Raw genomic sequence first — 72,089 nt, 5'->3', positions numbered from 1 at the left:
AAAATATTCCGAAAAAATTGAATGATAGTCCATTTTTAACAAAACTCTAATAATGATCATTATGCATTGCCGAATGTACATTATGTACACATACGTAAAATTGGGAATTTTGGTGGAATATTTAGCCTGTAGAAATGCTCAAACTTGGATTTTTGCTTATTTAAACGTTATACTCGGTAATGTTGAGTTTACTGGACAAATTCCGCAAGCAAACAACGAGTTGTAGTCTAATTGACCCACGGAAGCACTGAATTGGGATTCAATTAATACGCTGGCTGATGTACTTGCGTCCCATCTGGTTACTCGCGTCGGCAGATAACCTCCGTCTATTTACCCATTTAGTTCCGCTCGGGGAGCGCTCTCGCATTTCCCATGTACCGAATGGGGCGATAAAATTCGGATAGACGGATCGAATGTCCGACGGGTGCGGATCTAGGTTTCTCAGCGCCTATCTCCCAATCCCTCGCCCTTATTACGAAATAATTTCGAATGGCGAGTATTAGGTTGGTTGTGATCGTCAGCTCCGAGAATAGCAATGCCCTTTAAGCGCCCTCTAGTTGCCTATTCTGATGGCGGGCCGAAGGATTATAAAACTAGCCGGAATGCAGTGAGCTCGTCTGCTCGTCTTCAGTGCGCTTCTTGGCTTACTCTGTCTGGTATTTTTGCCGTGCATCATCCTCGGAATCGGCTGTTTTCCTCCGAGGCAAAATATCTATTCCGTCTATGACGTTAATAATGGAATGTGGCAGCCTCCTATCCCCCTCAATTTCATATTGGTGTGCGTGTGGAATTAGTGAAATTGCTCGCCAGTATTGCTAAATTTTTGGTTCAACTCTGATTCATTTATTTTATTATTTGTTTCTGATTTCCTTTCGTAAGTACGATGAAATGTTTATTCGCTGTCTATAATTGTCAATCGAATATAAGTTTAGATCATAAAATCCCCCTTTCTCCCTTAATTGGTTGTTATAATGTATAGAAGCTCAATTACATCTAATGTTTTTCATCACTTCAGACAATCCATCTAACGAATGTATTGGTTTCTTATGCCAAAGATGGGTGGAATATTTCTAGTGGCATTCTGATTCCCTCAATGAGGACGAGCCTCTTTATGATTTGCTTCAGGATTAATTTCGAGGAATTCTAAATTATCAATCAATTAAAAGTTTAGCAATCTGGCAATTTTCTAAAGATTTTTTCAATACATTTTGCATTTTATTCAGGTGAAATGAGCCTCATTGGGATAATTAATATATTGGCTAATCATAAAATCTTATGATTATCATTAAATTTCAAGCTTGACGATGAATTACTTCATGCACGAAATCATATTCCCTATCTCTATCCATTTGTTTGCTTCAGAAAACATATAATCAATATCGGGAATAATTTCGATTATTCAGATATTTTTATGCCTCTCATCTGAAATTTAAAGTTGTGAAAGACCTGCAACTTTAAAATTATTCGTTAAACATTCCCTATGCCCTATTCCGGAATCGATAGTTGTATGAATTGGGGTAGGATTACCAACCTTAGAACCATTATGCTTTGTGCCTGTGTTATCCTGTAGTTGGGCCTCCAATGAAAAGTCGACAAAATACTTTTAGTATACTTAGCCAACCACTCAATCTAATCCCACTCAAAAACGAATTGAAAAATAAGTTCACCCCCTCGAAAAGTTTGAAGGAAGGGCAAGTTGGTTTCTCAAGGTTGTCATAATTCAAGACACAAATGGTGGCATCTATTTCGAGGAAATATTTTTGCTTCTATGAGAGTGGGTTGCAGGTGATTTTAGTGTAGATGCTAATTATTGTAGAGACAGAAGTATTTACGGGAGTATATTTTATGATTATGTCATTTTTTATAGCTTTCCGCACTTCCTAGAGTGGTGACTCTTCCGCATGGGTGAACTGCTCGTGGGTAACAATGGATTGATTGTGATCGAAGTTAGCATTGGGAAGGAGTTTTTGACGCACGTAGGGATCACTTGATATTTCACGAAACTTATTTGCTTGACTCCGTCAACTCTGGAGGCTCATGAAAATGGTCAAAAGACGGCTTGTCAAAGCAAAGATCTGAAAGTCTTTTCGTTTTCAAAATTGGTCTCAGTGGACGATGGAAACTGGTAATGAAGTTATTTGCTTAAATATTTTACTTTTTTCAATTATATTGGTCATTCATCTCATCAGCGAGAATGGTATGGCATGGTTGTTTTGTAATATTTTTAGGGATGTGCGAGTACTCAAAAATCCGAGTCAAGTCGACTTGTTGTAGTACTTAGTCCTCGACTCGAATATTTCGAGTAGCATTGCAAATTTCCACTCGAGTCGAGTAGTTTTGGTTAGAGAGCTGTCGAGTTCAGTAGGTCCAGCAATCTGCCAACAGGAAGCGCTATCATGCAACTCGAAATATATATCGTTTTTAAAGTCGATGAGTCATTCTTATGCCTTGGCCTGGGAGTTTCTGTTTGCTGCATACGCTATGGTAGCCATTGTGAGCGCCGAGTACCTTTTCGTCACCCGCAGCGGCCAATCGTCTTCCGACCTTCCGTATTGGAGGGGATCGCTCATATTTTCTTATGCGATACTTTCGCTCACGACCGAACTTTCTTCACTCAAACGTCGAGGGAACATACTTAAATAAATTGTTATGATACCCGTAAGAATGGAAAATATGTAACTTTAAGGTTTTAGCGGACAATGCCGGTTTTTCCCGGTGTTTGACGTCACAAGTGGTGCTTTCTTTGAGATTTTACCATTATATCGTACGTTCGATGTTAATTTTCGTTTATTCCGTTGCGTTTAATTTCTTTCTTGACCTTAAAAATAAGAGTTGTTAAGGCTGATCAAACGATATGAGACATGTTGTTTTTGCTTTACGAAGCTAAAGCTAAGTTCCATAGTTTGTTCACTTCTTCCACGTAAATCCCAAATTAAGGTTCAAGATCCATAAAAATCGTTGTTATATAGTATTTAATAAGTATTACCAAGGTTCCCGAATCTTGAAATTTTGTCGAGAAAGCCACGCAAGTGTGTAGCGGACGGCAATTTTCTGCAGGTAGTATTACTGCTACGTGGAGACGTCAAAACCTTCTGCCTGAACATGTAGAATAATCCACGATAAAAACAATAATGGTAATTTCCACACTATTTAATTTAAAACTCAACGACCGACCATGGTTTCAACACTTTGTATCATTTTCAAGGTGAAAATGAAAATGACAGAGTGTTGAAATCATGGTCTGTTGTCGAGTGTTAAATTAAATAGTGTGGAAATTACCATTTGTGTTTTTATCATGGATATAGCAAAATTCCACAAAATCAAGTCTGAAACGATTTTATATGTGGAATAATTGTTTTTTGCATAAGAATTTGAATGGATCAAGTATTACATGATTTATTTACGTAGTATGTAATTTTTATTGTACCTGTGGAAATACCTTCATTCAGGGCTCTTCCAAGCAGTATGGATAAATATATTACTTTAATTATCTAAATAGTACTAGAGGTAAATTCATTCAATTGTCCTTATGGAACTGTTTAGGACACATTTTTGTTCAATTATCTCCTAGTTCTGAAACAATTACCATCAAATTTCTTCAGTTTTATTTCCTTTCAGAATAACAGGTTCCTACAACAGAGAAGCCGAAGGAAATGATGAAAATAAATTAAGATAGACGGGAATATATCATGGAATTTCAGATTGGTATTCCAGCATCGTAACCACTGGACCCCAGTAGCAAGTACTTGTTCATCGTTTTGAAAGGACTTCATTTAACTGTAAATGTTTTGTGTTGTAAATGTTTTGTGTTGTAAATGTTTAAGTGAGTTGCTTTAAACTATTAGATACGTAATCGAGATTTATATTAATTGATTGAGCTCAGTTTTAACAATAAACGATTACATTCTCCGCGTAGAGTATCTCTTGCGGGCTAATACGAATGTTGATATGTACCCTAGCGACTGGAGCGCCGCTATTTATTGCGACTGGTGGGATTCAATGGAACCGAGGGAATGGAGAATCCTGTGTAGAGTAATTATGCTGTGGTTGCCAAACCACGGTAATTACCTGAAAATGGCGCTAGGATTCGAGATTCCAGACAATTTAGACGCCAACTATCGGTCGAGGAAACTAAGGAAACTTCCTTAGGAAAACACTTTTGGGTGGAAAAGGCATTTTTGGGTATTTTCTGATTTCACTTGTTATTTTGTTGGTATTAAGGTATCATGGCGTCAATAATATAGTTGATATTTTTATGTGTGATGCCTTTTAGTTGTCATTCATTGCTATAATTCGTCATTAATTACTGCGATAATGGTGTGTATGTCGAAGGCGTTTAAGGTAACCAACGTATTGCACTTTTTCTTTTCTTTCCTGCCAAGAATATTGTTTTTTTATGGGAGTTACGCATTAAAGATAATTAGGAACCCTTTGAGTGACCGCCATGAGCTAGTAGCTGATATTTCAGCTCTAGTTCATTACTTCCTGAATCTTTATTTCTAATTGTCATTACTTATAGGTCTCGAAATATCTCCTCCGAGCCAAGAGTACTCTTTCTTGAAATTTCCTACTTCATTTATCAAATTGGCTCGACGATTCATCCTATTGAACCAATGTTATCATTATAATGCTATGCTCGATGTATCGGCCATATTGTCAAATTACGTCAGCGCTGTCAGCGCCGCCATCGGCGATTTGAGTCTTGAAGCTTTGACAAACATAAACTATAAAAATCTGTAAAAAGGATAAAACCGATAAAACCAAAATTCAGGATAAGATGGATTTTCGAAGCTACCTCTTGAGTGATCCGAAGGGCGTTGGTGATCCAGCGAAGGGTAGGTGGACGAAATAGTGTTTAAAAAGGTAGGAAGTTTGTAAAATCTGGGAGAGAGAAAGATTGAATTTAGGGTGGTGTAATCGGTGGTTATTACAAAGGGCACGGGTGGGAACGTGGAGTGAAAAGATTGAGAGTATTTCTTGGGATCGGTACTGGTCATTTAAAGCATTGTAAATGAAAGTATGTTCATGAATATTGCGACGACTGTGGCCAATGGTAGGGCAGACACTATTTCAGAGCGAGAACAATTATGGAGGTGAGGAACGCAGTGTCGGACAACTGAGATGAAGATATTAACAGGGTGTTCAAGAATTTTCAGGCTGGAGGCACAGTCAGTGGAGCAGTATTCGAGGAATGGGAGAAAGGCCCAGTGAATATAACTCTCATGGCAATAGGATCAGTAACAGTAGTGATTCTATAAAAAAACTCCCACGACTAACATGGCATTTGATTTTATTGAGGTGCGGAACAAAAGTGAGTTTGGGGTCGAAAGTAACACACACGGCGGAATCTATCGGAACAATTTCTATAAAAATAGTGTATTGATTAAGAGTGACGGCGCGTTTTAAGGAATACGGTGAGTATTTTGTATGCTTTTTACCACCGTGCATGATGGGAAAACATTTCTTTTATTGCACATGCGAAAAGTTTTTGCTTTGAATCGCGAAGTCGCGAACCTACCTCTTTGAGCTTCCGCGAGGGTTGTATACCTTGGATGCTAAGGTGCACGGGGGGGGGTGGGGGCTGGGAAGAGCAACATTATTCGATGCGGCCCAACTGGCACCCGCCCTTGGCCTCTCATTCCACTCCGTCTCGCCCCCTTGAACCCATCCTTTTCCGACCCCCCCAACCCCACCACCACCCCCGAAAATTCCTCGCCGCGCACTGTAAAATTGGCGATGGTAGACTTTTCTACCCCCTCCACCCCTAGTGGAGTCCCCTTCACCCGCCACCACATCTTCCCGCCCACATCCCCACACACAACTCCCTCGTGAGCTCACAATCCACCTTAGCGCTCAGGTGGCATACAAACAAGCTCATTTTCCGGCCAGTCCCCACGATCTCAACCGCTGCTCAGAAAGGTGAAAAACTTGGGGTGTGGCGGATGGGGTTTAGCGGGGAAGGGGAGGGGATATAGGGGGGGACTAATAGGGGCAGGGGCAAGATGGGCCAAGAATGGGCAAATGAGCGATCAATTCCGAATTTAAGTTTTTTGGCCCTTTTCGGCGGAGGATGTGCCCGGGGAGGGAAGGGCCGGTGACCGGGGAGAGAATTATATGGTGGGCGATGGATTTGAGGAGGGCGTCGCTTCGTGACTGAGTCACGGGCGGCCGTGCGTTGGAAATGAAACCTCTCCCCCGCAGGGACCCTTTCTCCCCCCAGGATTTTAACCCAATTGGCGGGGCTGTGCGGGTGGCGTTGCGGCTACGGCTCATCCACTCATTGGCCTACCTCCTTACGTACCTCTTCTATTTCCAGCATGTTTCATGGGCTCGGCCGAAATTCGTGAAGGTTGACTGTAGGACACGAGCTATTTGGCGTGTTTCATCTCATTGAATTAGTCAGTGAGTCAGGCTCTTATGTACTGTAACATCACGTCTAATCACGTCTGAAATCTCTTCGACGGGTGATTTCTCCCCTCGCATCACTGACCTGATTTCCTTTGGTATTGGAATAATGACTGTCTCCCTTACTTTAAAGTTCTCGGTATTGCTACTTATTCCTAACTGCTGTACTAGCCGTACTTCTCGGGACTATTGCATTGAGAAGCGTCATATTTAGGCGAAAATGGTATGTAGCAAAGCCAAAAATGGATTCAGAACCATAATACTTGGCCGCGAGTATTTGAGAAATTCATTGTATATTTTCTGTTTTGTTGTAATGCTTTAAACATTTGAATTTGTGTTTCCTCGTGTTTCCTCGTCGCTGGGGAGTTCCTTATCACTCGTGAATTAATTAAGATCATGAGAAAGTAGTTTAAGGCAATAATGAATTTGTGAAGATACTGTTATTCGAAAATATATTCTTCCTGGCTATGATATATTCATTACACTTTCCATTTCAAGTTTTTAGCATTTAACGCTAAGGAAGTATGCATCATATCCAACTCAAGTTTTTAAAGAATGCTTCCTATAGATGGGGAATTTGATGCTTGAATCATTTCCATTTCATACGGTTATATAAGCCCAAGAGTATGGTGATGCAGGAGCATTCCAGTTTCACACCTACGTACGCATTTAGAAAAATTATTCTTCGCTCTACATATATGAATGTTTGATCATTTCCTTTCGAATGGAAAGGATTCGCAAGCATCATGCACTATTAGAACTTTGAAAGTGCGATGTATTTGATAATTCCATGTAGCCTTGGGAGGCAGAGAAGATTTGGAAAAAAGCAATACTAGTAATACCCTTACCAAAATCTCAATGCTCGTGTCAATTGTTGAGTCCAGTGAAGTGCACTTAGGTTAGTTGGGACATACAGGGACCGGTACACATTGTCTAAAATAACCACCTGAGCATCTGTCCCACTCTTTCAAGGCATTATGTATGTGAAAATTACGACCAAGCTTTACAGCTAGCTCTTCCAAATTGTCTTTCAACACCTGTCACCATATTCAAACTCTTTTTCGATTCATTGGGCATTATCATTAATTTAGTGCTCCTCCATTATTCACGTTGATAAAGAAATGAACCATGCGTACTAGATGATTTTCAGTGGCTAGCCATACTCATTTTGCTTTCTCGAATGGTCTGTCAGAGTAAAAGGTGCGGCTTTGTGCTCTAGAGCATTCGTTGAACTTATGATCATGATTTAAGCTACGGAAAGAGTAACGATAGAAAGGGAAATGGCGCTCAGCGGTGAAGGAAACTGTACCGAATCAGTTTGAAGTACTTGAAAAAATGTAAACCTTTCATTGAGAATTTTGCATGAAGCGTAAAAACTAGCTGTCCGATTTAACCCGAGAAAAGTCAGGGTAATCCTTCCAACGGGGTCTGTGCTTGGAGATTTGAGCCAAATTAGCAACGACCCTTGGTATCAAGTGGCCCAAACAATTGTATCCTTCTGTATTTGATGAAACTAAGTACCTTAATAATAATAATAATAATAATAATAAAAATAATAATAATAACATTTTGAGGTAATTAAGACTCACAAACATGCATGGTTACCTGTGATAAGCGTTAAACTCCCGTTCTGAAAATGAGGTATAGTATTTTCATCTTTTTTGGTGATAAAATGGACTTTCACTCACTCACTAATTCAAACCGAATGTTGGTTTGGTTAGGCGGGAGTAGAGCTCGCCCTGGACAGGGCCAAAGGCGTGCGAACTTCACGCTGTCAGGTTTGGGGACCAATTCCTATCCCTGGGCCTCCTTCCACTTGAGAATTTTTGATGTGGGGTGTGTCCGATGGCTTCACCTGGGATTTGAACCTTGGACCCCTCGATTAGTAGTCGAGTACTCCACCCACGCCATCCATAAAAAGAACGGCCTAGGAAAAATGGAAAGTTAATAGTCCGCGAAGAGTGAAGTGTTATGAATGGAGTTGCTTCACTCCTAGGATCCTCATCGCTGAGTGTTGATGGGGTGTACATCATGGTGGAAGTATCATAGCGTGGGATTTGGGCTGAAGATACTTCGCCGGGGTATTTGACGGGAGTTCACTAAGTGAGGCCGCACTCCGTCTCCATTACGGGGCGCTTCTCCGGCATCTGGCGACGCGCGCGAAGAATATGATCGAATTATTCATGGCGGAGGAATTGCACCACCAGTCCTCGGGGTTGTATCATTGATCAACAATGGGAGCCTCTCCCCCGCGCTTCCCCTCTTCAATTTAACCCCTTAACCGAGGAGGTGGGCCCATGAAATAGAAATAAGGTGACGCGTTTCAGATGCAAATGTTGATTCATGAGAAGGGGTGGCGGGAGAGGAGGGAGGGGGGGGGGGGGCAAAGTCAAGGCCGATTGAAGTTTGTGGAGAAAATTCGGGGATGATCATAAATAAAGATGGGGTGGGTGTGTTGGGGCGTGGAGGAGGCGAGGCGGGAAGGGCGTGGCGTGGCGTGGCGCGGGGATTACTGGCCATGTCGCTGCGTCCTGCGGTGACCCGAAGGCGTGGTTCGCTGAACTAGCCAAAGTTATTCTTTCCGAGTTATCTTGTTTTCGCGGCGCTAGGAGCTGGGGGCGGGTGAGGAGACGGGGGTGGTGCGTCCCCCCGCTGGGGGAGGGGTTTGCGGGGGCGGAGGTCCGGGGGCCCTCGTGGAGAGGATGCAAAATTTTCTGCCCCGTTTCCCGCATGCCGGCGGAGGAACGGAATCGAAGGTACTCAATTAAAACTTCGATTACCGCTCCCACGAGTTTGATGAATGCCTTTTCCTGCTCGAAGGGCGGAGTTATGGGGCGAGGCGGGGGGGAAGGGAAGCTAGCCCACAGCCCAAAGGAAAGGGTAATAGGGTACAAAAAGGATTCAGAAGTTTGGGAATGTGAAAAAAATCCCGACTCAGCCCTCGGTTCAATTGAGCAAAAGCGCCGTGTGTGAGGCGATGCAGGCTGATGGCCAGGTTGTGATTGAACTCCCGCCGTAAAATAAACGAGTAAATTATTCTTAATATACTGATCGGATTCCAATCAGTGGGAGATTATCATTTAATGTGATACTTTTTGCTGCGAAGATAGGTAATGTACCTTCATCGCGACGGTTATAACGTGGGAATTAGAAGGAAGTGCTTATGGCGTCGTCGTACATAACAATTAAGGATAATTAAAAATTCTCTGGTGTGAGTGGGTCTTTTTTACGGGCTTTCCCCAAGAACAATCTCTGGCGAGCTCCCTATATCTTTACGACTGATAAGTTTGTAGATAGTGCGTGCAAACTGTAACTTGGTGTTTATTGTTCGCCGGCCTCGGTGGCGGCGGGGTAACGTCCTCGCCTACCAAACAAGAGGTCGCGGGTTCGAGTCCCGACTGGGTTTCCGGGTTCAGGGCATGGTTGTTCGTGTACGTTTACTTGTTACATTTGTTGAATACCCTGGTATAAAATGGCCAATAAGAGCTGAATCCGGTGGTTTGAGGATAGAATAAAAATATATTAAAAATAAAATTCTAGTGTATTCTGAAATTTTTGTCGAATAGTACTTAAGTGAAATATCGATAAAGTATGAGTTTGATTTCAAGAATATTATTGATGATATTAATAATAATGGAAATTTACATTGTACAACTTTAATAATAGGGGTTAAGGATTTGGTGTGTTAATTAATAATTCAGTTGGCTGTGTTAACTATATTCTTATCCTGGTATACTTAATGTTCTTACGTATGTATGACGTTATGTTCTTAATTTTGATAACGTAATTTGGTTGTGAATCTCAGGAAGGATTTTGAAGCATCTGATACAAAATATAAACCATTTTGTTTGCCAAGTCATCAAAATCGATATGAATTGGCTCATAAGTTTCTCTAGTAAATTATTATTAGAATTGAATTTAGTTTGAATTTCTTGCATAGAAATTTGACTCTGCATAAACGAAAATCATATTCCAATGAATGACGATGGATTTCACCCCTGGCCAAGCCATAAGCGTGTCCTTCCTCACATTCAGGTTGGGGGTATTTCTTTTCCCTGGGGTATTGAGGATTCCTGTAAAACAAGCTTGATTGTAAGTGAATCTTAATTAGGTACATATGATACCAATATTGAGCTGAATTGAAAAAAAGCGTAGCTAGCCACTGCCAAGTAATCGATGGAATCATTTTTGTTTTTCTGTTTTTATGGTTTGTCGTATTTATAATTTTTTTGCAAATGCCCCGCAACCATTTCATAAAGATTCACTGTCCTAAACGTACCCGTTGAGAGCAGTGAATCCCAAATAAGTTATAATGAAAAGCAATTTTGTTCTTCTCCTGTATATCTGTTTAATTTTTATTAATGGTCATTGGCATGATTGGGCATGGAACGCTTAGGTTAACTTTTTTAAGCTTCGGTAGGATCGTAGCCAGATATTTATTTCGGGCGGGTTTCGGGGAATCGGACGTAAGTTCGTAGTTGAAATGCCAAAAGTGAGCAAATTGCAGTGCATTTTGTGGGGAGATATATGCGAAACTGTAGAAGTATGAATTACTAAACAAAGTGTTTAACTGTTTGTACAAATAAAGGTCGTAGTCGTCGGAGTGATCACATTAATTATATTTATCGTAAAATCAACTCCGTCCGACACCAACTTATGATGAACTCAAAATTTCTCTCTCAACACACGAGGAAAATGCTCTTTTCATAGTCGATCTTCCCCATTATTGGTTACTATTTTCCAGTTTATAACGGCTTAAATGAAGAAGATAACACCACTCTACTCCGTGCTCTATATCATGCATTAGGTTTTTTCCTAAACTTCGAAAAGATGTCAACATGACCAACTGCTGTACTGAATTTGGCTCGATTTAAAGGCCGAATGAAATAGTTCCTGGTCATCGCTCAACGAAGTTCCCAAATTCTTTCTTGGTCACTGCGTGTCATCTCTGGAACACCCTGCACAAAAACATAAAAGAACTGTTCTTCTGTTGCTAGTTTTAATATGAAATATTATAATATTTTACTTTATGACCACAAAATGTTGTTATTATTTTGCATATTGTAGTAACTGCTTGTAGTAGTTAGGTTGTCATATTTTATGATAGTATTTTAGTGAAGTTCTTCAATTTAACTTAAAAATAAGAATGCAGGTTAATTTTGTTAAGGGATTTCCAAAATACTTTACACTCATCCCATTCGTTCCAAATTGTAAATTTTTCTATTAATATTGCGCAAAAAATGTATATATGTATATTTTTTTAAGGGGTATATCCTCAAAATAATTAATAAAATCATTCATTAATTAACGGAAGTTGTGTTTACTGGATCGCAAACAGTATTTTGGGAGAAACCTAAAACATTTGAGGATTATAAACTCGTATAGCAAGCCCTCACAAGCTACGAGATTTGGATAGACTTCTTTAATTTCCTTGATTTAGCATTCATGATATACCATTGAGTAAATTGTACAATCAAAATTATGGAATTATGGTGTGATATAAACACTGAAATTCCTCCAAATGATTTTTAATTTCATCGAGTCATGTTGAACCGCAATTATTATTTCCTAAATTAGGCAAACATTTTATATTGGGGGATGAAACTTATCTTTATCGTGGAAATCCTCAAAGTTAATAGCAAAAAAATGTAAAAGCATTCCAGGATTTTTTAATAGCTAGTGGCGTGAGTTAAGTATATTTGCGAGGAGTAATGGCTTTGAAACATTCCCTAACGATTTTAAATTAAATTTATTTGGTTTTTGACGGTCGGTCGAAGCCTTCATATCATTTTGGAACCTAATAGTGGATGATAGGACTACGCCAGAGCCGCAAGACCTCGGCATAAAGCTTAATGGATTTAGCGTGTTTTTTTCGCTCGTAATCAAACCTGCGTGGAAATTTTAGGACTTCCTGATTTTTTGATCAAGTATACTGTCAGTTGTAAAATAACCTTCGCCCTGTTTTTTCTAGGTCAAACCGAAAATATCATAAAGTCAAGGAGTATATTCAAATATAATGTTGGTATTTATAGAGATACTGTATGTGGCTTAATACTCTACCTTTAAGCTCCGAACGTGCGACGTTTACGAGTGCCTCCTGATCTTGAGAACCGCTTGAACTTTTATGCGTGTTTGGGCCATTATTCTCAGTTTATAGGAATGCCATAATTCGTAAAACGAGTGCCAAAATCGTTCTTATTTTTTTTGCTTTTATGCATGAGAAGTCAGGAAGCTGTGAGGGATGTAGTCCACAATGAAAACGGTTGATAACTTATTTTACGTGTATATTATTGCTTCTTTATGATTATTAGTGTTATGGTGTCCCACGAGGATTTTGCTAACTTGTAATTTTTGATTTTGAGTTCACTTTACTTTTGCGGATCAATGTGAAGTGATACTTTAGGGTTGTAGTCTTACCTTCAATGCTTATTGCCTTGTCTGTAAGGAAGGATATTTGATTTTTGGAACACTTATTGATCCTCTTTGTCGAGTCCAGCATCGTATCGACTGCTCAAGTGTTGAATTCTATGATTAGTGTAGGCCATAAGGAGTACTAATTGATTTTGCGACACCTGATTAATTTTGCACATCATGGTTGGGCTCTATACATCCTATTACTAATAAATAACTTTTGGTGACAAATATCACTCGTCTATAATCTTGCTGGTTGGGATTAAACCTGTTGTCCGTGTTTTAGTCTGTAGTTTCATTCCGCTACACTCTTCTCGTTAGCGTTTTTGAGACAACGCCGCCTTGTTTTTGTTTTCTAATGAGTTTTTGCCTCATGAGGGAGAGGACGGGATCTTGAAATTTGTCCATATCAATTATGCCGGTCACCGAGCCATTTATTAAGATTTTTAAGCATAATTTCACACTAAATGCATTTTTTGACATTAAAATGCTTGTTTCGGGAGTTAAGTTTCTCATTGAAGTCCTAGCTGTTGTTCGAATACGTATTTATAGTTTGTATTAATTCATCCACTCACGCCTTTCTTCCGGTATACATTATTCCTTTCTTTATATGTAGGTTTTGTGCTCACATTTCTCCACCAATTACATTTTCTCAAATGTTTTAATTGCTTGTTTTCATTTTTAAATTTTTTTATGTGATTGCATTGAGGAGTTTCTTATGAAAGAGATATTGATAGCCTAAATCTAAGCTAAGGTAATGGTGTAGCTAAGAAATGGGAAGCGTATATGGTTACGCTATACAACAGCTATATTGACGATGTCGATGTCTTTATGGAGGAAACAATGAGACCATGGTGGACTCGGGAGGGTATTGTTAACGGGAAGGAGAATTGTGGTGAGGCGATAGTCCTTTCCGAAAAGAAAATCCCCAGGAGTAGATGAACTTCCGGCAGAGCTGATCAAGGCAGCTGGCAGGATCAACTTTATGAGCTCGTTTGCAAGGTTTACGACTGTGGAACATCAACTCCAGACTGCATGGAGAACCGTTATCGTTGGAACTCCTATAAAATTATCAGCAAAAGAAGTCAACACGACCAAACCACCGGATTTATTTTTCGTGCGTTAAAAAAATCTCCTCAATTCGGTTCCAGAGCTCTGGTGGAAAAACGGGGGCAGTGCTCACGGAAGGTGGGTTGGGATTTTGAAGGAAATGAAATGAGAGAAGTAACACTCACCTGAAGAATTTGAGCGGAGTTCCGGTTGTTTTGATGACTGGTGGCTTACCCCGTGGGACCGGGTTCTAATCCGTGCGGTAGCGGAGTGTTTTCAGAGATTGCCAGATCCCATTGAAATGAGCAGAGGGCACTTTTAAGATTTCTGTCCATCGGATGGGTCTTCAGGATGCATCCCAATGGTGTATTTCGGTAACAGCAGGTTTAGGAATACGCCGGGTTTTTCTCCAAAGCCACAAATGACTAAAGATGTGGGTCACCTCCTCCAAATGTATGCCCACAAATTGGGGTTGATAGGAGATACAGAGAGGTCGTAGGAACTAAGGTTGATTGGCGGTGGAATTTCTACTTCTGAGGATGGATCATGAATGTTAAGAGAGTAGATCATTATTAACCTAATAAGTGGAAAAATAAGGAAAAATTTTACGGAGGAGGTTTGAAATCAGGCATCTTGTACGGCGGGCTTTATTTTGTTACCTCATCCTTTTCCTCGCATACGTTAAGGACTTCTTAGGTGGATAAAGAGTACAGGCTAACGTGCATGAAGAGCAGGTGTCTGGATGAAAATTATCTGTATCTACATATTACTTCGCAAGCCGCCTCGATAGGCGTGCTGTGGGAGGTGTCTGGAAATTGTAAGAGGAAACAAAAAAATATGCGTGTTATGAGAGATTTAGCTACCTTAGATTGATCGGGCATTTAGTTGAGTCCTTTATTGTTCGGGGGTAAACGAATTGCTATGCTTATTCGTTACACAAAGCATCTCACTTATTTTATCGTTTATGTTGGGTATGGAAATAAGTATAATGCTGTTATAACATGATTTTCTCCAAGTTGCTGTCAAAGATAACTGCTCTTAATTGCTCCTGCAATCCAAGCCTAGCACGTGACCTCAAAATCTCTAGCGGCTCTCAACCTGATTCGCGTAAAAACTGTTTAACGCTCTATGTTCGAACGTAGCAGTTTTTGACGAATCGCGCCGTTTTACTTGGTATGTCACATAGTTCACGGATTTAATATTTCTGAATCCGATAAGCTTGCCGCCTATTCGGGGTGCAGCTTGACGACTGTGTCATCGGTGAGTGCTATATTTTCATTGCTCCGTGTCATTTGTAAATATTTCGCATAGCCCCTCTCTACTCATCATCATTGAGTAAAGTTGCCACGCACCAGTTATTTCCTAAGTGGTTAAAATACTAATCACATGTTCTTCCACCCTTCCTTAATGTGACGCCGTTATGAAATTTTGGCTATCAGTCAAGACACGAGGAAAATTCCAGTCACAAACGCATCCGAGTGGAGGGTAACTTACTCCAGCCCTTTAATATTTCACTCAATGTTCCATCTACGCCTCCGGCCTCCCATTTTTCAACATTCTCCCTGCGGTTACGACCTCATTCTCACTTATCTCTACTTCACCATAGACATTCGCGCGTCGTAATTCCCGAGGTTCAGCTTTATCGTTTTTACCGTTATTTGTGCGAGACTTCACATTATGCCCTGTAGTGGTCTTTGGCATTTCATCTATCTTACGTGACACAACCAGTTTTTTCCTTTATTGCTTGCATTAACTTGCCTTAGCTTTATGTCATTGTTTGAAGCCATTTTCGGAATTTAAAAAAATTTCGTATGTCTTCATAAACACTTGACATTTCTTCGTCTCATGCGTAATCACATTCCCTTGCCGCGGTGCACAATAATGTTGTCGTGTGTGTTTATTTCTTGCACCTCCCTGTTTTTCCCGTTCATCTCGCAACGCATCTCATTTTTTATCTGCGGTTTCCGAGCTAGAAATTTGATCCGAAAATAAAAGTTCGGTGGAAGAATGGTCCGGGCGTAATTTTTTAGGTGTGCGGCGTGCATCGATGTCGACTCTGAGGGCATCTATGGTGCGTAGTGGTCGCTAAAAGTTATAAATTTGGATTGAAAAATGGAGAATTTCAAAACTTAGATATAATACCATTCATACATTTTAGCACTGGGAGATTCGAGACGTTATTTTCAACAGTTAATTCAACAGAATCGACAGTTAATAGACTTATTTTCTGTGCTGGCGACGCTCGCCTGTACACTGTATACATTCGTATATTTTAATCCTCATTTTTCCTTTCAAAATTTCAAACGTGATGCTTGCTATCCCTTTTCCCATTTTGCATAGTAGATAGTATTTTTTCGAGCCAAAGCCCGCGAACCCATTTCAATCTTTTCTTTGGAAAACGTTTCATTTTTTCCTCTTTTCAAAAAAGTTTTCTTTGTAAAGAGTTTTTCTTAAAATTACCCAGTTTCACAGTGGATGGCACAAAATATTGGTTTTTCTTGCTTGCATCACATCTCCTAGCCTTGAATCCCTAAGCTATTAGGGAATCATCAATGGACTCCTGGAAAATTGATAAAAAGATGACGTACCGTGTTTTTTTGTATTTTTTTGCGTGATTATTTATGAAAATTTTGGAAGTGAACTTATCTAGAAACTTTTGGAGGATACCGACAAGAAATTTTTATCGACACTTTTGTAAAACTATTCATTAGAGTTCAAATGTTTAGCACCGAGCATCAATAAAAAAATTAGATGAATTAATCATAGAAAACCTTTCACTATGGTAATTAATAGTAGCGGGCGTAACTTGGTGGAAATCCATAATCGGAGGAATAGAAGGATCAATAACTTTGCTATTTCCACATGGTAATTTATTGAGACCGACCACGGTTTCCTTACAGAGTAACATTATCAAGGTCTTGATCAAGGTCACCTTGATAATGTTACTCTTTAACGAAACCATGGTCGGTCTCAATAAATTACCATGTTGAAATAGAAAAGTTGTTGATTCTTCTATTCCTGCTTTCACTATGGTTCATGCACCGTTTCAGAAATGGGGTTTTTCGAATGAAAATTACTTGCCTGAAATAATTTTTAACCATTCAATTCGACTCTTAATTCCTAGACATTCTTTTTCTTATCTTTCAAATACATTTCTTATGTGGTCATTAAAATATAACAGTAACCTATGATTTTCCGTCTTGTTGAGTACCGATAAAATTTTCGCACTCGATTATTTACTGACCCCCGTCTTCATTACGAACAGTCGTCTTGGTGAGAAATTTTAGTATTCTAAGAGTGTAAGTAATTAATTTTTTCTTTGGTTTTAACCAATTTATGAATTTATATATTAGTTTTGTTGCTCACTATTACGTATCCTTCATTACTGGTTGAACTTCATCATAAAATCCTGCATCTACTGCAAAAAATATTATTTAATTTTGCTTTTGCTTTGTCTTCATCATATGTTACTTCTACTATCACAAATCTTGTTTTTTTAGCGCCTAGTTAAAAAATTATTCTACTTTTCTACTGTATTAGTATCACATGGAAACAGGGTCATGTATGGAAGGATATATTTTTTGGTTATAATTTTGAAGTCTCCTGCTAAAGGTTCTTCAGAGGTTGAGAGCCTACTTCCTAAATTTCGCTGAAGACATTTCGGGTTCTTCATTCCGAATTCTGTTGGCAGTGGAGATTTTTCAAAGGAGGGCTCGTAGCGTTCTTGAATGCTGTGCGGAGATTGCTTTACGCCCAGTATCCCGTCGAATTGAACAGTAAATCGTGAACCCATGATGCCTTTCGTCAGAACGCTGACACCTATTTTCTTTCCGTTGTCCTCCTATCATAGAAAACGTCTACCTTCCGAGCTTCCCATCTACTTCGTAAGTTTTTGATCTCGTTTTAATCCCGAAATGGTTTAATTATTAGATGGTGAAATAATGATGCTTTATTGAACCACCCATTTTCATTATAATCTTTTACTCTAACCTCCATTTCATTTCTTCTCAAAAATGACCAAATAGAGTGCACTATTTTTGCATTAACCTTACTAAATAGAACTCAGAGAAAAAATTAATTCTTCGGCCTATCAGTCCTCTTTTATATACAATATAAACTCATGGGGAACATCATCTTGGAACAGCACTATATTTCCTGGCGTGACGGACGCTATAAAGAAAGAGTGATATTTTGCCAAACGCAGAGGTATTCATTGATTCATGAGTATTGATATAGGTTCATTTTTCTCCAAAAAATGAAGGAATTCAGCAAACTCGAGGTTGAACTCGGGTGGTAAAATTTTTCTCGTCGTGCTGAAGCGGTTTTTAGTTTTCTATTCTAGGAGAACGGCTGGTTTCCGAACAATTCTCGCCCATTTAGCTGCTTTGATGGGTAGTGTGTAGTTGTGTATGTAATCCCAATAGGGAAAAAGTTTTAGTGACGGCTATGTTGGTCGCTGTCCTAAATAAGGTACCGTAAGATGGGGTTATTTTGGCCGACTCCACTACTTGTACGTTCGAAAAATATGTTTAAATCGTTAAATTTGAATCTATGCGATGTTAAATATTTTCAATATCATATTTTGGGGTTATGACTGTGCTTTGCATGAATTTCAAATGCAGCAATAATACAAAAAATCTCCTTGTGATTGTTTTTTTAAGCGATGCCCCAACCTAGGGTTACTTTCTCTCACGCATGGTATTTTATGATTTTGATTTTTTTGCTGATGGGTTACCCCAAGAAGGAAGTCTATCCATCTTCATCACATTTATCTTCCATACTTTTGACATACTCTGGAATCTAAAAAATTGTAGCACTCTCTTATTGGTTCTGCCACCTAATAGTATCAGTATTCAATATGACAATATCTTGACTGAAAAACTGTTTGAAATTATTGAATCTCTTTTTAGTATGTGGGCCACAGTCATACAGATGGGCCAAAGTAACCCCAGCTTAAGGGATTTTTAGCCTCAAACTGTAGCCGTACTTTCATTTGAGCCAATGCTAAGAAAATATAAATTATTTAAAATTTTCCTTAGACTATCTGGACAATAGAGGTTAAATTTTCTTGAGCCTTTTTTTATGAGCCATAATAGCATCGAATTTGCAAAGTTGATACGTTTCAGTATAGTCCAGGAAATGAAGCATTTTGTCTTGCATTTTTTTCAAACTGAATGGATTTTCTTGAAATTTTCACAATAAGTAGGGAATATACCAAGAATCAAAATCTATATCATGCCGACGGGCGCTTTTACCCTGGGGGTGGTTTCCACCCCATCTCGGGGGTGGAAAATTTGAATTATATTTCGACCACAGGAATAGATAGAAAAATAAATTCTAAGAATAAAATGTTTCTTCCATTTTTTGCGTCAAATTAATATTTTTCGAGTTATTTACGATTGAATGTAACAGATTTTTGACGAAAAAATCAACGATTTTAGTCGGTTATAGGCAAATAACTTGAAAAGTGTTAATTTTAAAAGGAAATTGTCAGTTACAAAATGGTAGCTTGTAAAAAAATAGATAAAAACCTTATTTTATATTTCCTTTATGACAAATTCGGACCGAGCTACAACTTGTTGATGGTTGTCTTTTGTTTGTCATACGCTAAATTTGTAAGATTCAATACCAAAAAGCGGGAAAAATGTATTTTTCGAGGAAAACTTATGCAATATGTTTAAAAGTATTAAAAAAAAACTTTCTTAAAATGAGAAAATAAAATTATCATAAAATTTGAGCGAGTTATGGTTAAAAATGAGATCAGTCCCTACTTCTTTCTACGAAAAAATCAGTGAAAACAACTCCTTATTACCACACTAGTCAAAATTGATCAATGCCCTTCAGAATTTCTCTTTATTTAAGTATTGTTAGTTGATCCTAGAAGTTTTTTTAAATTTACAATTCTAAATTTTGAAAAAATTTGAGGTAAAAATGAAATGCCATTTTCTACAATTTCGTTAAAAATGCTGTTTTTTTCAAAATAACTCCTAAAAACTGGAGATATGAAAAAATGCAAGGGTAATAAATTGTAGCTTCTTTATTTTCAAATATATTGGTGTGTTTAAATTTTCTCTACAATATATATTTGGCAAGATATTGATGATTAAAACCTCTATTTACAAGGGAGCTCCACCTTATTTAAACCCTTAAAAAATCCTTTTATTGAACTGTGGAATACTGTCCTCAGTATTATTGTTTTGAATAAATATAATTTTAATTTATTTAGCCGTCAAATTTCACTGTGTATTTGTGATGCGTTACCTTCAGTTTGCCTTTGAGCGTAGTCTTCAAGCATTGGTTTCAAAGATCTTCATTCTCTCACAATTGAAATTATGAGGTAGTGATCCGTTTCTTCCCCAGTGAGCATCAGTAGATTCATAGCTAAGTATTTAGCATTCGTCATAAAAATCCCATGTTGCTTCAGGAGTCAAGATTCTTCCCTCCGCATGGGTTCTGTGATTCCGGAGCTAAGAGGATCGTCACAAAGAGGATTTCACTCGCTGGAGTAGATCCGCTTGAATGTAATTCCTATCACGATGCCCTTTTACAAAAAAATAACGATTGGCAATAATTTTATCACGGAATAAATCTGCTTCGCGTTGGCAGGTGATGAAAATATAAGCATTCAAACGGCTGCCTTAGCTGTGGTGTCACTATCCGCCTGACAGCGGAAACGATATTTTTCGTAAGCTGTTGACGCCTCGGTGTGTGACTAAACCTGCTTCAAAACGCCCTTGTGCTGAGAGAGTTATTTGCGCTTTCAAATCGATATACCCTTGAGCTCTGTTTTTCTGCATAATACTGATGTTGGAGGTTAGAGCAAAAATAATTGGGAATGTAATGCACGGGTACAGCAAAAGTATTTTTGACAGATCACAATATTTTAATTATCTTCAAGTAGCTTTAGTACTTTCAACGGGTTGAAGCTTAGTTCACTGCAGCCTAACTTGAATTTACTAGACATTGCCATGGAAAAAAATAAAAATACCGTCTGCTGATTCATAACATCTTGAATTTAAAACTCGACTTAGGATAGTCATTAGTTGAAAAAAAAATCAAATATATCTTGGCCTAAGGTACCAGTGGTAAGGTAGATAGATTTGTCTATTGGGAAGCATGATAACTAACGTAGGTTCTTTATAATCTATTCATAATTGATGCGTGGCAGTTGCTTGGGTTGAAAACATATGCATTTAATTATTCTGGCTCATAAAATCTGAAGTTACGCAAAATCAAGTTGTCGTGAGCGGGGGTTAAGGCTTCCTTAGAGTTTTTTTTTACTTTACTCGGTTACCTTAATTTGTTGACTTTATTCGCTCAATCGTCCTATTACTGTAGTCTTCTTTTAAGGGCCAAAATAATAATTATGTACGTTTTGGACGTAAAAACGTTCTAACTTTCTCTATGGGTCCCAGCTATTGATCAACATCCGAAAAGAAAATGATGGTACTTTCATGGTAGTATTTACTCTGCTTGAATGTAACATCCATACTCATTACTTTAGGATGAATATTTGCAGCTCCTCATGCATTTGAGGCTTAAGAAGGCAAGGATACTAGTCATTTTATTGTAAACAGAATGATGTATCACATAAACTGACAAAAGAAATATACAAAAACTTGGTGGGTAAGAGATACGAGTGAGTCTCTGTTCTGTGCTAAAATCGAGTGGAAAATTACATGCGCTTCTAAATGCCTAGTTGATCTCTTTTGTTTTTCACCAAATATCTCTACTTAACTCTGTTTTGAAAAAAAATAACTTGTAGTCCTTGGCCTCTATCCCCTCATTTAATTAGAGTTAGCTTCTTAAGCTGGTCATATGAAATGGTGAATCGTGGAAGACCACCTATTGACTAGTTACTTTTTACCGTGAGTCTTAATTTCGCGTGATAATAGTGGATTTTTTTCCCCGAGCAGTGCACTTCTGTCGCACTCTCCTCCGCCGATTCATGAGTCAAAATAGTGTTCATAGGGGGCGCCCTGCCATTTCCCTGCATCGGGGCTGCCGTCGAGCACAAGGGCTAGCCCGGTCGGATGCGCTAATCCACATGTCGTCATGGTCATGGCAATGGGAGAGCATGTAAGTAGTTTCCATAGAGGACAACGTTTTAAATCATTTCGTATACGGGTAGAGGCTAGGGTGCTTTTTGTGTCGGAGGGGATTTGTGCGCCGCCCCGCGGCGGGCTCTGGAAACTCGCGCCACGGCAGTTGTGGTCCCTGCTCGTGCTGAATCTGCGCTGCAAATCCGTCGGGATTCACTGCATCGGCGGCTGGAAAAGTTAATGCAGCCGAGCTTACCAACGGTTAGGGATTACGAATGAATTTAAAAATGGAAAGGATCGGTTAACATGGTAGCGTGAGCACTTGGCTCCGGATTAATCCCCGTACATCACCCACCGTCTATTGTATGGAAACTAAGTTTGAGGCTATTTATCATCAGGATGGGAACGGAAGTTATTTTTTCTGCCTTACTTTTACCGGGATCATATAGGAGTGCTGTGCCTTTGACTTATGGGTGTCAGAGGATATTATTGAGAACATTATTTACTCATTCGCGGGTTGGAACATACGAAACGATTTGGTAGTTGAAGTTCTCTCATTGAACTATGAGGACTGTATGAAGGCAATGTTTTAAGTGCTTAAGGCCGTATTTTAATGAAATATGGTTATTATTTGCTAGGACGTCATTGTTGCAATGTTCACCCCTCGCTTCATGTAGTTTGTAAAAGCTTTAAATTTTTGTTGAGATTGTCTTGCATAATTCAGCGTGTTAACATATACTTCATCATTTATTTTAGCCTATATTTTGAACTTTTCAAATTTTATAAAATATCCGGGTAAGCTGTTATGTACCGTAATATTAATTATAAGTTCTAACTAAGGTTAATTAATTTAAAATTTTATAACTCAGTGTCTTCTCAGTGTATGGTATCAGGGTATTGATATTTTTCATAGACATGTGTTGAATCATATCCTAGTGATTATAGTGGTATGTGGTTAAAAAATAAAATAGAACCTATGCCTTTAATATTCTAGGTTTCTTCAGTAAAAAAGTGATCCGTGTTTTTTTGTAAACATTTCCTTTACCCCGCTCTTTCTTGGTACACATGGCAGCACTTAAAACTCATTCCTCTTGCACGGTATTTACCTGTAAATCAGAGGATAATGTTTATGATAGATGGATTATGGCATCGTTGGACAGCCATATCATAGGAATAATTGGTAGTGAAGAGGAGTAGAGGTATGATCCTCGGAATCCAAGTACTTTGCCGAGCTAAATTTTCGCGTAAATCGCTAAAAAATCAATATTGAGCGGAGCATGTGTAGTAGCATCACCGGGAGCAAACCCTTACTAATGGCTCTTGAGATCAGCTTGAATGACATTCCGATCTCCCAATTTTCATATAATCCTGCGCAATTAAGTCTCAGGAAATGAATTTAAAATTATTTGATTTTTTTTAGGGAAACAGAAAATTCATGAAAGGATCATGCTTGAATTAATTCTGGCATGGCGGCATTCGAGAAATTTCGAATAAAATTTCGAGAAATCAAGAGGTAGCGAAAAGCTAATGCGTGTGCTCCGTTATCCTATTATACTTGTTCGAATGCGCATTTGATATCCAAAATTCTGTCAAAATGGTGAGATTCATATGTTGATGGTTGTATAGCTGAGTTGATTTTGGTATAAATGTGGATGGTTGCTCTACCTCATTTGTACGGCATTTTTTTTTATTTTTTTTATTTATGCGTTGAATATATTTACTTATAATAATAGTTTATTAATAACAATATATACATATTCCATCATGTCTTTTAACATATAACAATCTAGGCCCCGCTAAGTCTCAATGACTTGTCAGCGGGTTCCAATACATCACAAAAATATATGACAGCATTTGTATAATACAGATACATTTTCCCAACTAATGCAAGCATACATACACATGCGAACTAGCCTTCAATTGATATTCATATACATTAGTATACCAGTATCTAATACATTTATATAAATTTTTTTTATTTATATATTGCTTTCAAGGATAATAACATACATTAGAAAAACGGTCACTCGATTTCATTTACCTTCTTTTTCATTTTCCAACAACCAATTAACAGATATTTCAACAACATATTAACAATAATTTTTAACCATTGATCATCAAACATACACTTATTCCTTATTACATACATAAAATACACACATGACTTTTTTTTCAATTGTATACCTATGTAAGCATACTGGTACATATATTCAATTATGATATGTAATTTAGAACTTTTTTAAACATTTAATGCAATACATCACATAAATATTTTACCTATCGTTCTTCCAACAACCATTTTTTTATTTTTGTCTTGACTTCATGTCTAGTAGTTAATGTAGTTAAACTGTTTGGTATTTTGTTGAATTCTTTTGGTACAATCACTTGAAACGTATTATTACCATAACCTGTATATTTCAAAGGAACACAAAATTTTCTTATTGAACGCAATTTTTCACTATTTTGAAAGGAACGCATTTTTTTATATTTATTACAGAAATAATTGTCCTGTATAATTATATATCTATATAATTTTTCTAACCTTAAAATGCCTAAATATTTATAAACATGTTCAGTATTTGTATATGATTTGTCTATTCTATCATATAAAACTTTCATGAATTTATTTTGTTTCTTGATTAGCAGTTTATGGTACATACTATTTACATTTCCCCATATAGTGAGCCCGTATCTCATTAAGTTCTCAACTAATCCATAATATATTAATTTCAGAGCAGAAAATGGAACTATATCCTTAATGTAATACATTTGATATAATATTCTTCTTAATCTTGTATTTAATGCAATGACATGTGTCTTAAATTTAAAAGCATCATCAATTATTATACCTAAATATTTATATTTTGTTACTTGTTCTAGATATGGGCATTTACAAATTTTTTGTACCTACCTGTAAACAGTCATTTGAGTGTTTACAAATTTTTAATGTTTTTTTCTGTGAAGTTTTTGTCACAACATGCATGACTTTTGATTTTTTTTCATTTACAATTAACTTGTTATCATGGGACCAGCATAAAAAATGCTCAAAATCTTTTTTTAAATTCAACTCTGCATCTTTAAAATTAGTATGAGTTGATATTAATAAGGCATCATCGGCATACAGTAGTAAAGTACAGTGTTTAATAATTTTAAATATATCATTAATATAAATTAAAAATAATAATGGTCCCAGAATAGATCCTTGAGGTACACCTGTAACTGTTTGAGCAGGTTCACTTATATAGTCATGTCCTATTTTTATCCTTATTCTCCTATCCTTTAGGTAACTAACAAACCATTCCAACGTTGTACCTCTTATACCTAAAGTATTCAGTTTATGCAAGAGTATATCATGATCTACTGTATCGAACGCTTTTTAAAAATCAATAAATAATAAAATTACACTCATCCTCTTTTCTATTGAATTTCTAACAGTTTCTGAAAGTTTCTCCAGTGCATGTTTGGCACCTTTTGATTCTTGGAATCCAAATTGTTGCTTAGCAATTATCTCATTTTTTCCCATAAATTTAAGCAAACAGTTAGCAATATGTCTTTCAATGACTTTGTGCATAGAGGGCAATATGGATATAGGTCTATAGTTGTTTGGATCACTATGTAAACCATCTTTATAAATTGGACATACTATAGCAGTTTTCATGTTTTCAGGTATTTTGCCTTTCTATAAAGACAAATTAATAAATTTTGCCATGATATCATGCAGTATTTCATAATTTTTTACATCAGTGATTCTGATACCGTCTATTCCTGGGCATTTGTTTTTTATAGTAGTTAGTAATTGTCTCACATCATTTGCAGTTATCTCTGGAACATAAATACTATTTTGCATAACACTACCAGCAGTACATAGAATTTTTTGGGTGCAATTTACTTTGAGTTTTTCAATTTCTTCGGTAAACTGTTTTAGAAATATTTTTCCTAGATCAACATCAGACTTTCCTTTGAAACCCTTCAAATTTCTGTCAGCACGTACAACACTTTTCCTGCCAGTGATTTCGTTTAACATGGTCCATATTTTTCTTGGATTATTTCCTATAACTGACACCCCTTTCATATAAAAATCCCTCTTTTGATTTCTTATTGCTGCTACTACCTTATTTCGCTGACTCTGGTATTGACGTCTATGTTCGGGATTAGATGGATCTTTGGACAGTTTTCTAAACAAGGCATCCCTAAGTTTTATTTTATCTGATAATTCCTCGGTCATCCATTCCTTTTTCTTATTTGTTGGCCTCATAACATATTTAATGACAGTTGATTTATCATAAATATTCTGCATTTTCAAACACAGAGCATCATATAATTTATCAGGGTCATTACAATCCATTAAATTACACCAATTAGTATTTTTCATAAGAGAGTTCATTTTACTTTTACAAATATATCTAATGCTACCATTATTTCCATCTCTGTTTCTTGACAAATTATGATATGACTGTGAGAAACCAGCAGCAGTAACATAATGATCAGATATTTTTGTTTTTAATATTAAACCATCCGTCTGGAACAATTTCCCTTTGTAATTTATGTGGTCAATGCATGTCCTAGATATTCTATTGTTAGATACTTCTTCTCGAGTATAGTCAGTAATGATATTCACAAAACCGTTAGCAGAAAGAAGATCTTTATATCTAATTGTATTTATATTACTGCTATCCTTCATATCAATATTCATGTCTCCAAGTATTAAACATTCTCCCATACAATAGTCATCTATGAGTTTATTTAATTCACTAATAAAGTCAGTGACTTTGTAATGAGGTGGTCGATACACACAGAGAATAGTCATCTCTACATCACCTAAGGTAATGGTACCTAATATTGATTCAAAGTATTTAGTGGAGGGAGTATTTTGCTCCTCAAAATGAATAGAGTTGTTTACATACATTACAATTCCTCCTCCTTTTCTTCCCTTCCTTAGTTTAGAGTACATTTTGTAATTGTCTATACTATATAACAATAACTCAGACTCATTAAGGTTGACTTCAGTAAACACTAATATATCAAATGTTAATTTTTGTGCCAATCTTTGTAAAATAATGCTAACTTCATCCCAGTTTTTTTTCATTGATATAATGTTTAGATGAAAAACACTGAGATAGTCATGTCCTATTTTTATCCTTCATTCATTTTACTGTAGCTGTACAAGATTATTCAAGATACTGATTAATATAATTTTCCTGTGAATCGGTTTCCTTCTTCTTTCCCTCTTCCTCAAAAGTTGCCCTCAGATGTAGTTGTAGTATTTTACGGTACTAATTGAACCATGTGACCTCTACAATCCTGCTTTCACATCACGTGTAACTATGTCATAGGTATCAGTGGTCATTGCAGTTGTAAGGCACTACAGTTTTTAGCCAGATTTTTACCCGATATCTTAAAATGACCGTTCTTGTCCTTGGAACTTATACTGAGCGTTGGCGATATGGAAATATGGCTATATTATACGTTATTTCTTTGACAGTAATCAATTCTACAGCAAACAGCAAATGGCATTTTAAATATTTGCCTCGTAATTTGACAGTATTTTAGGTACTTAAATCTCATGGCGTTTCTATGAAAAATAATTCAAAGCGTAACAAATATTTGAGGCATGCAAACACTATTGATGATCCACAAACTTTTTCATTCATTACTCAGCATGAGTGAGACTTCGACCACAAACATTGAGCAAAGTTTTGAGAAAATTGAGTATTTGAGCAAACATTGTGTTGAAATGAGGTGGATATGATCTGTAGCCGAATAGAGTACCCCATTTTCCTCGAAGAACTATTTGCGTGTGCGCAGAAATAATGGTGATCATTCTAGCATTTCAAATTGAAGTTTATTGATTACCCATGTGGTATATCGTTCTACTCACAAATCCTAAAGTTAAAGTGGATACCTAATTACCGCAGCCTCAGACCCGAACGGGCTAGCTTTAAAGATTCATGAGTGGGATGGAGTAATATTTCTCCAGTAATCATATAATATTGACCGCTAGGAAACCGTTATAACGTTATGTTATGGAAATTCACTCCAGTTTTTGAGTTAGCAAGATAATGAATGAAGCACTCTAGGTGACGCCTTTATTTAAAGCCGGTGTCCCACGGTCAAATTTCCATTATATTTTTGCATGAAAATGTTTGGTACAAAAATTTTTATGCAAAAATTTGTATGCAGCGGGATGGGGGTCTCCTACGATGTATCTCGTTTAGACCAAAAGATGGAAAACAAACGAAAGATGATATTTATGTAAACGAATGTGGAAGCTTGTGAAGTGTAGGATTCTGTCTTTTATAACAGTCAAAATAGTGTGAACAGGCTTCTTGAACATTAAAGAGGCAAAAAAAGAAAACGGAGGGAGTGTTGGACCTGGCCCTATGAAAACGTTGAAATAGGCGTGCTAAAATTTTGGAGAAGTTGCTGGTTGCCAATTTTCCCGTAAAATATCGACATTAATTGACGATGATTGAAGATATTTTCACGTCCCTTATCAGCAAGGTTGAGGGCAGAATAAAACGCCAGGATACAAACGTGAGGCAGTTTATTCCCGCAAGGAAAATGTTATTAATAATTGATGGACATTGTAGTTGAGATGATGCGATGAATAGTGCTGAAAATGTGAATTGAAATCACATATTTTCTCTCCTAATCAAGCAGTTGCTGAAATAAAGTCCTTATCCTATGATCTAATAATCGAAACGGGCAGGTGTAGAGTCTCACAGGTAGTCATTTCTCTCGCTGCTTGTTCGCCCGAAATCGTATGCCGTTCACAAAGCTAATCTGTAGAATTCGGCCTCGATACCTTAAGTAAATCTTTTATTCTTTCCAAAACGCCCCTCCTTGTATTGCGATTCTAACAGATCGCTTCCTTCTTATTAAACATGAACTCATTATTGCAGATTTCCTAGTTGAGAGTTTCCATCGCCTCTTGAGGGATATACTGTTACGTGAGTTTACTTCGTGGTATGGTGACATGATGGATTCAAAACTAAACCTTTTTTGTATTCCATACAGTATTTATGAAAACACTCGACCGGTGTCGATATTTTAAGGTCATTATAAAGTGGTGAACGATAATGAAATTGACCTGAAAAGGTCGAAACTGATTGGGTTTTTAATGCATACAATGTGGGACACAACAAAGTTTATTTATGTACCCATAATGTATATATTTAGTAATTTCAATGCTCATGCAGACGATAACCCATACGTTTAACCCATGTGTCAGCGATTGACGATGCTTTTTTGTCAATGGCCCTGTGATTTCTTGGTTTTATCCAATTGGATGAACATTTAGAACCGGTCCTATCCATTTGGACCAAACGATAGGACCAAAAGCTAGTAGGATGAAATTTCGGCCGTGGGAGACGGCTCGCGTCAGTTTGTATCAAAATTTGATGCCAATATTTTGATGCAAATTTGACCGTGGGGAACCGGCTTTACAAAGGATCATATGCTGGGAGATTGAAGAGGAGAACTTTGTTAAAGTTTCTCAAGCTGTTTTACCAGTGATCAAAATATGTTTTTGCTGTGTACGTAAAATAATATGCCGTGTTACATAGAATGTTTATATTTACTCGTTAAAATTATGACGTCTTAAATCTTGATACATTTTTATTTTAACCAAACGTTTTGGTAGCTCTGAGAACCCGGAAATGCATTCATTGTGCATGGACCGCCAGGATTGATAGGAAACCCATATGGAAATTCTTCATCTTGATTTGATTTTCTCATTACCTGAGCCGCGATACACTGAAGCCATTGTGGAAGAACTTTGATACAGTATTACTTGAGGAAAAATTGTTCACCCTAGCTGGCTTTTGCTTGGAATATGACATTTGTGGAAATGTTTCATGTTTAATATTTTTTAGAATTCTTCCTCAAAAATATGCTTATAGTGTAGGCTAGTGTCCCCGATTTCCAGGGTCACATCCATTTATAGTGACATGGCACACCTTAAATGGATTAATTTTCAGTTTCAGTTGGTATTTAACCAGTCTAGCTGAAATTAATTTTTCTTGTAATTATTTATCAACTTTTATTCCTTAGTGATGGTGTCAGATTACGAAATTCAGATATCCTTACGGAGGGAGTCCCACCTTCGTATTTTGATCTACGAAAATTTTGAGGCTAAGTGTGACCATTGATTCAATTGAAGAGAGGAAGCTCCAACGTGGAAAGCTGTCGTAACGGGAATCTTGCGCTTAGTCAAAAGTTAGTGAGAGGCTGTTAGATATAACGTGTGCCGGTGATGATTAGCCTTCTGCTGCTGGGCCCTCACCTGTTCGGAGGGAAAACAGAAAATCTTCCGTGGATACAGTGCACGATATTGTGGGTATTAGGGGTTTCTTAGTTTGCCTTTTAATTCATTCGATACATAGAGTGAGTAGGGAACAGGTAGCATGAAAACGTGTCAGTCCATTGTTTATTCACGTAGGAATCGCTCAGCATAACTCAAAGGCAACGTGATTGGTAAATTTTATTCGAAGACGCTAATCCTCTGGTCCATTTGCCGATGGTGAAAATACTCCCCTCTGGGTATGGAAGGTGCGAAACCAAATATTCCAGCCTAATTGCAATCGCGTTACATCAACATCTACGGTACCGTGAAAGCTACCACCAGGGTGTGTGGCACGGGGTGATTCTACAGCAGGCATGCAGCACTCATCCTAACTTTAGTCAGAAACGCGCTTGCTTGCTCGGCACAGCTGAAGCACACAGGAGAACGACACGTGGTCAGACAAGAATCTCGGAGAGTGTTAAGGACACAAGCATGCTACCATAAAATTAAAACTATTAGTTAGTAATATAAAACGGAAATTTACCGTAGTGATTTATGCATGAGTAATAGCATGCCATATAATGCGTTGTTGGCATGATAAGTTGCAAAATTTCTCATAGTATTGCCTCTCAAATCTCAATGTATAGAATGAATCTATTTATGAAGATTTATGTTTCTATCGGTGCTTCATAACAATGCAAATCCGTTGGATGTTGCCTCAAGTAGTCAGTTACTATCTAGGACGTTATTGTTGCTCATCTGTCCTAGGTGTATTTTAGAATGGTTTGCAAGCATTTCATTGCATAGAAATGAAATCGCATATTTCATTAAAACCATTACTAAAATCTAAAACGGTTAAAATTTTGGTGGTTAGTTAGAATTAAATTAACCCTAAGGAACGAATCGTGGTATTTTTTGATCCTCTGAATTTGATATGAATAAATGCCTGCTTTATGGAATATCATCACTTTGTAAGTAAGGTTGAATGGGCAGCGGGCGCTCAGTTTTAAATGATTTCAACGTGAGCAGCGTGGAACCATTTCAGATAGAATCACCTTCGATAAAGTTTTATTTAAACTCACCTGGATCTCAGTTTCCGAAAAAGATTATTACAAAACCAATTTATTATTTTTGATTGTATGAGCCCCGAATGAATGATGAAAATAATAGTTTCGAGTCGAGTCAATTAAAGGCTGATTCAATGTCTCTACGCTTGCAACGCGATTAACTTCTGATTAAATATCTTCGCTTTTAGAGCAATCTCATTGCTCTCTGTTAGATTGAATTAAGGTGCTTTTTGATCAGTTTAACTGTGAGATTAACTTGAGATGGGAAATTATATAATCACTCCACACTGTACCACGCGTACAATATTTTTATTTTTGTAGTTTCTTCATTCTATATGTTTAGTTCAATTAAAATAATTGAGTAAGCAATTGCCAGCCTCAATAAGTCAAAATTCTTGCCGCTTTAAATATGGGAGGAAAAACTGGTTCATTAAAAAGCAATATTAAAGTCTCAGAAGTTTCGAAGGTTGTAAAAGTATTAATACCTCGTGTATCGATCGTCGACTTACGCTATATTTTATTCCTCTGAAAGTTTTTGTTTCATAGGGGTTTCGAGGCATTGCTTACGGTAGAGTTGAAATTAAATTTACAAGTGTAGATTTACACATTTGTCAATTCTCCGGTCTGCATGTATGTATATGCTCGTGCAAGTAGAAAGCATAATGATTCATATAATTATACTGTCAAATTCAATGCCAGGAAAATCTGAGTTTCATGGCTCACCAAGCTGGAAATAATCTCTTGTGCTTTTGGGCCATTGAGCATTGATGAAACCTGATTTGATTGATCCTTGCCTAATTTGATAATTATGGAGACAGTTTGAAAATGAAATTCGTTGTAAATGGTGTTTTATTAATTATCAAGCATACGGTAACGCTCTTGTGATGATTTTTTTGCAAAAATGTCAAATTTATTCCATGCGCGTTATGCGTATGAGGATCGATCGCTTGTTATTCTTAAGAATTTATTTTTAGACCCTTCACAAAATACCTTAAGGCAGTCATATATTAAATCAGTGAAATGATGATACTGCCTTAGTTGCGGACTTGTATTTTTCCTCACTGGAAGTTAGCTTAATGCAATAGCTACCATCATATATTGCTTCCTTGTCCCTTGTGTAATTGTATTGGATTTGAATACGCATTATTGATAAAATGCGAATTTTAAGGGTTCTAAGCATATAAATTTCTGTGCTCAATGTTCCGCGGGTGTCCTGCACGTATTAAATGAGTGCGCGTTAAACATGGGAATTTAAAGCGTATTGAAACAATATACCTAAGTAATAAGTAATGGATGTTAATCAGAAAAATATGGAAGATAAAATAATTGACGATGTATTTCGTATGCCGCATCTTTTTATAAAATTTTATTTTGACAAAATCTTAGGTGCATTTTATTAATTGCTGCCGGAAAATACTTAACTAATTTCTTAAGCTTTTATTTGAGATGAGAATCATTAGTAGAAGAGATGTTTTCGTTTGCAGGCTTGTATCACTGTAAATAAGAGTGTTTTTCTTTCTATTTTTTATGGAAGTTAAGGTATGTTTCTGCTGGTTCATGATCAATAAATGGAAAACAACCCGAGCGAAAATAGGCATTGGATTGTCAATTATTACTGTTGTTCAAATCAATGCCTAGCTGTTGGAACTTCCCGTGACTCACCTTCATTTAATTGGTCAGGCTATGGAAAAGCTTTTTGTACTCGGCAGAAATTCGTAGAAGTAGTATGAGGCTGCCGCGACTGCAATTAATGCTGGTTTTGGCTCATCATAGACCAGCATGAAGGCAAAGAAGGCGCCATTGCAAAACAAAAACCAATATGTAGCATTTACTGCATTATCTGAATTAATATGCGGATTAGTTCACGGAATAAATTCTTAACGTCCTTTAAAGAAGCCGAGATTCATTGCATCATAGGGTTCCTCTCTAATTGGATATTAACCTGAGAACTCACTCTTGCATTTCGTGGGATACGAGCTCAAGCCCCCTTCGCCGGTCCAAATCCTTCCAACTGGCTCCTCCTCAGTCGCGGCATTTTCCTCTGTACTTCTCACATAGTCTCCCTGGAAATAGATGATTTCCTTGTGGCATAGCATTCACAGTTTGCCGAGAGAATTTCTGGGTATTTGGAACTATCTCAGAAATCCAAACCTGAAAGGACGCTCTCATAGCTTAATTGGTTGAAACACTCGATGAGATATCTAGAGAACTTAGAGCTCATTAGTTTTTATTTGTTTTAAGATGTTTTTGGTGTCTAGTACTTGAAATAGAACATATTTAAATAGAGACCAGAAATACATTGTATGCGTGCTAGTAGTCGAGGATCTACGGGTTTTTGGTGCATAATAATTTTTGCTCATTCTAGTTGAAACTATGGAGACTTGTTGAAAAATATCCGTATTCTTCTTTTTATCAGTAAATCTTGTGAAAAGCTTCGAGAAATAATTTACTTAGCATTATTCCCTTTCATTTCCCTTATTTTAAATATTATTCCTTCATCCCTTAACCTCTTTCTTATCCGTCATATCCCTAGCATAGTCATAGTTTCTGATGGACCCTTCTTCGTGACGCTGGAGTTTAAAAATTTAAGCTCAAATTGCTGACCTTTGACATTAAATCATTTAAGTGCTTAACTAGGCTAAATAATCAAGGGTAGTACCATTTAGTTGTAGGGATTTTTGAATGAAACAAAAAAAATGCACGTAATGCTCAAGACTTCATGGTTAAACGTGTAATTTATCACGGTGCAGTCAACCAGCGTTAATTTTGCGAGAATTTTAAATGCGTAGGGTCGTGAAGCGAGCCAACATTTTACCAGGTTGTTTCGGTTATCGCCGTCGCCCTCTCGCTCCGCGCCAATCCCATTTAATCAAACGCCCGCCCGGGATTGTTTCGTCTCATCAGCCTCCAGCTCCCCTTCCACACGCCCGCCTCCACCTCCAACCCCCCTGCCGCCCCCTCCCCGTGATGCTGTCCCACCAGGAGAGCCGTACGCGGGGACCGCTTGCCCTCTTCCAATTCTTTCTCCAGAAAGCGACTCTGGAGACAGCGGAAGAGAAACCTTTCTCGCAGAAAAAAACTAAGGGTAATACCGTTTCTGGGCGCCGACGATTAACCCAAAGTGAAATGTATTGTCTCTGTAACTGGTCCTTTCATTACTCATAAATTAGCTTTAACTACGACTGAAAAGGATGCCTCATCTAATGCTACTGCAGAGTAATTCACTCCTCATTTCCTCTAAACTGTTACATGTCTGTATTTATGGGACTTCGGTATTTTTCTCACAGTGCATTCACCTCCACCGTCAAGTAATTCAGGGTATAAATGGTGTTTCTCCTAAATTTCCGTAGTATTTTGACTGATTGATTTTGACTGATCTCGAACTTAGGGTTTCAAAAGTGCTCGAAAATGGTAATAAGGTTGATAAGAGAAATTGTAGGAAAATAGGTTTTGATTTCGCAGAAATTAATACTTTTCATATAGAAATAATAACAACAGTAAACCTTTCATAGAATTTGGAAATCCTAGTCCTCTGACTTGAGTGCCGACAGTAAAGTTATCTTAGGAAAAAATACAATAAACGTTGGTACATGGCTGGTTAACATCAAACTCTGCCTTTGAAAGTAACAAATCAACCCATTTTACGATGAATCTGTATTTTTCTTGCCCGATTTTAAGAGGACCCATGTATTTGAAGCCGCTGCTCTTACAATACGTAGTTATGAAAAGTAACGCCTGAAACCATCAAGTTCACAATTTATTCTTAAGTTTGTTCATAACTTTTGGTTATTTCGTGTTGCGCGAAGAAATTAACCTTTTTACTTAATTAACCTTGTACTTTTATAAATGATTTCTACTTCAAATATCATATACTCTGAGGAGTTACAAAGAATATAATATGAATGCCCTAAAGGAGGGTTAGCTAGTAATATCACTTGGTTTTTCGGGAAGCTACCTCTTCAGAACTGAGATTAAAAATGGAGGAACGTTTGCATGAGTTAGAAATGTTTTTTTTTTTCAATCAATTAGCCGTAAAAATGTTCTTCCCATGCACAATATTTTTTAATTTTCGATTGTAAAGTTTATTTCTTTATATATTGTTGTCATCTGTATGTATCGTACTCCAGATGGGGATATTAACCTTAATGTAGATAATTTAATGATCCTGCTTGATTAAGTGCTGAAAACGATAGGGAATCTTTGATTTTATGAGGTGAAGTTTACACTGAGTTCTCAAACAAAGAATGTTATTAAGTAAGAAAAGTTATTAATCTAATGAACTGTTTCAACTTATTTCACTACACCACGTCTCCAATTAGGATATCAAAATACAATGAATGTGTTTTGGATCGCGATCCTCTCTCTTCACCTTAGCGCCAACAGGAACTATACCTACGCCTAGCTTTGAGGACACATTCTCCCTAATTAATATTTCTGGAGGAAGAATTTCCACCAAAAAACGCGTCCATGACGCCGAAAGACAGTCACCTTGCCGTTCATTTTCCTCTTGAATGAAATATAGGATATAAATGAAAGTGTACGACGACAGAAAAAGAAAGAAGAAGGAATGAAAGAAATTAAACTATAAATGCTCGAGACTTATTAAAAGGTTATTACAGTTAATTCCCGAGACGGAATAATGGAAAAGACTGCAAGCAAAGTTCGAATACGTGAGAGGCTGAGCTGTGAGAAAAGAAAATTCAGTTACGTTACAGTAAAGAGTTACATAAAATATACAGTTTTGGAGGTATCACAGAAATACGAGACAATTAGCGAAATATCTATTAAAGAGGGATGATTGTCAGGCAAGAAGCCAACAGGCGTCAGGGATTACTATAAGGCACAACGCAGCCTATATTCGGCATATGAGTTACACGTAAACAGTTCACTCCATCACCATCGCGCTGCTTACATTTTTCGCCGGTAGTTGGCGTCTTCCGGGCTGGAATCGCGAATAATTTCCTTACTCGTTATGCTAGATATGCTAGCGCTGAACATAGTCACTTTTCTGAATCAAGATTTCGGAGCGAATATTGATGACTGTCATTTATTATGGTGCCGCGTGATAACCACATGGCTCGCCAGGTTTTCTGATATCTTGTGATATATTTTTTCGGACTCGTAATGACTACAGAAACTATACTTTTGAAGAAGCGACCAACTAAGACTGATGCATACTAGCTAGCCCTCGAAGTACACTGTGAGCCCGTTCACAGTTTTAAAAAAATCGATTTTTATAGAGTTAAAAACAAAGAGACCCATATTTTCCCGTTTTCAATCCGTTGCCCTCTTCTCGAGATATTTGTGGCAAAAAATCGACGGCATAACACTTACGCAGATATCTTGATGACGTTACGCACGTCTGCCAAGCGGGTCACAGCTTCTTAGAAATTCTTAAGCTCCTCGCTTCGGACTTGTGTGATCCGTTGTCGTTTGCACTCTTTGAGCGATTATCCCTCAATAAGCGGTCCTCCCAAAACGAGTCATAGAACATCAATGAAAATGTCACCATGTCCGGAGAAGTGGGCGGCAACTTAAGCGTTTTCGTTTACTTAACGAAAAATGATGGAATGAGAATGATTTCATGGTGGTATTTAGAAGATGCGACCGACAGCTGAGTCAATTTCCGCCATGAGGGAAGGGTGAGGGGAGGAAGGGTGAATGAATGAATATTTATCGTGCTCTAGGTAAAACCTGTGAGAGCAAAAGAATAGAAAGTACATATAACGTTCCGCTTCAATAAAATAGCATTTCCACAAAAATATAACAACAGCGATACAAAGAGTAAGTGTTCAGCTTTGAGAATTATTGCAAGGCAGAGGAGTTGTATATGTTTACACAAAAACAGTGAAATTTAATTATCGAAAAACATAAAAATGTAGGTTTTAACACAGATTGTAATTAACACTCACATTTATACATACATAAAAAAATCAGGATGTTAAACTAACCTAAGCCCTGGGCGGTGATTCTCGTTCTCCTTTCGCCCGGGTCTTCGCTTCGCCACGGCAACTGGAAGCGAAGCGAAAAGTTTTTTCCGCGATTATTCTCGTTCTTTTCGCCCCGCCTATCGCTTCAGTTCGGGTAACTTCGTTCTCTTGGCGAAACATTGTGACGTAGGCAATGACGAATAAGTCAATGAACACGAGATAATTTCAGCGATCAACACACTTCCTCCGCAGTCCGAAACAATTGAAGAGCGTGAAGCACGTTGATAAGTTCAAATCATATTTCTAAAATATATTATGCCATGTTTTATTTATTGTACGAGACTATCAAATTGCTACATTAAGTATTGTCGCACAATATTGCTTATTCATTAGTCGCTTTCCATAGTTGAATATAAAACCGACCTCTTTGTTTTTCATCTTTTTCGTAGATGTAAAAAAGTCACTCCGGTGAAACTTATTGGTTAATATTTTTAATTTTAATCTAACCCAGATGGAACAAAATAAGAGAGTTTTCTGTTTTTTATGGCTTTATCACGGAAAAAATTAAGAAGCACCAATTCGTACGCTGAGGAACATATGGAAGGCAAGAATAAGATTTTAGGGAAGAATATGCAAGGAATGCAGTCAAATATTATCATATTAACGTAATTTGCTGATGTTGGATGAATACCAAAGGTGGCATAAGAGCGTGATACACATCCTATGCTGCCTAGAGCTTTGCCGGACATAAATGTAAAGCCTAATAGTGAAATTCAGTGAGTCTTTATGAGAGCTGAACACCTGATGAGAGGTTTTCCTGTACATAAAAATATTTTAACAACTTCAAGTAACTTGCCTCTGAAGATGAAAAGTATAGCGTAGTATGCGAACCTTTTTTTATGTTGGAGAAAAAAGTTACTACGGCAGGAATAGAACTTATTAATTTAAGATAGGTAGATTTCCGTGCTATCCACTGCACCACAACTTTATTTTCTATAGGACACGTTGAAGTTTTAATAAAAACTGAGCCGTATAACCTTTTTTATACACTTCGAGCACATGCTGATTCCATGATAGTTTGCAGGTGAGCGTGAGTCCAAGATATCTTACAGTCTTGGTAACCGGATCAGTGGTGGAAGCAGCTCTTAAATTTGGGAGGCTCTCGTAAGTAATTGTGTTTAGAAGTCTTTTATTACCGAAAATTGTTGCTTGCGTTTTGTTGGGGCTTAACTGGAGTTAGTTTAATTCAGCACAATTGCAGATTGACTGAATCTCAGAGTTAATCATGTTGATTTTGTATGGAATCTCTTCTAAGGTAGAATGAACATACGTTTGTAAGTCATCTGCATAAAGCTTGTAATTACAGTGATCGATGCTCTTGGTCAGATCAAGAGTATACGGAGTGAACGGAAGAGGTCCGACTACGGAGCCCTGAGGGACACCACATGAGACCGGGAGCCAAGAAGATAGCTCCCTATCCTGGCCCTTGACTGCTTGAGTGAACAAATGCCAATGTATTTGATGTAAGAACTATCAAAAAATCTGCAATGACAATACTATTCCAAAGCATAAACACTTCTTGAAAAGACTTTTAAATATAGTTTCAATTATAACAGTCTATTAATAATGTCGACGATATTCCTTATTTTTACTTTTTCGATCCATGTGTTCCACTTATTTTCAATACCCATGTTTTTTTCCGTTTACGGATCTAAACAGTAACCTTAAAAGCTTGCTTCTCTGTCTCTCATTGCCATTGAAACACCATTTCCTAAGTTTGGCCTCCGGCGGTGCGATTTGGGAAACTTGTTGTCTAAATTGGACCGTTTGCAAAGGTTTGAAATTTAATTATTTTACATGTGTTCAACTTGAAATTCACTGCCCCCAAAAGCTGTGAGAGAAGCAGACATGTCTCCCTATATAAGCAGCATTAAATACTTATAAAGCGTCAATGATTTTTCAGTAAAGCCTTTTTTCTCCAAAACTGGTGCGATTTAGGCAACCTTCCCCTATGAGAGTTTGAACAATTTACTTTTAGATCAATAGTTTGAACCCAGAACATCGCTCCAGTCCAAAGTCGCCAAATTATTCTGAAAGTTGAGTTCATCGATGTGTTTTAGCCTACGAAATTTGAAAGGTTCAGGTGGGGTAGAGTGATATTTAAAGCTGTATGTGATTTGCATGAGATCTTGGGCTGACAAGAGAGGAACAGGCATTTGTGAATAGGCTACTGCCTTTTCAGGGTTATCGACAATACATAAATCAAGTAAAGTGTGGTTGGACGAAATATGATATGTTGCAGTGAATGGGATAATGTGCAAATTATTACTAGAGGTAAACATATGAATGATGTGACCATCATGATTATCTTGAAATAAATCAGAATTGAAATCACCTACTATGACTGCATTTGTCACGGTGGGGAAGAATCGGAAAGAGTCGTTCTCAAATACGGACAGAAATCCAATTTTTGGGGGGCGATAGATCAGGCTTAGCATTATTATTTCCGAACCTAGTCCAGTGGTTTCGAAAATCAGGTATTCAGGTTGAAAACAATGTACTGCAAGAGAGGAGACTAAAACTGAGGCATTAAAATTGTGGCTAATAAAATATACCAACGCCTCCCCCTATTTTACCAAAGTGATCATGCTTCAAAAGATGGTAATTTGGAAGAGAAACAACATCGTCAGGGATTTTCGGATTGAGCCATATTTCGGTGAGACATAGCATCGTAAGGAGCATTTGAAAAATGGATACGAAATTCATCAATATGTCCATATAAAGATCGGTAGTTAACATACCACACAGCAGGGTGGAGGTAAACCCGGCGTCGGCATTAGACTGCTCTTAACGAAAGGCGCCAAAAGAACCACGGCTTAACGTCCCATCCGACAGACGGAGTATTGCGCTTGAAATGTCCTCCACATATCATTCAAGCAGGAATCGAGCGGTCTTTGAAAATTCTCTGCCTCCGCCGGGATTTGAACCCGATCCCAAGGAATGGGAATGATTTTATTTCGTTTCACTTATCATTCCCCTTCATGTGCGGATTTTCTTGCATTGATTGCGATTTTGGGTCTGAGTGAACGACCGCTCTCAGACACGGCTCATATCTTCGTACTGAATGTATGTAGATGCTGTAATAGAGTGGCTGAAACATAGAGATGACATCGCAAACAAAAGTTTTAGTTTTAGTATGTTCGGTTTTTTGTATCTGATATAAATAAAAGCATCCACAGAAAATAATAACAGTTTCTTACGCAGATAAGACGGTGCAAAAATAAAAATCCGTTTGAGCTGCAAAGATGAATGCTTTAGGTGGAATACTCAGGGAGGCAGTTCATTGGGATGCTGGAAATACCCTGAATGAGGATCTGGCCGTCGAGCTGTCGGTATGAAGCGCGATGATGTCGGCTATTTCACGTAGCATAGTCATGCAGTAAATACTATCGGAGGATCTTTATTTTTTGTCAAGTGAACCATGAAAATCCACTGTGTTGGACCTGATACTGATAAGTTTACGAGGATGAATTCGGTGAGAGAAGAACACTGTCGGATGGTAGTCATCCTGGACTCGAGGCACTTAATATTAGTTCTCTTTTGTTTCGCCTCGCTTTTGTCTTAATTCATTGCTCATCTTATTTAAATTGCTCTCACATTTGTTATCGCTAATCCAATGAATACTTTTACTCCTATGCCGGATTAACAATAATTGTCCGCGGAATTTTAAGCGGCTTAATTCAAGCACGCACCCGATATTTAGAAATTGTAAAAGTTCGCCTATCTTATTGATCAATACATTTATCATTTGCTGTAATTACTACTATTAGCTTGGAATCAATCCTGTTGTGTTCAAAGTGATAAATCATATTTGAAAAAGTCATCGTAAAAAGCAGTACGCTCGCGTAGTGGAAAAACGTCAGCAATGGTAATGAAAGTCTTTAAAAAATTAATCACTTTGCATCCTGATTAAGTTAGAGCAAGGACCGTAACTTAATTAGGAACGCACGAGCTCTCCCCCCTAGTATACCGAACCTCAGATGTTCGCGAGCCGTTTTGCGTCATCCATAATCCATTGATGGAGAAGATTTACTCTCCAATTACTGCCTCTAGCGACCCCGCTCTACGGGAAGAAGTGGTTACTGTTTGTTTCCAGATTCTACGACTTACTCCGTCAGGTAGAAAAATCAATCCATTAACGAGCCTGCCGTCAGAGTTAACCATCGCAGATTCTAAGGAAAGTATATCGAGGGTTCCTGTTCTAAGAAGAGAAACGGGCGGCTTAATTGCAGTCTCCCGGCTCCAGAGCTGGCAGTGCAAAAAAAGACGAGACACTCGCCTGTAGCAAGCTTCTAGAGGCATATATGGTGACTTGAAGGAGACGTTAAGCTCGCCATGAGAAATTGTTGCAGTGAATCTTTTTCTGTCCTATTTGGAACTAGCCTGTCAAGTCTATGGGTGATTATTTTTCCCAGTGATGGAGTTCGGTAATTGTTGCTCAATTCCTCGAAAACTAGTTGTTTCCCTAGTTCAATTGGTGTCTCTTTTTTGAATCGTGATTGTTGCAATTACTGCTTTCAATACATCCCATCGTCGTTTTGCGCTCTTGATTGAACCTAGCAGCGCTTGTAATTTATTAAATTTTTCCACTGTCGAGTGTCTCTCGGTAATTGACTGGTGTGCTTCTGATGTATTCGCTAAGTTACATGTCTCTGCCCTGAATTGAACCGTTTGCTCGTTAATGGCTATCATCCTAAATGTAATGTGGTGGCGAGTTAATGTCTATGCTATCGTGTGCTCATGAAAAATAGCAGTAACCGTGTAAATTGAAGAGAAGCCAGACTTCTTATCCCACGCCTGCGTTTCAATTTCGAGCTCGATGTATTCATGCCTTGGTGAAATTTCTTTTCGATTACAATTTGTGTGAAATTTAGCTAGGAAAATTTATTTGGTGTATATTCACTCATTTTTGTCGCACCGTTTTGATACATTTTTTATTAAACGCATCATCATCTTGTTATCCCAATTGTATATACCATAGAAATCCTGATAGCAGTCCCTTCTACTGGTCATACAATACTGATGCTGCTGAAGAGCTGTCATGATTAACCACAGAGAATAGTTCTTTAGATTAGATGACATAAAGAACTGGGAAGAATTAGGAATGGCTAGAGGAAAATATATAGATCGTGTAACTTTTATTGTGGCTAAGGAAATTTGCTGTTACCCAAAATATATATGTTACAGTTTGGCTACATAGGTTGCTTTCAGAGACTATTGTAGCAATATATTTAATGATGGAATGTGGTGCTGCCTTCATGCTGGATAGGAAGGAAAATGGAGCATGAATGAATCACCAATGTTTTATGATCTACAATGAATTGAGAGTCCATTATCCTATCGCTCCATCTGATAAAATGTAACCGGAATATTATATTGAAAACGTTTAGCTGTTTCCTGTAGTAAGCTAGTGTATATAGAATTGGTATAGAAATATTTATGTTATATCAAAGAAAACTATTGTCTAGGATATTCTTTGGCATTAAAATCTCTGCCCGATGGTATGAGGAAGAGTGGGGTTGGCCATCAAATGGACTACAAAGTTACACGTCTTAAGTAGTAAAAATCAAATCACGGTAAGATGGAAATCGATATATTTATGTGGAGAATTATTCATGAACCCACTTTGACTGTGCAATAGGGAAACATTCGGGAGTGTGTAAATATTAGGTATTTGGTCTGTGTAAAAATCTTTTGTGTCAACTGGTTGCATGGCTCCATAATCGAATGATTTGAAACCATATTGATATGCTTCGATGGAGGTTCATTTTAACTCCAATACGCAGTAACATGCTAAAACTGCGACGCATTTTTATCAACCAGAACTATTTGAGGTGAGAAGTTACCAACGGTCTCAGTCGCCAATTCAAATATTGTCGGCAAATATATGCCTGGAGATATATGATGTTGCTCTTAGTTTTAAGAAAAACTTAGCTTATTCTAATTTTAATTATTTATATGCGTTTTATATTTGATTTATAGCTTGTCTTAATTTTATGGCCAATAAGTCTCTTCAAAGACTTCAGCACGAGATAAATTTAGTCTGTGCTGGGGCTTTTTCTTATGATAACGCACCTTGAAAAGGGGTGTTTTGCCATTAAATTGTTGTTTGATTTGTGCGTGTGAAAATAAACACACAGTATATTTCACCAGTTTGTCGGAAAACGGAATCCAAGTCATTAACATTTGAATGAGATTTCCTTCAACGTTTATTTTGACGGCCAATGGCAACATTGCTGTTTGGCATTTCGCTGTTGTGTTTCCTGCATCGGTTTTTTAACGAAGAAATCAATTTTCATTTCCAAATACTGTAAAGTGCCTGCTGATGGATTTCCGAAGTTCGAACGACTGTGTTGATAGTATCTCTTTTCTTTCGATATATTAGGTATTTTTTTCAACCAACCACTCATTTATGAATTGCGTTAATACGTGGAAATTTTCACGGTGCATTGAATAGACCTCTGTCAAAATTTTCCTGCATCCCAAATCTAATAAAATATTATTCGAGAAATTCTGAGGTAAAATAACCAAAATTTGGTGTTCTGCCTAAAATCTGGCAAAGGTCCACTTCATACATACACTGAAATTTTAGAATGGTTTAATGACTTTTGAGAGGGTACCCCGTCACGAAAAAAGACCGTTCAAACTGGTGTAATGCGTCACCTTAGAGGGCTGTGTAAGCATTGGAACTAGAAAATTCCTCCTCTTCCGGCAATCTCTGCTCCGCAAGGAAGAGTAATTGTAAAATGTATCATGTAAAATGACTATTGAACGGAAACACAATAGCAAAATATAATAACTAGCTAAATAAAAATAACAACGTGAAATAATACGCCTTTTTATGCTTAGTATTATTATGACGCTCATCGATGAATGGTGTGAGAGAGTGCCTTAATATTTGTGCAGCTCACGAAAATTGAACATGACTCATGCTAAAATATTTTTAGTCCAAGGGTTTTTGAGAATGCGATAGCCCAGAATAAGTCTATTCGCATGATGATTCAAATGTTGCGAAGAATTTTTTTTATCGAACGGAGGAACCTTGGGAATGGACTCCATTCTTTCCTTAAAAGCTGCCTCATCTCCTCCTCCTGCATAATTCAATAATTTCCTTTTTCTGCGCCCCCTTCTCAACCGCCTTACGCTACCTTTGAATCTAAATATATTCGCCATCCGCACCGCCGATGGATCTCTTCTCCTCCGCCACCATTTGACTGAGCCCTCTTCCAATTTGCAGCCAACTCTCCCCCACCGCACTTCCCTGCTTATCACCACCCTTTGATCTAAGACCGTGAGCCGAACTCTAAATTGAATTTATCTCGATTCCGCTGGTAATTTCACTATTCTTATCCTCTCCATTGGTCCAAGGTCTCATCCCACAGCGTCAAACGATTCCGTGGAGGAAATTAGGGGAATCAATGACGACAGTATTGTGTGCGGCGTGTGGTAGGTTTTTTTTTTACAATATGAAGAACCCTTCGGAATTGTGGCGATTCCTTTATAATTTACGGAATTGGAGTTTCAAAATGGCGGAGTTCGACCCGGATCCTTTTGAGATCCGGTAGAGTAGAAGTTCAGGGTCTTTAAATGCCACGATATTGTTTTCGGAGAAAAGTCTTTCGGACTTCTTTTTTTCATTCTAACATGACCTTGTCACAGGATACCTTTTGTTGTCACGATTTGGGGTTGTGATCGGATCATCGGTTCAGAAAAAAGTCCGAACTTCCAGTTCGTTGGATAACCGCATGAAGTGTGCTCATCTATAATTTGCACGAGGGCCGAGTTATTCCTTTCTTTTGTATTTTCATGTTTTGGGATACAAGCCAAATACGTCGTTCGTATCGTAGTTCCTGCTTTCGCTTGTCGATTGATCTTCCTTATTCGGAAATGAATGCTACACATTTATCTCTATAGTGAATATTTTTCAGCTGTTTACAAAGTTTTTATCGTTTAGTGATTTTGAAGAGTAGGTCATGAACAAGGGCGATCTGCGGTATTTTGGGGCACTCCTTTCCGTGGGGTTCGGGGGTCCTCCTTCGGAAAATTTTAGGAAATTGCATGACCGGAAATTGATTTTGAGGCTATTCTGGCTCTTAAAAACTAGAGAAAAGTTAATGAAAAATTGCAATTCCGAAAGAAAAATACTAAAAAAGGGATCATTTTACAGCTAATAAAATTTAAAAATGTATTATGGTTCTAATATCTATTTAAGGAAACAACATATTAAACTTTTCAAATAAATCTTTCTAAAAAGAATCAGGTTCTCTTTTATCTCATAACGCATTTATTTAATTTAATATAATATTTATACACTGAGTATGTTTTAAATGAAGCAACTAAAGTAAACTTAGTAATTTATAATTGCAAAATAACTTTGGTTCGAATAATTTGAGTTTTTTTACTACACTTTTCATATACGCTTCGCGACAGGCGCGAGCGCTGTTGGGGGCCCCCTAAGCTCGTCGGCGATCGACGACCAGCCGACCTGGCCAGACCGGCCCTGGTCATGAATATTTTGAATTCGTAATGAAAATGCTATGGTTGGACGTAATTAGCTGTATTCCTCGGTATGATAGCCCAAACATTACGAAATAACTCGGTTATGTTTCGAAAAAATCTTTTCAATTATGTGCTGGTGCAAAAGTTGTCGAAGAGATTTTTTTGTTTCGGTCTCTGAATAATTAATGTTAGTTTATACTTCTTACTGATCTGACTCAATATTTTGCGAGTCACATAGCCTTCCCTACTGAAGCGTGTGTGCGTAGTGGCTAGAGCGATTGGCTGCTGATGGATGGATCTCTGGTTCTAACAGGCCTGAAGCCTTAGGACATGCCTCACTAAAATCCCCGGCAATGCGAAGTGACTTTAGGAAAAGATCTTGCACCTCTACCCCGACTCTGTAAAAATTCACACGTCCGTAACTTGGTTCGGGATGGACCCCACCCTCACCCATTTGAGTTAACTCACTCATCCAAAACAACCTTCAGGTAAATTGAAATATTCCGGGACTTGCCACGGTGATAATATACCGATATAGCTAATAGTATAGTAGAGCACGGTGATGACTTACCTTGTCCACAAATTTCCTCAGATGGGAATGACGCCACAGAGTCTTAACTGGCTAAAGCACTTGACCGGAAATCAGGGGATTCGGGTTCGTAACGTGGTCAAGGCGAGTGATTTCCTATCTGTGGAATTTTCGCATAACCTTCCGGTTATACCACTGTTGTGATTGAAAATCTCGCGAAATAGTGATAATTCTTAATTCCCCTATGCATTAATTTTTAGTCATGAATGAATAAGATGAAGCAATAAGAGTACTTAGTTTGATATTTCCGGCACTGCGAAAAGGACTTTTCTGGTTTCGTGCTGCGAGCATCCCTGGATAGCAATGACTTAGGAGATCGTCCGGTGGCAGCGGATAAATTCATGTCAATCCCAAATACTGATGACAGCGTGACTAGAGCTGAGGAAATCGTAACTTTGTCAAGGAACTGGAAGCAAATAAGGCGAAATATTTGTATTGGCCGCCTTGTCATGGATGCTAATAATGGGGTTGTTCATCCTTAACTGAAATCGCAATTCATTGAAGGATTTTGGTATATGGAGGGGGAAGATAAATTACCTCTAAAAAATCTTCCTAACGCGAAAGAAGAAGCCCTCTCTTCATGAGCTGATGACGTCAATTGAGTTTTGGTTCATTTATTCGCTCAGGCAGAAACTTAAGCTGTGGGAAGCAGTCGCTTAAAAGAGCGTATAAAAAAATTGAACTACGCAAGAACAAGGGGTACGTGTCGTGTAATCATAGTCATGATTACAAAATAAACCTCACTTTGTGCCAGCGTCAACTTAATGGCGAGCCAGACGCATTCATAACAATCAAGAGTTTCATCAAAAGTAAAGAAGTGAGATAAAAATAGGTTTTAAGGAAGATGCGTTTAATTCCTCGAAAAGCGGGGGATAAATATGAGGAATATTCTGGGAATTCGGTTTTAAATTAATGAGTGAAAGTAGGGAAGACTTCATTTCTTGATGAGAAAAATACAATGAGAATAAATTGTATTAGCAAACTCTTCGCAATGAAATTTTTTATTAATATCTGTATTATATCCAAATAAAGAACAAGTTAAATGTGCACACTACTAGAATCTGTGCCATCTAGCATATTTTATCTCCACCTTCATTTCCATTCAAATAGCTACAATGATCTATTGCAATTTTTTCTCCACGGGAATCATCAAAATTTTCAAATTTGCGTAGAAGGGTACCGTGAAATGATGCATATGATTAAATGGAGTTGCTCTAAACACTGCTGGATAATAAATTTTCGGGATTAAACAAAAGAAAGAAATGTCATTTTACCTCGCAAACTATTTACCCAAATCATGAAAGATGAAAAGCTCTACACGTACCTTTGTATGAGGAATTCTTCATGTGAGTGCCTCTTCATCGTGTCCCGGATCGCATCATCGTGTTGCGATCTGGTCACGGTGGTATAACATGAATGAATGAATGGTAGATGTCTCCCGTTTATACCATAATGAGACTACCAGCAGTACAAACCAGTTAACAATTTTATTGTATTCGGTATGCCACTTCCACAAAATTGAAGAGTTAAGTTAACCTTTAACTATTTAATACTTTAAATATTTAATCTAAAAGTGAATAAAAATTAATGCATTACCCAAATTGTGGTATTGTCATTTATTACCAGGAAATATTCGTACCTTTTCGAATTATTGAGATAAAACACTTCTGATGAGGGTCTCATTAATGGGATGGTAGCAGCACTTTAGTCGATTACGATGTTTAGTTAACCGACTATTTAAGTATTGCATACAGATTTGTATGGAAAACATTTGCTGTATCAATGTCAGTATGAGTGCGGAGTACATTTAATTTAAATTGAAATATTCTCAGTACTTTTTTCTGGTGGAAACAAGTCACTTTATGGAATATGTTAGCATTGAAAATTTTGCAACATAATAATGAAATCTTATGGTGAATGAAAAAGGGTATTGAGGCATCTTATTGTTCAAGGTCTCTACGTATAGCTGATACATGTCAAATCCCATCGCTATCATCATTAACATTCAGCAATCCAACAATCTTAAGATGTCTTTGTGTAGCTCTCCACTCATTTGCCTTATGGACTTATCTTTTCCCCGTTGGTTAGTGATACCAACTTTTCATACCAGTGCCATTAATTAATTTAGCTATATTTCATGTATTAATCCATTAGATCAATGCCTCATTTTCCTCAAATAAAGATTGATAATATTTTTTTTACATCTTGAATTCAAGTGTCGTCATTGGATGTTTCTTAGTGATAACCAAATAAAGTTTTGCAATTATTAACTTGGATGTATTAGTTAATAATTTGATATACGTTCTATTTTACGTGAAGTGGAAAGAAAGCGATTACAAATACCGCAAACTAAGCTGCAGGCAAGTGAATAATACACACTCAGTGTAGGGTGGCAAGTTTCTTTCCTTGGTCCAACTCGCTGATTGAGGATTCCATTGGGGATGATCAAAGGCTTCAACAAGAAATTGAACTAGCGAACCTTCGATCGGAATCCTATCGCTCTGCCCACTAGGCTACTACTCTCCCAATATGTCAGAATCCAGGTTAATTCTCGTACAAATCATTTTTGAGACTCATATATTTCTTTTTAACGAGTTGGTAATATCTTTTGTTTTGAACAATATCCTTCAAAATTAAAAATTTCGAGCCAAAAAATTTAAAACTATTCATTTTTGCTGTCTAAACATAGCATATTGACCGTGAAAAATGCAGAAGAAAATGGTTATTTATCCCAAAACAAATTATTCTCAGCAACAGAAATTTTTATGATACTTCAAAAGCGCACATCGCATTTATTTGAATCTCATCGTAAAGTTTATATCCTGGGTTTTAAAAAATGTATGAAGAGACCAACAGTCTCTTGAACGAAGTAATCTGAAAATTCTTGGGCTAGTGACGAGAAAAATAGTTGGAAAAACCGATTTCCTAAAGAATTACATATAATCCTTAGAAATTCTTCTGTAACGCTTTGTGTAGATTATTACGGCATTAGAAAGCATTTTACAGCGAAAAATTCAAATAGAATTTTCCTTGTTCGAATAGTCTGCCATGGCCCTAGATAATCAGTGCAATATTCAATCTTTTTCTCATGCATCGAAAATATATTGGAAGCATCGCACGTTCAGGACACTCAAGTAGTTGGCCATACTGCCTAATGCCTATCCTCCTTTCGCCACAGACTAGCCAATGATTGCCCCTCTCTTCTTCTTCCCGTAGGCTCCTCAGGCGATTGAGGAGTGCCATTGAGCGACGAATCGGATCCCGATTGACGTCTTTTGAAGTAAAATGGTCCTGCGAAGCGCAGAATTAGAATGGCACAGATTACACTGGTCAACATAAATTTTGTCCAAGACTCGTTTTTGGGTGATCTGAGACATAATTTTCGCGCTTATTCCGAATATTTGCTTATATTCTTTCTATCACGTCTTATTTCATAAAGAAATATATGTTTTTCTATAACGAAAGTAGTTATTTATTCCATTTATGTACCGTGATAGCACGAGCTGGTGAAAATAAAACTTTCCTGTGAAAACGTATTTTTCTACGATGCCATGCCTTCCTATCGTCTTCCTCAAAGCAATGCTAAAATGCAATCGCAAAGCTGCCAGTCTACATCAGTATATGACTAACTGTCGGCGCGTGAGGACGTTTTTTTCTCCGAAGACGGTTTGAGGATTTTGTTGCTTGCAGGGATTGTAGCTTATTACAATGTAACCGTTGTGAAGCGGCGCGGCGTAGCTTTCATCGTGCCTAGACAGTGCGTGAACAATCCCGATGACCTTTGCTCAAGGCTCTAAGGCGGAACATTGCTCTCAGAGAGACAGTGTTATGAACTTTATTTTGACTGTCCGTTGCGTGACTAGGGTAATGGATGGGTGCTCTTGTGATGTGCAGCACTTGTTTACGGCTTCTCACCGGGTAGACTGAGAGAAAACGTCATATGAATTTTGCCGGCCCAATGATTTGGCGGGGCCCAAAAGAATCATTTCAGACAGTTATTTTTATTTAACAAAAATGAAAGGAATTTCACCGCTACCAAAACACAGTAAAATATCCAAGCAAACTTGAATCAGCAATACTCAAAATATTTACCAGTGCCAGAACCATCGGAAAATTTTAATCTTAGCAAAGATTCAGAAAGCAATCAAGAATGTGAGAATGGAGGATTTAAAAACCCGAAAGACCCGTATACCGGACCTAGTGCATCTGACTGACGCTATTTTATAACGCGAGACGAATTAAATGGTCTAGTGCGCGCTTTATATTTGTCCAAAAAGCAGAACGAAATCTTAAGATAACGATGAAAGGGCTGGAAACTACTGTACCTAAAGGCGAAAATTTCTATGTATCGATTTCACCATGACGAATTTAAATTACCTTTTTTCTCAATAAAGCAACATTTATTTTTGCAATATTGTTTCTCTATTATGGATACTCTTAATTTTGAATACAACACAAATGATTGGCGTTTGTTCATTGATTCCTCCAAGGTCAGTTTAAAGGCTCTTGCATAATGGAAATGAAAACTCCTAGATTCCGTTAGATTATGGGAGTGGCTAGAAAGAATATTACGGAAACATAGAGTTAATTTTTGAACAAATTAACCTTGAAAAATATGTCGAAAATTTATGGCGACTTAAAAGTAATTGCAATTTCACTAGGCTTATGGCAGGGCTACATGAAATATTGTGTCTTCATTTGCGAGTGGGATAGCAGAGACGGAAAACATCATTACTTGAAAAATGATTGGCCAGAACGTTAAGCACTCGTTCGTAGATCCAAAAATATAATTTTTTCAGCCATTGGTCGATCCGAAAAATATTCCATTGCCACTTCTATATATTGAATTTTAACTTCTTAAAAATTTTGTGAAAGCCAAAAATGTTACCGATCTTACTTATTTGGAGCCAAAATTGTCTAAAATCAGTGAGGGAAAGATCCGTCAAAGATCAACGAAGAAATTTTTATTGGGGAACTACTGTGTCAAGGGATCTACTGTATCGCTTTCCTCAGGAAAGAGCTGAAAGATTAGGAATTTCTGCAGCAATAGAGTTTAAAGGAAAACATTCCGTAGAACGCATTCAAAAATACAGTCGAACATTGTCTGGGAAATATCATGGCTTAAAATTACTGCGATGTGGTGGATAATCGAATTAAATCCAACTTAAAAAAAAGGGCGGCAATATGCCTTTAAAAATTCATTTTCTTGACTCACACCAGGAATTTTTACACCAAATCTTGACACCGTTAGTGGTGAACACGGTGAGCGTTTCCACCAGGATATTTTTCACGTGGTTAAAAAGTACCAAAGAATATTCAGTGACGTGTTGTCAGATCACTGCTGGACAGTGAATTAGGGGACGTACATAATTACTTACGCGTGAATTTCCGGGTAATTTTCTCATTCCCGCCCCAACCATAGCTCCCACAGCCTCTTTGTATATTCGTTATCTCAAGTCTTTCTTCTCATCAAATAATCACCATTGGCTATCCTCACATTCAGTTATTGACCCTAGCCAGTTTCCCTTCCTACCCTTCAAGGCCCTTCAAGTGCAATAACCCTGCTTTCCAGCAGCCTACTAAAGTCGTTTTTGAGGTCTTCTTTGTTTAGCTTTCGCACCCGTTTTCACACAATTGGGCCTTGGCGACTCATTCAGGGATTATCGAGGGTCAGCTGTGGAGGGAGGGTTGTTGAGACGAAACTCTTTGAAGGACGCTACAAGGCAGGTCATAAGGGAGGCATGGTTAATGGAAGGATATTCTGTTGTGAGGATTGAGATTTGTTGGGAAGACAGTGGGTGGGCTGTGGAGAAAATCTAATGGAGGGAAAGCCCAGTGGAAATGATATTTTGAATAAAAACGTTGGAGTAGAAAAATTCCAGTGCTTCAGAAATGGAAAAAAGCAATGGAAAATTTAATGACGAAATATAATAGCTATTTCATAATCACTGATCAAACCAGGTGCTCATATAGAGTAGACATGAAGAGAACACTAGCCTCAAAAGGGAGAAATTCTGTGCATATGGTAGTTGTGAGTATGCAAAAACTCACCCACTCCTATACGGCGCAGTATGCAATTCCTACATCCGGGAAAATACTGCCAAGAGTGGTTTGTGTGTGAGAGAGCCAGAAAGTAAATTTGGTCCTCACGTGAAGGACACTGTGAGAACACTGGAGCAAGAGTATCAAAATGTGACTGTGGTGTGCTCAAAATCTGGCAAAATCACAACTCAATTGTATGGAGTTTTCTTGCAAATGGTTCTAAAGCCTTATGTGGACGAGACATTTTTTTACTTCTAGTAGATTCCTGGTGAGGGCAGACAAATGGTGCAATGTGCGACGAATTGTTCAAAGAATACGCAGGTATTTCATATTGCAAAGTAAAAATTATGCCACCCCAGCGAAGATGAGCACATTACCCTGAAATTCACGTGTAAATAATTATATACGTCCTCCAATTCACGTGGTACGGCACAATAGGGAAGTGCGCTATTTTTTTATTGCCGCATTTGAAAGTTTAGCCTAAAAAAGAAACATTAGTATAGTCGCTTTTATTTCCTGCATCTGGGGTATGCACTTTAAAACGTTTCGAAAGTTGGAAAATTTTATGTTGCGCTGAAACACAGAGCCTCCATCTTGATTGAGATGTGACGTCACAAGGCTGTGTACGCAGTGGAGTATCGTTGTATTCCGTCGCCTTCTTTAGCGTGGCGAGTGTCTGGGAATCGGTGGAGTTTGCTTCCTATAAATGTCGGCTAGTACGGAAAACATGAATTCAAAATAGAATTATAAATGATTTTTGTTCCAAATTGCGTCTCGACGTCGAAACGAAAGCCTGGAGAAGATATTCATTCCCGTGCCTAAAGCACAAGCCATACGGAATAAATGGTTCAAGGCTGCTCCTGACTCATACCTATCGATGATTTTCTGTTTTGAAGATCATTTTAAGGTATTGTAAGATCAAATTGATATTTATATTATAATAATTTACTTAATAGGTACCTCATTAATATCAGAAAGTGTGTTGAGTCAAAATATAGCAACTTCCCCATAGACCTATGTAATGTATAAACTGAAAGTAGTTTGGTTAAAGAATTATGGCACGAATGTTATTTTTACACGACCGGGCAAAATGCGTGCTTTGCCCATAATATGTGCATATATGATAACAAACGATTTTTGTTAAAGTTAATCTTTATTTGTTGAAATTAGTACACTTATAGGTGATACAAATATAAAGGTACACGGCAGGTCAAGCGGCGTAATTTATACTCCACTGGTGACGGGTTCCTTTTGCTGATCTAAAAAAAATTAGCTACAATACCTCGAACTTTGAAAACTCGCAATATAGGCAGTCAAAGTACATTGTAGGAATACATGAGACCATTATAGCTCAAAATGTGCGTCCAATGTTGAAATCCTTGGTTTTCGAAGATTGACGCATTTTATGCGCCGGCGCGCCCGGTCCAGGGTTATCGACTTTTATTTCATCCTAATCGTAAATTGAAATTATATTTCGGAATGGTTCTTTTAGCTAATAGGTACTGTGTAAATAAACTCCCTTATATGTAATGCGTAATGCGAATTACAAGTGTTCGAGAGATATGGCATTTTATATTCGTTTTGTGTTCTTATTCATTATGTCTGTACGCATATTGTTGCTCGACGCGAGCCTTTAATGGTATGTGCTCTTGCAAGAGTGGTTTTCATTTTTAATGTGGAAGTTAGTCAGTATAAGCAAAGAAAAAAATTTAAATTTTAGCGCACACCAACCCTTGTAGTCGTCGTATCTCTGCGTTCGAAATGACACTGCTTATATACCTAAACGCCATTATGATGATAAAAAATTGTCTCATGTCTATGATTGCTGCAATTAAAATGAATGAAAAACTTGACGCCGTATGATCACAATGAAGACAACAGAATATACTGCCATGACGAAGTCTTGAATCCTGTCCCCCTGAGTGGGAGTCTTATACGATACCACTACCCCACATGACCCATCTGTATAAGAGGATGATATTTTGCAAATATATACGGCTTGTGAAAAGTATCGCATGAAAATTAATTAATTACAGCCTAACTAAGACCCATTCAACGGAACCACTACTAGTTCAGAGATGTGTTCACCATTCCAAAGGCCATAAAAAATACGGCATTGAAAAAGGCGGAGCAAGGTACGTGGTCTCCCCTTGTTAGCCTTAACGCCTCGCATTTCTGGAGCGTTGAACCTCTCCTCCTTTTTAGAAAATTCAGTGACCATAAATACATCAAAATTTGGTAAATCGTTGGAATTTTCCTTCTCTCAACCAAGATTAACTTTTCTTGAACCCATCCTGGACAGAGAACCACTACAACCACCAGCCAGCACGGAAATAAGGCTAACATCCCATGATTCTCGCGGCTGAGCTTAAAGCCACCGAGTGCGTCCACCGGGTTGCGGATGGTAGGTCGACCTTTAGATATAGAGGTTAGCTGCGAGGTAAGCGAGTTCTTTCGTGGAATAAGCAGTCGTGGACAAAAAGCGGCGGTGATCTGAGGGGGTATTGGGCTACCCTTGGGTAAGGTAGACTATTTAAATGATACCAAAACCTGTGAAGATACCGTGACTTGGCGATTGGGGGCCGCCAACAATTATGCCTCTCAACACCCGAGGAGAGGGTAGCAGCTCTTCCTCACATGTGAGAAGGTGGAGGCCATACTGGTCGGTACAGCGACGCATATTCCACTACGGGCGTGGTAACATTTACTTTAACGGCTGTAGCACTGCGATGTGGAAGGCAAGGGGAAACCACCACATTATCATCCCGAGGAGTCGCAGCTACTCCACTCAATTTATATAATGACATGATGGAATTCTCTCGGGTAAAATATTCCGGAGGTAAACTAGTCCCCCATTCGGATCTCCGGGCGGGGACTACTCGAGAGGGTACATAGGTCAAAGGTGATAGAATGTTACGGATAGGAACATGGAACGTCAGATCACTTCGCACCTGCGGTAAGCTGGAGAACTTGAAGGTGGAGATGCGAAGAATGAACCTCGATGTATTAGGCATCAGCGAAATGAAATGGCCCCTGGAAGGAGACTTTTGGAGTGGAAGCTACAGAATGATACACACAGGATCGCTAAATGGTAATGCTGGAGTGGGCATAATGCTTAGAAAGAGCGCCGGAATGCGTGTTAAAAGCTACCTGCAGTTTAATGAAAGGATAGTAATGGTGAAAATAGATACTAAGCCCGTAGCTACTGTAGTGATACAGGTTTACATGCCTACGTCAGATTATGAAGATGAAGAGGTAGAAGATGTCTACCAAGATATAGCGGAAGTTATCAAGCAGGTAAGAGGGGAAGAAAATCTTATTATTTTAGGTGACTGGAACGCCGTCGTCGGCGAAGGTCAAGATGGAATAATAACTGGGAAATATGGGTTAGGTAACCGAAATGAAAGAGGAGGAAGGCTACTTGAATTCTGCACGGAGCAATGACTAGTGGTTACCAACACATTATTCAAAAATCCCCTGCGAAGAAGATACACGTGGAAGATGCCAGGAGACCTTAGAAGATTCCAAATCGACTACATTCTAGTGAAACAAAGATTCAGGAACCAGGTGAAGGACTGCAAAAGTTATCCAGGGGCAGATGTCGATAGTGACCATAATTTAGTTATGATGAAATGCCACCTTAAATTTAAAAAGTTGAAGAAAGCCGTGAAAAACATATGACAGGTTGAAAAATTGAGGGAGGTTCAGCATCAACTGGCTTTTAAAGAGGCTGTAGAAAATAAAATAGGAGAGGATACGACCAACAAACCAATGGAAGAGAGCTGGAAAATCATTAGAAGTGGGCTGCAGGCAGCAGCTGAGGAAGTTCTTGCTAAAAGAAGAGTCGTTATGAAAAAACCATGGATCACGCAGGAAGTATTAGATCTCATTGAAGAAATAAGAAAATACAAGGCTGCCAAAACAGAGGAAGGACAGAATCGTTACAAGAGAATAAGGAATGAAATATGTCGTAAAGCGCGGAAGGCTAGAGAAATGTGGATGAAAAGTATTTGTGAAGACGTGCAAAACAATCTTAAGCACGGAAAAGTAGAGGCCGCCTATAGGATAGTGAGGAACCACTTTAAGGAAAGGGGCGTAAGATGTAATACCCTTAGGGACAAAAACGGAGAACTACTGATTGAAAACGAAGAAAAAGGGAAGAGATGGAAGGAATATCTGGAAGATTTATACAATGGAAGCAGCCTCAGAAGGAATGCTATCGAAAACGAGAGGGAAGTGGATGCCGATGACATGGGAGCCCCAATTTTAAGATCGGAATTTGATGCGGCTGTAAGAGACCTCAGGATAAATAAAGCGTCTGGCATTGATGACATTCCTGCAGAACTAATTAAAAATTCAGGAGAGAAGACGTTGAACCAGCTATACAAAATCATTAGTGAAATGTATTCGACAGGTGAGATACCAGAGGACTTTGAGAGGAACATTATAATCCCTATCCCTAAGAAGAAAAGAGCGGAGAACTGCGAAGATTTTAGGACCATTAGCCTGACTACACATGCGTCGAAGATACTGACAAGGATCATCTATAGAAGAATAGAACGAAAAGCAGAAGAGTACTTGGATGACGACCAATTTGGATTCAGAAAAAACAAAGGCACAAGAGAAGCAATATTGGCCCTAAGACTGCTCATAGAGAAGAGAATGGAAAAGAACAAGCCAACGTTCATTGCGTTTGTGGACTTAGAGAAAGCATTTGACAACGTGGATTGGAGCACAATGCTCGGAATCCTAAAGGAAATCGGGGTTCTTTATAATGACAGAAGAATCATCCACAGTTTATAAAAAAACCAAGTAGCGGTGATAAAATCAGGGCCCAGCTGTGAAGAAGCAAGAATTAGGAAAGGAGTGCGACAAGGCTGTACATTGTCACCCGTAATTTTCAACGTTTACATTGAGAAAGCCATTAATGAAATCAAAGAAAATGCATTGGGAGTGAATATTCATGGAGAAAAAATTAGCATGCTAAGATTTGCCGATGACATAGCCGTTATAGCAGAAACAGAGACGGATTTGAAAAATATTCTAGTTAATATGGGTTGGGTAATGGGTAGATATCAACTGAAAATAAGCACAAAGAAAACCAAGATCTTAGTATGCAGCAGAAGAGAAGAAGTCAAGACTAACATTAAAATAGGGAAGCAAAAACTGATAGAGGTGGATGAATTCTGTTATTTGGGAAGCAAGATAACTAGTGACGGGAGAAGTAAGAAAGAAATTATCAGCAGAATAGCCCGGGCGAAGAGAGCATTCCACCAAAAGAGAGACCTGCTTACAGCAGGAAACTTAATTATGGAAGTAAAGAAACAATTTATAAGATCCTACATCTGGAGTATGCTCCTATACGGAAGTGAGGCATGGACAATGATCGCAGCGGAGAAAGCAAGGATAGAGGCCTTCGAAATGTGGTGCTACAGAAGAATGATGAAAATCCAATGGATCGACAGAGTTAGTAACAAAGAAGTCCTAAGAAGAGTAGGATAGAAGAGAAGCCTCATGAAAACCTTAATAAGAAGACGGAACAACCTTATCGGCCACATCCTGAGACATGATGGCCTGATGAAGACAATCGTCGAAGGACAAGTGGAAGGTAAGAATGGAAAAGGAAGACCTCGAACAAAATATATGGAACAAGTGAAGAGAGATGTGAAAGAGAAGAAATACGTAGGTGTGAAAAGATTAGCTGAAAGGAGAATAGAGTGGAGAGCTGCGTCAAACCAATCCTAGGATTGTTGACCAATGATGATGATGATGATGATCCCATGATTCTAGTAGCGAAGGGCGAACGTTCCGGCCGGCGTGAATACATGCTCAAAGAATAAGTCTTGCAGCAAACGTCTGAAATAGGTTTATTAGTTTGACTCAGTTCTTACAAGAAAGTTTTGGCATGATAAACGGCATTGTGCCAAAATATACCCAGCGAAAAATAAATACCATCATCTATTTATTAAAGATTCAATGTGCTATTCGCACTACTCTTTCCAAACTTGAAGTTGACACGTAAATGAATATTAATATATTACGCAATGATGAAGTCATGTACTCAAAAAAGAAGCTGCCACACATATATTCTGAACATATTTTATGACAGCAAAAAACGGATATCCTCAAAGTCAGCAATTTTTCTGTGCAATAATTGTGGTAGAACTAAACGGCGTAGAAGCTGCCTTCGGCTAATGCCTTGTGACATCATGGCCAATATTCAACATGGACACCCGTTTTAGCGGCCTTTGAATTTTTCCATATTTCGGACAGTTATCTCGAATCAAGTATTAACTATTAGGATTTAAACTTTGGTTTTACGACATTATGTTATTCTGAACTCTAATAAAAAAAATGTGTTTGGTGCATTTGAAACACTAGTGTACTTCCCTATTCAGAGTTCCACTTAAAATCCATAAATTAATAGGAAAATAAAAAACTCGCGAAGCAAACAAATAAAACGAATGGGGACGAGTTGCAACAGTGATTATGAGAGAGTAAAAAATTTGTAACAGATATTTCAATGAAAATAAGAGAAAATAAATTGCCTACATCCGGACCCGAACCCGGGACGACCGCGGTAAGAGTAACTGATAGAGCGCCCTAGACCGCTCCATCACCGCCGAGTTGAGAGGAAGCGATTACTCAAGGGAAGTCATGGTGCGCGAAACCTTTACACGCGAATATCTCTCGAACCTGGGGCCGTATTCTGTATTTCGTCGGTACCGCACCGGTCGGTTTCCCTTCCCAGCCCACCGACAGCACATCATTCCGTACCGACGACGGTTTCCATACCGACGACGGCTAATTCAGCGATTCAGTATGGTCGTCGGTATCAAACCAGTCGGTACGGTTCCCCCTCCTTCTCAAACAGGGAAAATCCGAATATATCCGAAGTTAGAAGTCATCTAACGTGTCTCCACCAATGAAAGAAGGGTAAAAACAAGTGAAGACTCATTGGCACAGTTTGTTGTCGTCATTCTCGATCTTTTTATTTGCGGAAATTACGACTTATTGCTAGATTAAGATAAACGATATTGGATAAGTTGTTAACAATGCTTATATAATGTGTGGTAGTAATGCTGTACCTACAGAATCGAAGGAAACAATATTACAACATCACAATAAAGTTTGTATGTGATGGAGATTGTTGTTGCTGGAATGAATTATTGAAACTATCCTTGAGATCGTAGTTTCTTTTTTTAAATATTGGTTCCGTATATTGCTATTTATTCATGATTTGGTAATATAGTTGTCATTAAGTAAGTTCCGTCTAAATGTTATCAACGGAAGGTTATGCCATTGGCACCGTAGCAGACGAAAATAACATACCATGGAACGTGAACGTAGGATTCAAAAGCAAATGTAAATGTCATATTAGAGGAACAAGTTAGGAAATTGTTATAAAAATATGGAACTGGGTGTAATTAAAAGAAGTGTAATGACGAGGAAGTAAAGAAATTGTGGTTGGGTGAAATACATATGTTTAAGTTGCGCATTCCAAGTGAGAGAAAATGATAATATTGCGGTAAACCTCATACTTATTAACAAATATCTTCTTTTATCGCCAAGGGAATCAATGGCTGACGATAAAATGAAATATAGTTGCCTGTTACAAATGAAAGAAACAGATACCGTTGTGGCAAACTTCATACTTAAATAAAAAGATCTTATTTCTATGCCGAGAGAAACGCCAAATGATGATTGAGTGAAATAATAGTTGCCTATTCAGAGTGAGATAAAGTGATAACATTGCGGCAAAACTCATATTTAATCAAAAATATCTTTTTTATGTCAAAGGAGCAAATAAATGATGATAGAGTGAAAGAAATCCTATTACAAGCGAGTGAAAGTGGTAACATAAATGAGAGAAAGTCATTATATAGTGGCAAACCTCATGTTTATTAACTTATATCTTATATTTATGTCAAGATAATCAATATAGATGTTGACACAGTGAATTATAGTGGCCTATTCGAAGGGGCAGAAAAAGATAACATTGCAGCAAACCTCATTATTTACTCGGTGATGAGATAAAAACAAAATAAAACGTTCAATGCGCACCGGGGAGTTGATGAAACCCACTAGTCGGTGGCCGTACCGACACCTTTTTGCTGTCGGTACGGCTACCGACGATCTCTCGCCCTCACGTCGGTGCCGCACCGATCGGGTTCGTACAGAATCGCACGACTTCTTACCGGGAGTCGGTGTGACGTCGCACCCGACGAATCGGTGCCGCACCGATCGGTTTGGAGTTACAGAATACGGCCCCTGGGTCTCTTTGGAAGAATGATGTGGCACTTTTTCTACATTACCTATATAGTATCAGAAAATAACATCCGCATCCAGATCCCGAACATCACTCTCGCGTTGTCTCCTTGTAAGTGTGATAGAAAAAATCTGGACAAGGATTAGGAATCATCACAAAAAATACCTCTAGGACCACCCAAAAACATGTTTAGGACAGAGTGTTTTTCTGTTGACCAGTGTCATCAAAGAAGATAATCCGTCTAGCGATTGCGCTATTTTGCCATTGACGTAAGATGGAAGATATCAGCAGGTAACGATAAAAGTAAGGCGGCAAAAAATCTTGTAGTATTTGCTTCATTCTTTGCTTGTATGTTTATGGTACGATTACAATATTTCCCTGATATGATATGTGAGGGATAATATTCAGTAAATATGTTTTGTTTTATACCTAGTTATTCATTGATCGCTCTCTTTCTTAGTTTAAATGACCGTGGTGAATTTTCTCATATTTAAGACTTCTCTTCCAAATTATACTTACGTAACATCTTTCCCAGCAAACACAGTGTACTGAGGAAACGTTGCTAAAGGGTTGCGCGAGGTTGCAGGAGTTGCAGGACGCAGGTAGGCGTTGACAACATTTCTGCAGCGTCCTAGCTATGTCGTTGATACGCTCGTTTGGTCTGAAAATTTGTATGACGTAATGTTTTATCCCGAGGATATACATATTAAAATCCGATTCATACTATTCATATGACACTGATTGTATGTGAGTGTGGAATATTAATTAGATTGCAGAAAGGTTGCGACATGTTGCCGGTCACTTAGCGGAGTGTTATTTGGACTTAGTTTTCCCCGAACATATATTGAAATATGGGGTTTTTAAGGCGTATATTTGTCCTCTGAAGCATATTGGCTCTTACAAGAAAAATTTTGTTTTTTGCCCTTAAGACCGAGTTAGTAAGAAGAGGAGGAAATAACCTCACCAATGGAATGTTTGGCATGAGGAACTATATCTTTACGGACGATGCTGGAAAGCTTTTCTTATATTTAGGGAATTCGAAGACCGACATGAGAAAGAGGTAGTTTAACATCACAATAACCTGTGCCTGCCTGTTTGGCGTGATAATTGTCATTGAATGGGCACTTATTTAGGGAATAATAATTATCACCATCCTATAACTGAAATCGAAATCCTTCATTTCACATGATTTTCGTCTAAAACCGAGGTTGGTATTTTATAGCCACAAAGATGTTAAGGATAAGGTGACAGATTGATTGCGACATGCCAATTCAAGGCACCAAAGAAATGAGAAGAAGGGTGAACAATCTATTTTGTCAAAAGTAAATATTTTTTAAAAGGCATATTGTGAGTATTATTTTAAAGGGCTGCATAAATGTTGCAAGCAGGTTTTAGGAGTTGCATAAGTGTTGCAAATATGTTTCACCAGATGTTGTAGTTACGTTGCACAGTGGGCTGTAATCGAAAAAAGCGGGACAAAAATCGCGGGAGGAGAATTGTAGATGGCGTTCTATTATGATTGTCGATTACTACTAATAAAATCCTGACTGATTAACAATTAAGAAAACCCAGAAAGTAGACAAGGTGAATTCCCTGGAGTTAAAATACTATTTTCACTTCCATATATTTTATGGTATTTAAAATCAATATCAACTTTCGACATTTTTCAATTTCAACTTCCAATTGCTTACATTAGAATATTTTTGGAATAAACTGCTTCGTGTATCTCTTATCATATCACTGAAGGAACTATTACAATTTTCCTGAAATTTCAGCTGATAGTGCTGGATTTACGAAGTAGCATCTCGCAGTATTGCCGTCATTGGTCGTACCAAAACCTGCCTTTGGTTGATCAACAATAAGATATATTCTGGACAGGAATGCGTTTTGAACAATTTTTTTCATTCATTCATTCATAAATATGATCTAACTTCAGAAATCTTCTATTCACTCTGGAGCGCTCAACCCACTTTCCAAAGTATTGATGAAAAACACTTTGAATGAAGGTCGTAGGCAAAATTTTTATTTTCTCATCTCCTCCCAAAAAAGGTTTTTGTGTAAAAACTCCAACATTAACGATTTCTTCTGCTTGATGGTCTCCCTTCTATTTGCCAAGATCACACTATGTAAATCTTTGCGAATCACTAATGCTGTATCCATAACTGGGCAACTAAACTGTGAACGTCCTTCGGCACACACTTCAGCAAGGAATACTGAAGAGAGACTGATGCTGAGCACTCGGCTAGAGAGCGTGCCAATAGCATAAATGACATATTTTGGGAAAACCCAATTTGTAGAATGGAAACACTTGCACGTGTTCATAGCTAAAGAACAAATCCGGGTGCATAAAGGGTAGCCGCGGAGGACAAAGGGCTTGGAGACCGCGCGAACCGTTAGGTTTATTGCCGTCCGCACGCGGCTCCCGCGGAAAGACTGAGGGGTATAATCGTCAGAAGAGGGTAAAAACCATAAATACACCGCAAACAACAAGTAGTGGAGTACGAAGTACTCACAATTAAGGGAAAATCCATTCTCTCAAACGGATCACAACGCATGCCATCCTAAGCTCCCGAGTGTCTAAGCCGTGTATTGCGGGTCATGGAGCGCGACAACCGCCCGGCATCATTTTGATTTACCACGAAAAAATCGGAGGGGAGCGAGTTGGAGCAAGATTTTTATTTTCCGTCTAATAACATAGACTTCAGTCTAACTCCTGGTGTAAATATCTTAGGAGCGGCAAGCGGCGGTAACAACTTTTATTCTAGCATTAGGTAAAAAATTAACGAAGAACAGTGATATTTTTAACAATTCATAAAGTTAATAAAAAACAATTGACTAAAACAAAAGTTCACTCTTAATTAACTAAAAGAGTGGTACTATCATTATATATCCTAAAAAATTCTGAATTAATAACTGTATTCCATTGTATGGGGAACAAACGTTGAACTTTTTCGTATAAATCGCGCACTCACGATTTCATAGATTTTTGTTGATTTTTGGCGAGCTATAAAAATTAAACGAAACATTTTGACAAAAAATTAACTTCAGTTTTTATGCCCTGGATATTCTAAAATGATGATATACTATTCCCTGTTCGAAATGAAAAAGTCGATATTTTGATTTTTGGCCAGCTTTTTTCGATTTCAGCCCACTGTGCGTTGCCATTACGTTGCAAAAACGTGGTATAGAGGACTTTTGACTGGTTTTGCAACGTTGCCATTGCGTTGCAGCAACTCCATGTTGATTGCAGCGCAATGTTTCTGAAACGTTTTTACAACACTTTTAGTTTACAGCGTTCAGATTATAATGATAGTATCTGTCCTTAAAAGGCTATAATCACGTATTGATAATGGTATACATAAGTTGGAGTGCGAAACACTTACGCCTACGATAAACTAATTCTGACTCTGCAGAATCAATTAATGCAGCTGTGTAAATAATTAAAACTAAATTTTTTTAATCATACCCATTTGAAATAGCGTTGTTTTCTTATACCCTTTCTGTGCATCTCATCTAAAACTTTTATCTAAATTAAGGACGATAATTATCGACATTCCTGTGGAATATTCAAAGAGTGATGGCAGAAAACGCGAGTGATAGGCGATGCGTGGATTTTCTTGCTTTAAGGGCCGTTTGTTCCAACAGATCATGGTCTCGTTTCCTGAGACTTTGACTAAATGAATAATTTCTCAGGTCACAGAATGACCTAGAGCCTGTTTACTCGGTGCATGTTCCCTCACGGTTTCATGCGTGGCCGCCGAAAGTCATCGTGTAAACACAACTACTTGCTCGCATACATGGCCCGGCGTCCAAAAAACGTTTGCCCTAATGCAAGCAATATGTTCGCGCAAGTGTTCACGAATGACCTGCTACGAGTGCATGGATTGTGCACACAGCCCTTTTCTATGGGGAACGCTTAGTCTTTTGCATGCATTTACAGCCAAAAGGCTGTTGTCCTAACTCGCCTTTATTCCTTGAGGTTGCATTGATTTTTTTCGTTTCACCTTTCACGCTCTATTTTACAATCACCTCAACTGGCTTAAGTATAAAGAGCGTCGCACCCTTCACATAATAACTCTAGCCTTTAGTATCTTAACGACCGGTTACCCGCCATACTTGTATGAGAAATTCATTAGAAAATCTGAGGTTCATGATATACCTACCCGAAATCATAACATTGACCTCCATATTCCAAAACATCACACGCCTCATATGAACAAATCATTCATAGTAACCGCCTCACAAATATGGAACTCTCTCCCAGCCCAAATAAGAAGCAGTACAAATATCAATAGGTTCAAACACAGCACATATGGGTTTCTGAAGAATGCCTCCTTATCCCCAAGTTAAATTTCTTTTGTTTATATTCACTTTCTTATGTTCATATTTCTTGTTTATATTCACTTTCTTATGCTCATATTTCTTGTTTATATTCACTTTCTTATGTTCATATTTCTTGTTTATATTCACTTTCTTATGTTCATATCTCTTGTTCATATTTCTTTTGTTTGTCACTTTAAATTTTGTAATTAGTGTGTTATATCGAAGTGCGATTATTTATTATTTTTTTTTGTCGAAAATATTGTATTGTTTCTTTCATGTACTAGGCAATATGCACTGTTCACATTTGACTGTATATGTATATATATTTATTTACTTTTTCTTTTATTTATCTATCTCAATGTGAAATGTAGAAAGATGTACTTATATTTTCTCATGGGCCCCAGTGCCTACGAAAATAAACGATATTATTATTATTATTTTAATAAAAATTAGTAGGGAAGTTAATTGAAACGTAGAGTATTTACAGTATAATACATTATTTCTATTATATCTTCTTTGAAGGGTTAAAAATACTTGGACGATTAGTTTAATATCTTAAAACGTTCGACATAGGTTTTCCATTATATGCTTTTGAAAAAAGGATCTGTGTGAGAAGTCTTCAACCTGTGTTGACAAATACTCCTACTGAATGACTAACTTAAAAAGTGAACATTGAGGAGAGTAAATGTCATTGAATTTGATGTCATTAAATACGAAGGAGTTTTCTGAATTCATGTGAAATAACTTACTCTTAAACTGGAGAAGCTATTGCATTAATTGAGCTACTGTTGCATTAATTGTGTATACAGGCATTTACCAAGGGTAAGTTTTACTATTCGGTATGCTTTTACGGCCAAAATGCTGTTATTCTAACTCGGCGTTATTCCAAGAGGTTGCGTCTATTTATTTTCTAGGTAAGTAAATTCTATGCATTTTATACGATTGCATTACTTATGATCAATATTATCTTCTCAAAATTATTCCTAGTGTCAGAAATATGAAAACTTTCAATCGTCTTGCTTACCACTTTTATTTCACTACGAGTTTTGATAATATGAAAAAGAAAGAGAACGTTATTCTCGATAAATGACAGGGTGGATATCTTACATTTTTCAGAGCTGGAGAATTCCATTACCTCCTCAGAGAATATCTCTTCTTGAGTAGAGTTTTCCGCCATCCAATTTTTTAAAGATATCATATATGTGTGATCTAATCAGCCATCGAAGTCAACATTGTCTTTTTATTTGATGAACACCCGGAAATTAGCGACTAGCAGGAGAATAAAATGGAGTGGAGAAAATACATTACCAAAGATCATCTCTATTGCCATGGGAGAAACGTCTAGTAACCTGGGAATTGAACCACGGAAATTTGGAATTCCGGACCACGACACGGACCAATAATGCTAATTCATATTTCAGTGATTAAGGAACCTGAATTGCATCCGTGCGTCCGTGAAGTGGCCTCGAAAACCAAAGGTCCGTGGCTCATTCCCGAGATAGGCTATTTTACCCTTGGCAGTGAATGTGGATTTAACCGCCGTCATGAGGCAGATTTGAGAGATACCACGATACCAAAGCTATTGATGTTACAGTAAAAAGTTAATTTCTGTGGCTTTGTGTAAGGCTCCTATTCGTTTTGGTAGTTCTACTTTGAAATCCTCTGACAATTACAGTCTATAGTAAACTTTTGAGGGGATGATTAATAGGTGACGCACGGGTGTATGCCGCGAGGTATATCAGATTTTTCCCCGACGTTTCGTGACCGACTGCTGGTCACTTCTTCAAGGGAATGGTGGTAGTGTAAGAAAAGTGTCAAGTATTGCGATTTGGTACGCAGTTTATCTGAATTAATTATCCTATAATTATTTTCATCGGCTATTATCTTTACAAATATTACCCTTTTTTCTCCGCAGCGTTTCTAGAAATATTTTTGCCGCCAGTTTGATTTATTTCCTTGCTTGTTATGTCGTTGGGTAGAGTAAGGCAGGGTCAACGATCTGGACGGCAGATTTCTAAATGTCCAAGTCAAATGTTGAATTTATTTGATAGTGAAGGACATATGTTACCGTTACTAAGTATTCCTACGTGACTTTAATAGTGAACATAAATTTTGACAGTTGAAGTGGCCCTTAGTGTAAATATTTTATTTGGTTTTTGGAGGAATAGGTGATAATTTTCAAGGCGCACACCTTTCTTTTTTTCAATGCCGATTTTTCCACTGCACATTAATGCTATTAAATAATAATATTTCAGCGTAAGGTCGTACATTAAATTAGGGGATGATATATTGTTGAAATTTGTCGAATGGGTACAAGTTTGTATGTAACAACTGCAATCGAAACATATATAATTCTAGAAGTCCCTTGTCCTTAATTGAGGTGCCCGATCAAATTCTGTTTCAGTGTTTAGAATGAAAGAAATTATTTGTGATTATGTCCCACCATAACTTGAGCCTATCTTCAATTGTAAATTGAACGAAATTTCATGGTAGGAAAGTATAGAGAATAATTACGATTATCAAATTCACCATTGAATGCTATATACATCAATTTGAATCAACTACGTTGTTTTTAATGAGATGATACTAATATTATGCGGTGTTTACGTGGATTTATTTTTCCTCGAAATGGACGCTGGTGCATGATGGAGAACATATTTTAATTCTCATTTTGTCTCCCTATTTTGATGTAACTGATAGGTGCCATATAGACATTAAGCATTTATGAAAATCGTGCTATATGGGAAGTGTGGGTTCATAGAAATTATTAATGGGACATATCAAGTTTTCAAGTATCTTGAAAATACCCTGGAAATTGAAAATAATGCCTTTTCCTCTATTAGACTCATTTTCAGCATTTAATGATACTGTAAAGAAGTGTAAAATTGTCTGTTTCATTGATGGAATCTTGTCATTGATTTTTTACTTTATTCTTATAGTCTGACCAGCTTGAAAGTTTGCACATTTACTTTCTTCTGATGACAAAACAATATCAATAATATCAGACATTTGAATTTTCTTTCCATTGTGATGTGATTAATTAACTAAGTTTTCGCATGGAAAAATGGTTAAAAATTTTTTTTCAATAGATGGCATTCGTTTCTTCAAGATTTTTGTGCACTTATTAATCGGAGGAAATGAGTTGAAGCACAGTCCATTCAGAAATTTTGTTTTTCAAATTATAACTTTTAAATTTCACAATCAGTTATAAATAAAAATAATACTAAATACGATAGTTTTTAGATGCAGTATTTTCATATTACATCATAAAATGTTAGCAAGCAACAAAAATCCATTGAATGAATCACCATTAAAATTAGAAAAAAAAATAAAAAAAAAAAACACTTTTTCCAAAAACAGTGTAAAATGTACAAAAAAGTAAAAGATAACCTTCTTCTCACTCTCATTATAAAGCGTGGTTGACAATCCTTTCTCACCTATCCGGCTCTTCCACACTGATATCTGATAAACATAATCAGAGCCCACGCCTTATTCTCGGAGTGATAAAAAGCCTTTTTTTTACTTTTTAGGGCATTTGGTACTGTTTTTAAAAATCGTGTTCCTTGAGTATAACTTCTTGTTCTATTTTTATTTTGATTATATAGTCACGTTTTTCGATTGAGAGCCTTATGATGATATGTTTCACGTTTAATGGTATTTCAAAATAATTGATTTTCTTAACTCCAAAATTTCAATCTAGCGTTCCTGGTTTTTTTTAGGATGACGTGCGGTTAAGCGGTATAAAAAATATGTACCAATAAACCACATTTCCCAAATACTTACCATGTTCACTCAATGAAAATTTATCTCCATTTTTTTCGTACCACAACAAGGTAACCATGTAAAAGCCTATCAGACACCCTCATTGAAGGTTACAAAGAAATTGACTGAGGCTGAATTTATTCACAGTAATATGCTCGGAACTAAAGATTTTTGGATAATCATGGTACATTCCTGTTACTGGGGCCAGTGCATATTTATGGCAGCTTCTTTTTCAGGATAAATATCTGAGTATTGAACTCAATTGAAGAACTAACCCGAGTTTTCTCCACTCAATTGGTGCTTTAAGCCTTTTAAACGGGCCAGGCGTGGGCGCTATTTGCCCGAATGAAGCTTCAAGATATGCAATTGCGTACTCACCAGAAAGAGATTTGTACACTCCCCCTTGCCATTTGATCTAATGCTTAATGAGCATCTATCTGGTATAATCTTTCTTTAACTATTTCATAATCTTGTAATTACCCCTTCATTTATTACACGCAGTACAGTGTCCTCAATATCAGATTTATGTAGACCGATTTCGATATGTTTCACGTTAAATGGTTTTTCAAAATACGCCATTGTGTTATAATAGTATAATTAATGTTTTAATTCAACCTTCCTAGTATATTAGGGTGACGTGTGGTAATGCGGTATAATGAATGGGTAGTGAGTACCATTTAACCATATTTACCCAAATGCTTAGCGTGTGCACTTATTGAGTATTTATCTCAGTTTTTTGTCCGTATAACAACAGGGTATAAATGTAGAAGCGAAGGCAGGCTCAACTTTTTTGCTTGCAGATGTAACAGGAGGTTGTTAAACCTGTGAATAATGGCTCGATCTTGCGCTCTAATTCTCAATTATTCTCCTGCCTTAAGTTTACTAACGTTTCAATGCTTATTAAAGCATACTTTGCGGAAACTTCGGATGAATGGGGTAGCCACTTAAGGAATATCTATGCCTTTGCAAAAAGCATCACTGCATACCATCACGATTTCCCATTTTGTCACTTAACTTTTTGCGAGGTGCGTTAGAAATTTTCAGCATGTTATAAGGTAAGAGTGTGTGTAGTCATTGAGAAAAAATTTATTTTAGCTTTGGAGTTGAGAAAAATACTCTTAAAACCATAAGTTTTCCTCAGTTTCAAAACATATATTCCTACAGTTTCACCACTGTCCAATGCTAGATAACTGGGCCTTGATCTGTCAAGTTGAAATCACTCCGGGAATTAAAGTGTATACGAGTGAAATCGATTACGCCTACAGGGGTGGTTCTTACCGTCCGAAAATTCTCCTTTCATGTAGAACTGCCCCTATTATTGCCCGTTTTCCATGGTCCAGCACTGCTGCTGCATTTTTAAACGGTAGACGCACACAAGGAACCTGAAACTCAACGACATTGTTGCCGACCAGAACTCCACCAACCCCATTTGTCTGCATTTTAGAATCCTTGACATTCTTAAACCGATAACTTTATGCAATGGCCAGAGGACTTAAAAAAGAAGGCAAAATCAAATACGTGTGGATTCGTAATGGCAGCGTGTTTGCTCGTGTCCGTGATGGTGGTGAACACATCTCTATCCTTGGTGAGACTGACTTTGAAGCTTTAAAAAAGATACGGGGGCCTGTTCACCACCCGCAGGTCTACCGATTGCCGGAGAAATCAACATTTCCCTCGTCAGCTATCAATCTTAACGGTGTCATATAGGCGAATGCCAGGCTCATTTTTCTTCCAGTGTAAGTGAAATAATCTGTTTGACCGAAACGTGGTACAAATAAATATTCCTAATAGCATGGTTGATCCTAGTGAACATTACTTACTCAGATATGATCGGATCGGGAAAGGCGATGGCGGGGTTGGTGCCTTCATTCATCATAGACGGAGTTCGTCGGTGCTGGCGGCCTCTTCTGCGGCCTATGAATGCCGACCTGAGTTCATGCTAATTGAAGTTCACGAAGTTCATGGTAATTGAATTTCCAAACTTCTTCTATTAGTTTTTTGGAGACCTCCAATCGTTGGGTCCTTGATTGATATTTAACAAGTATATGCAACTTTTAGTCCAAACTATAAAAACATTATAATTGTAAGTGACTTCTGCTGAGGGATAACTATCATTCTTCCTACATCAGGATTTTTAATTATAATCTTTATCTTGCCTCAAAGCAGCCCTCCTGTCATACAGAACCTAGTCATACCCTTCTCGATCTCTGTATTGCTGATTCCCCTGAAAAAGTCTCTTCATTCCCTGTGCCTTTCCTCTCCGCATTCGACAAAAGTTCACTCACTTATAAATTCAATTCCTCTTGTCTTCCAATACATAACATCTTTACCGTGATCTTAAAAATTTCGATGCAGCCAAGTTTCAGGGCGACCTACTCAATTTTGACTGGAACAACATATTTTGCACCTCGTCCAGTGATTCAAAATTAGAATTCTTTAATCTGAAATTCTTAGAGTGTATAAATTGTCATGCCCCCTGCGAACATGCACACCCAGACGTCCTTCAGTCTCCTGGCTGACTAATGACATTAATAAAAAATGAAGGAACGTGATACTTCACGAAGAAATTTCACACGAACTAAAAGCCAGACTGCTTACGCTGAGTTCTCCTTGCGTAATCAGGTGAAACATCTTGTTATGGAATTTTGTCAAGAAAAAATATTATGTAACCACCTTCTCTAATTTGACAGTACCAAACCAGGTCTGGAGGGAACTTGGAAGTCTTGGACTCGTGCAGCGGCAAAACTTGCCTTTGCATGAATTCTCTATCAATGATCTAAACAAGCATTTCACGAAACATAATAAAGATACACTTTTGTATGTTCCACAGAAGTTTTAATAACCGCCCAGGTTTCGACAATACACTATACCATTATCAAGGTACATAGTGTACTGTCGAAACCTGGGTCGGTTATTAAAACTTCTGTGGAACATACAAAAGTGTATCTTTATAATGTTTCCTGTCACCAAGTTCCACCAAGTATCGCCTTCCAGCCTTAAGTTGATCAAGAATTTTACTCCCACCTTTGCCTCAGAGGGAAAAAGCATAGCATACATATTAGGTCTCTCTAACCTTGATTCACCCGTACCCTATAACTTCTTCTAACAAGTAACCCCCTCTACCTAAGTACGTAAAACGTTATCTCTCTCTAAATCCAACTTAACTGGGATCGATGGAACCTCAGTTAAATTTATTAAAGCCTCGTCAACTGTACCTACCTGTAATACCAGATATCTTAATTTTTCGTCAATGTCATCTGAATTTCCGATTACATGGAAATCATCACTCATTACACCATTTCAAAAAGTTAAAAAAACCAACTTTTCCCAGTAATTATCGGTCAATCTCTATATTG

The sequence above is a fragment of the Ischnura elegans genome, chromosome X (genome assembly GCF_921293095.1).
Source record: "Ischnura elegans chromosome X, ioIscEleg1.1, whole genome shotgun sequence".
Taxonomy (NCBI): domain Eukaryota; kingdom Metazoa; phylum Arthropoda; class Insecta; order Odonata; family Coenagrionidae; genus Ischnura; species Ischnura elegans.
The sequence above is the reverse complement of the archived record's forward strand: the minus strand, read 5'-3'. Positions refer to the sequence as shown.